The 72089-nt window shown below is 38.2% G+C and overlaps 4 protein-coding genes and 2 long non-coding RNA genes across 10 annotated transcripts in view; 3 read left to right on the forward strand and 3 right to left on the reverse strand.

The window, feature by feature from the left end:
* The first annotated feature begins 2764 nt into the window (after positions 1-2764).
* Positions 2765-4067, forward strand: LOC138910148 (uncharacterized). Its single transcript, XR_011415715.1, has 4 exons — positions 2765-2918; positions 3237-3329; positions 3489-3543; positions 3708-4067. It is a non-coding gene; the product is annotated as an uncharacterized lncRNA (long non-coding RNA).
* A 10834-nt stretch (positions 4068-14901) lies between these two features.
* On the forward strand, positions 14902-24509 carry LOC104084493 (mitochondrial phosphate carrier protein 1, mitochondrial-like). Of its 4 annotated transcripts, XM_009588374.4 has the most exons (7): positions 14902-16080; positions 21053-21402; positions 21488-21531; positions 22051-22265; positions 22354-22478; positions 24053-24131; positions 24270-24509. In XM_009588374.4, the coding sequence occupies exons 1-6, from the start codon at positions 15922-15924 to the stop codon at positions 24108-24110; spliced, it is 951 nt and encodes a 316-aa protein (XP_009586669.1). In that variant the 5' UTR covers positions 14902-15921; the 3' UTR covers positions 24111-24131; positions 24270-24509. The 4 variants fall into 4 exon arrangements, with proteins under 4 accessions (XP_009586669.1, XP_009586667.1, XP_009586670.1 ...); XM_009588372.4 differs by having other exon boundaries at positions 24053-24509; XM_009588375.4 differs by lacking the exon at positions 24053-24131.
* LOC104084492 (uncharacterized) lies at positions 18186-19468 on the reverse strand. Its single transcript, XR_004503813.2, has 3 exons — positions 19294-19468; positions 18632-18704; positions 18186-18298 (listed from the first exon to the last, which is right to left on the reverse strand). It is a non-coding gene; the product is annotated as an uncharacterized lncRNA (long non-coding RNA).
* A 2018-nt stretch (positions 24510-26527) lies between the features above and the next one.
* Positions 26528-32145, forward strand: LOC104084491 (calcium-dependent protein kinase 5). Of its 2 annotated transcripts, none has more exons than XM_009588369.4 (8): positions 26528-27540; positions 27675-27818; positions 27901-28053; positions 28127-28242; positions 28405-28572; positions 29048-29272; positions 29852-29999; positions 31788-32145. In XM_009588369.4, exons 1-7 carry the CDS (start codon positions 26754-26756, stop codon positions 29972-29974), a joined length of 1716 nt encoding a protein of 571 aa, XP_009586664.1. In that variant the 5' UTR covers positions 26528-26753; the 3' UTR covers positions 29975-29999; positions 31788-32145. The 2 variants fall into 2 exon arrangements, with proteins under 2 accessions (XP_009586664.1, XP_009586663.1); XM_009588368.4 differs by having other exon boundaries at positions 31795-32145.
* A 33895-nt stretch (positions 32146-66040) lies between these two features.
* LOC104086387 (uncharacterized) lies at positions 66041-67323 on the reverse strand. Its single transcript, XM_009590631.4, has one exon. It carries the CDS (start codon positions 67140-67142, stop codon positions 66612-66614), a length of 531 nt encoding a protein of 176 aa, XP_009588926.1. The 5' UTR covers positions 67143-67323; the 3' UTR covers positions 66041-66611.
* A 1418-nt stretch (positions 67324-68741) lies between these two features.
* Positions 68742-72089, reverse strand: part of LOC138907103 (damage-control phosphatase At2g17340-like) — a 4288-nt gene continuing 940 nt past the window's right edge. Inside the window, exons 5-7 of the mRNA XM_070197255.1 lie at positions 69318-69380; positions 69021-69071; positions 68742-68762 (exon numbers count right to left, since the gene is read on the reverse strand). Of these exons, the coding sequence (XP_070053356.1) occupies positions 68742-68762; positions 69021-69071; positions 69318-69380 (135 nt within the window). The remainder of the gene's footprint in view (positions 68763-69020; positions 69072-69317; positions 69381-72089) is intronic.

The following is a 72089-nucleotide window of genomic DNA, read 5'->3' on the forward strand; positions in this document are numbered from 1 at the left end:
TGAAGACCCCTATTTATAGTTGTGGAAGGGAGGAGTTGTGATAAGAACAAACTCTTTCCGACCAATCAAATTGGAGTGTGACATGGCCGCATTTGATTGGCCAGAACATGTCACTTGCACACGTGGCGTTGTTTCGTTGGCCTTTTAATGTGACTTGGCATGCCTTGTCATTTTGACACGTGGCATAATCCTATTGGCTCTTCCGTTTGACTTGGCGCGCCACATCATTTGACATGTGGCACCAAACTGGGCCTCTAGGAAGATGACATCTTGGGCTTATTGAAGTGGGCTCATCACTTGTAGCCCAATTAAATGGGCTAGCCCAATAGATTAAGACTTATTTATTTAATCCATATATGTTGGACTTATATAATTAATTCAATTATATTAGCTCATACAATATTTATTTGGACCAATATATCTTGAATTTAAAATATAATCCAAATTATTTTATGAATTTAATTTTAATAAAATTTATATGCCTACACCAAACACACCCTAAATCTAGCTTAATCTCTTCTCAGTTTTCTTCTTCTTCCTTCTCCTCCATCTTCTCTTCCCTTGATATGATATTTTATGGCAGAAAGCAACATTAGACATCGGAGAAAGAATCAAATAATCTTGCTCCTTTGCTACAGACACAAGTACAGCACTAATGTGTGATTTCAATCATGTGAAAAATTGCTTTGATGTGTTGAACCAGAATCTGCATTAAACAATAAACTTTAAGTTGTTTCGTGAAATATTCTTATTCTCTACAAAAAGCTATTCCTATCCAACGTAATATCTAATTTTGAAAGAAAAAAAGTTCCACACAAGTTTACATTTAACTTTTAGACAATATCTAGAAATTGAACCAACTATATAAAAAAACTATATATAACCAAGTTTAGACTATGGTTTAAAGTAACCCGAAAAGTTTTATACAAGTTCACCGAAACTTTTAGACCATGGTCTTTAAATTGAATTACCGATAAAAATTATTTTGGCCTAAGTCGTCCGAAATGTTTCATACGAGTTGGGAACTTTTTGACCAATGATCAAAAAATTGAACTACGTATAATTAGTGTATGACCAGCTCATACAAGTTACCGGGAACTTTAGACCCAACGTAGAAGAACTGTAAATTAAAATATGTCTGACCAAACTTTAGATCTGATGGTCTAAAGTTATTCAGAAGTTTTTTTCGATTATGTAGCATATATATATATATAGTAAAACTTTTTTAAAACAAGGACAAAATATAGACAGAGACCTCAAAAAGAGCTATGTGCACTTCAGCCTATCTACGTTCTGTCAATATAAGCATTTATCAAGCACGGTTAGCCGATTTTAGGATTCCTATTTAAGTTACAGTTGAAGTTCAAATTTGCTAGCTCAGCTGCTTTAATACCTATGCTTTTGAACTTTGTTTGTCAAAATCTAACTTCAAATATGTATGTTTAAAGTTAAAGTTGGACGGGAAAGATTTTTTAAATCTTTTTTATGATCAGTCAAATACTGTCACATAAATTAAAATGCATGAAGCATGTTTTAAGTTTCCTTACGCTAAAATCTAAACGGAGAGATTTGAAAATTTGACAATTTTAAGCTGAATTGGCCTAGTTTTTTTAGAGGTGCCGATTTGCTCGCCATATTCCACACACCCATATACTTAAGAGTTTAGAGCGACAGCAATCGTGCGGTATAGAATTGAGGGTAAAAGTTCAAATTTACCCTTAAATTTTTGTTACCATATTTTGTTACTTGATAATTGCTGCTAGGGTTATGCAATTTTTTTCTAAATCTTGCATAATTATGTTTTCTAAATCTAGCTTAAGCACTGATTAAAATCTGGATGTGCCAGGTGTCCCTACATGGTAACTTTTAAACCAGCCTTTATTAACCAGCCCCCTCCCGTCCAACACGTGGCAAAAAAATACACCACCCTTTTTCAGTTTCCCCTTTCTACCCCTAAGAGGAGCATGTCAATTTAGAGTCTGTTTGGAAGAAATTGTATAATTATTAGGTTGTGTAATTACATAGCCTTGTAATTACATAACATAGTAATTTCATTGATATGTTTTTTGTCTAAACGTATTCACAATATAATTTTTAGTGGCATATTTAATTGCATAAGTGTAATTACACGAATTAATATTTTATGATTTACAAAAAAAATAATTGTCAAAAATTAAATAAACCTTTTCAATTTTTAAAAAAAGATAGATATGAGTTTTTAAATAAATATTTATACTAATGAATAGAAAACGAAAGCAGCAAAATGTGAAATTATTTTCAACAAGACTTCCTCATAAAATAATTTCTCACAATAAAAAAACTTATTCAAGTTTATCTACACTACAACAAATTTGACCTAAGACCACACTTTTATAGAACGCTTTATAAGGGGTGGCCTTTGTCAAGCACTTTTGGTTACGGATTTTAGGCGACACTTATGAAGCGTGCCTTTTAACAGTAAACACTACACTTTTCAAGTGTTGTCAAATAATAAAATAATTGGCTACGCTTACTCAAATGTAATACGACGTTTACTGGGCGAGGTAATTTAACTTTGTAAAAGCTACCCCATATAAGTGTGCTCTAGTAATTCCCTAAAAATTCCCGCTAAAACTTTTCCCCTAAATCCTTTTCCCTCCTAAATCTTTTCTGTCCCCAAAAAATAATTATGCCCCAAAATATCCCACTAAGTTAAGTTTTACCCAAATTACATGAAAACTCCCGTACTTCTTCCCTAAAACAGGCTCTAGTCATCTAGTTAAGCAGATTAGGGTAGTTTTTGTGCAAATTGCTGATGGAAATACTTAATTTCTTTTAATTGCTCTTCTCAAAAGTCAAAACCCTCCTTAATTGGGTTTGGTGGCCGTCAGTTTCAATTGGGAAGTTCGTTTGCTTAGGGTTACAACTGCTAAAAATTTGTAAGTTTTCTATGAAATTTTTGCTTTCCGTTTAATAACTTTACAACTTTTACTATCTGTTTGAAAGAAACTGTTGAAAAGATCATTATTGTCCCATTTTGTTGCTTAGTCTCTGTAGCAAATTTCGTGAGGGGACTAGACCCTATTAGTTATTATAGATTCTAGAATGCAAGCTTTAGTTAACTTGGCTAATTTTATCTATTTTTCTTTATTTTATAAGTTTTAAAATATTTTTGTCAATTATTGTTTTTGCTAAGTTGTCATCTTGATTCTTTGATCAATGTTCAGTGATATTTTTTTTTTTCATCTTAAATTTAGGTTGCTGGTTCTGCAATTTCATCCTCTTCAAGAAGAGACACACATTGGCAAATTTTATTTAAGAGCGCAAAGCAGAGAAATACACTTTACAAGGTTAGTTAAGTAATACCTGATATGTTTCTATCCAACCATATGATTTTTCTGCTAATATTATCTTGAATATTTCAATAGAGTGGAGCTATGTGTTCATGTGTAGATAACTTGATAATTTTTATATGTATAGCTTTTGATAATTTTTAAAGCCTCTGCTAGATTACCTATGGTGAACTTGAAGTTGGGTTTGGCCTAAGATAAGTGTCATGACTAGGTAAGAGATTTTTATTCTCTTTGTTTTTTATTATGCTATTAGCCTATTACTATACAAGAATTGATTTTAAAAAATTACTCGTAATTTTTAGGGTATATTTGTTAAGTATATTTAATACTTAAATAAATCTATATTTTGAAATCTAATATCACCATTGATTTTAGGTTTTCAAATGATCCTTCCGAGGCTTGGATGGATTTACCAAGGTATAGCAAAGAGTATATTGATGGTGTTCAACATTTTTTGAATTTTGCTTATTCTGATGGAGATCCTCAGGGCGAAGATATTCAATGCCCGTGTGCAAAGTATTGTAACATCCCTTGGTGTCAAATGAATGTAGTATATGATCATTTAATATGCTACAGTTTTGTTAAAGGTTATACAAGATGGATTAATCATGGGGAATGAAAAATTCCAATAGATGTTGATGATGATATGGATGAAGATAATTGGTATGATGACATTGATGGGTTGTTGAATGATCAATTTAGAGATGTTGCACAAGGAGTTTATGAATGCCAAAATGAAGATGCCAATTTTTTTTATAATTTAGTTAATGAGGCAAGCCAAGAATTATATCCTGGTTGTAAAGGATTCTCTAAATTATCATTCACGATCCGTCTATATTTGTTGAAGTGTCTACATGGATGGAGCAATGAGTTCTTTACTTCCCTCTTAGAGTTATTGAAAGAGGCGATGACCGAATTGAACATTCCTTTATCATGCAACAATGCCAAGTCTTTTGTAAAGAATCTAGGTCTGGATTATAAGAAAATTAATGCATGTCCCAATGACTGCATGCTATTTTGGAATGATCATAAAAGTGATGAATATTTCCATGTTTGTGGAGCTTCTCGATATATTGAATATCCTGAAGTAGATAGCAATTTTGAGCCTCCCAAAAAAGCTCATCGTGTTGCTTCTAAAACTTTGAGACACTTTCCGTTAATTTCTAGAATCAAATGGCTATTTATGTGCTCAAAGACGACAGATAAATTGAGGTGGCATAACAAGGAGCAGTCTAAAGATGGAAAGTTAAGGCATCCTACCGACGGCCAAGTATGGAAAGACTTTTATAGCCTTCATCCAGATTTTGCAAAAGATTCTCGCAATCTGAGACTTGGCTTGGCAAGTGATGGATTCAATCCATTTTGGACCATGAGCATTTCTCATAGCACATGGCCAGTTGTCTTAATGGTTTATAATTTACCTCCTTAGATGTGCATGAAACAAGAATATTGCATGCTTTCGTTGCTTGTATCTGGGCCGCGATCTCCTGGAAATGATATTGACATTTATTTGCAACCATTAATAGAAGCGTTGAAGGTATTGTGGGAGTCAGGAGTTGACACGTATGATGCTTCAAGAAATCAAACCTTTCAAATGCGAGCAGCTCTTATGTGGATAATTAGTGACTTTCCTGCATATGCTAAGTTATCTAGGTGGAGTACAAAAGGAAAGTTGGCTTGTCCTTGTTGTAATTATGGCACTAATTCTTGCTATCTAAAACATAGTCGGAAAATATGTTACATGGATCATCATGTTTTCCTGCCCATGGATCATCCATGGAGATCCAACAAAAGGTCTTTCAATGAAAAAACAGAATTTAGGCCTCCTCCAGAATTGTTAAAGGGGACAGATGTGTTCAATATGTTACAAAATGTTGAAAATGTATTTGGGAAGATGCAAAAGAAATCAAATTCTGGCCCATGGAAAAAAAAAAGGTCAATTTTTTTTAATTACCTTATTGGCAACATAACTCGCTTCGCCACAACTTTGATGTAATGCATATTGAGAAGAACATAGTTGACAATATAATTGGAACACTTCTGAAAATTTCGGGCAAGATAAAGGATCTTGAAAGTGCTCGTTATGACCTCAAAGAGATGGATGTATCCTCCTGAAAGATTTATGTGTAGGTACAAGTCGTATGTTCGCAACAAAAATCACCCAGAAGGATCTATTGCTGAGGCATACTTGGTTGACTCTAGATACTTACATAGGGGTGTACATACCAGATTTAATAGAAGGCCGCGAAACAATGATGATTGTTGTTCAACTGATGAGCAAACCCGTAGTTTGTTTCCTAACAAAGGCTGTCCTTTAGGAGGAAAAAATGGTGACCCAAATGATCTAGACGACAAGTCACTAAGTCAAGCACATAGATACATATTGAACAATTGTGATGAAATTCAAGAATATGTTAGGTAATTTAACTCATTTGTAGTATTTTCTTTTTTATATGGATAATTTTAAATCATTACATATATATATATATATTGCTAACAAATAACAATACTTATTGGGTAGAGAGCATGAGCTTGAAGTTAATAGCCATGAGCGAAGATCTAAATGGAGCATGGCCAAGAGTCATAGTCAAAACTTTTTCCAATGGTTCGAAAGCCGTATTATGCGTGCGGATGTGCCTGATTTTATAAAACAATTGTCTAGAGGACCAAATTCAATTGCTAAAAGATATTCTGGGTATCTTATTAATGGATATAGATTCCATACGAGGCAGCATGATGCAAGGCGTACAACACAAAATAGTGGTGTTACATTAGTTGCATTAACTACAAGTTTTGCAAGCTCCAAGGATAAAAATCCGATTGATGCAAATTTGACTTATTATGGTAGAATAATTGATATCATTGAGTTAGATTATTTTGGACATTTTAAGGTTGTGTTGTTTAAGTGTGACTGGTATGAGGCTGAAGAAGATACTTATGGTCTTACTTATGTCTACTTCAACAAGAAATGCTACCAAGAAGAGCCCTTCTTGCTAGCATCACAAGCACACCAATATTTTTATGTACAAGATCCACATGATCAAGACAAACATTATGTTATGAACACTGTCCCGAGAGACTTGTTTAACATAAGTGACCAATTTAAATCTGATGCTCCCTACTGTTATGAAAATGGGTCGTATGAACATCCGATGAGCCCATCTATACCGAATGATGAGGGTGAAGTTGTCTTAATAAGGAGTGACGTACCTGCAACCATAATTTATGTGCCTCCAGAAAGATTTTGTGCTCAAGAAGTTGAAATTGAATCGGAAGATGAGTTTGATGTTGAGGATACATCATGAATTTGATTCTAATTTAGCAAAAATTGAGGATCATTAAATTGAAAAGGTATTTAGACTCCAACTTGTCTTGCAAACTGTTATAATAGATATTAAGTTCATTAAATTGATCAAATCTTTAATTAATCTCAAGTTTTATGGATCATTCATCGGTTATAGAAAGATATGGGGTCTACATATATGTTAAAAAGGGGGTTGTTTTCCGACGCCGACGAACTCAACTTTTGGAGCTGTTATTTTTGTGTGAAAAAATAGGGATATTTTCGTGTTTTAGATGGAGTTTTTCAGCTGGTTTTTGGGGTGTTAAAGGGTAGTTTTTGTGGCTGCTTTTCACTAGTATATTGGGGTTATTTTGGGGCTGATTTAGAGCTGAAGTTTGGAGGTGCTTCGCTGGATTTTGTGGCCAGTTTTCATGATTGTTTAGGTTGCGTTTTAGCATGATTTTTGGCTAGAGTTGAGCAGTAATTTTGGTGGTTGTTTGGAGTTGTATTTGCAACTATTTTATGCTGTTTTTTTGTTGGGGAGAATCAAAGAGGAAGAAGATAAATTTGTCTTCTTTGTGTTGAGCCAAAGCTGCAGCTATTCTATCCTCTAACTCTTAAGGTTTTTTCCCCCAAATTATCCTCTCTGTTAGCTTTTTATCTCTTTTATAAAGAAAAATTTGGTGGTTACCTGATAATGTGCAAAGGAGTTGGTCTCGGGGGTGACATGAGATTGAGGTGAGAAAATATGTGAGGGTGTATGCTAGTGACGTGAGGGAGTGGGAGTCATGGGGTGAGTGTTTAGGTGAGTGAAATGGGACTACTATATTTTGTTTATTGTACTCATTAGTCAATTTTTATTTATATATGACTAAAAAATATGCAAAACATGGTACTACTATATGTTATTCTAGTCTTTGTTCTTCTAAACGAACGATTAAAGTTTATTTCTATCTAATTATTAATTTCTTTTTATGTGTAGGAGAAAGCGGGTGATGCAATTGGAAATGGTGTCAGAAAGTCAATTTGATCTTAATGTGAATGCAAATAATTTTTGGATAATTAAGATGTCTAATATTCATGATACTATATGAATATACTCACTTTTGAAAAGTTTATTGTTAATGGGCATTTTGACACATTGTTTTATTAGTACGTGTATTCATTTGAACTATTGTTTTTGGTATTTATTAACTAATTTAGTTCTTTATATCATCAAAATATATGATAATAATGCATATGCTTGAAATCATTGTAATTACATGTTATATGTAAAATGTAATTTTTTTAAAAAATAAAAAATAAATTGTATAGCCTAGTCAAAATTGCCACGCTTTAAAAGTGTGGCTATATGTGTGTACGTCTACCATGTATATAAGCAAAGATCACGTTTTCTAGGGGTTCCTTTAGAAGCCACGGTTAACAAGTGTGGCCTATAAGGTAACAAATGCCACGCTTTTTGTGTGTAATTGTAGTGTATAAAAGCGTTGCCTTATGGGGTGTAACAAGCGTTGTCTTTATTACCTAATAGGCCACGCTTTTAAGCGTGGCTTGTAAGGCAACATTTGAAAAGCATGCCCTTAGATCAACGGTTACGCTTCTTTTGGCCACCCACAGAAAAGCGTTGCCTAAAGTCGAAAAGTGTGGCCTTTGACCAAAGGCCACACCTTTTGCTAGTTTATATCATACTTTTTCGGGGTAGTCAAAGGCCTATGTCACGACTCTAAATTTTTCACCGACGGGACCATGATGGCGTCTAACATAACGTTAGAGAATCATTAAACCAATTCTTTATTTTCATTCAGTAATTAACAATAATTAACTAAGATAAAATATAATAAGTGCGGAATATCATAAAACTGTATTAATTACTACCACCCGGATCTGGAGTCACAATTCACGAGCATTCTAGAATTTACGACATGTAATAGTCTAAAAGAAATACAACTCTGAATGAAAGGAAATAGTAGGACATAAAGGATAGACGGATATTTCAAGGTCTGTGAACGCCGACAAATCTACCTTGAATCTCCGGACAACGGACCAATAGCAAAATCTCGATCAACCTGAGCCGGTACCAAAATCTGCACAGAAAGTGCAGAGTGCAGCATCAGTACAACCGACCCCATGTACTGATAAGTGTCGAGCCTAACCTCGACAAAGTAGTGATGAGGCTAAGGCAAGGCACCTACAAATCAACCTGTATAATTTAACAGTGTATATACAAATAACATAAATGAAGAACTATACAGGAAATGTCGGGAGGGGGACATGTTGAGGGGAATACGAGATAAAGAAATACAACAGAATGATAATAGGAGAAGTCAACATACCATGAATCAACAGGAATAGTGAATACAGTAAAGAAAAAATGCACGACATCACCCTTCGTGCTTTTACTCTCAATCTCACCATAAAATCAATAGAAACGACACGACATCACCCTTCGTGCATTAACACTCACAATATGGCACGACATCACCCTTCGTGCGTTAACACTCACAATATGGCACGGCATCACCCTTCGTGCATTAACACTCGCAATATAGCACGGCATCACCCTTCGTGCATTAACACTCACAATATGGCACGACATCACCTTTCGTGCATTAACACTCCCCCTTACCATAAATGCAATGCATAAATAACAACAGAGAGATAGAATAACAAGTACAAACCTTACTTCAACATTTGGTTCCATAATATCAATCTCAACTTTGAAAAAAAACTCAATTATCACCAGAAAATCCGTAAACATGATAAGAACGATAAATTGAACAACACTAGTATAACACGTAGCAATTAGGCATAGGAAAGAGACAATATAAGAAAAACAGAGAAACATGGAAAATAGGTAAATTGGCAGCGCATAAGTACTCGTCACCTCACATATACGCCGCTTACATGAATTTCACTTAGCGAGAAATCTAAGGTTCCTAATTCTCTCAAGTCAGGGTTAGACACAACACTTACCTCGCTCCGAAGGCTACTTAATTCTCAATCACAACTTTTTTTTGGAATTTACCTCCAAACCACTAGTATCTATTCAAAAATGACTCAATAATATAAAATATTATTAAAGAAATCAATTATATTGCATAAATTAAAGTTTTCAAATCCTCCAAAAAGTTGAAAAAATCGACCCCGGGCCCGCTTGGTCAAAACTCGAGGTTCGGACCAAAATTCATTTATCCATTTACTCATGAGCCCGAATATATAATTGGTTTTGGAATACGACCTCAAATTGAGGTCTAAATCCCCAAATTTCTGAAATTCCTAGTTTCTATCCTAACCCCTAATTCTACCATGAAAACTCTAGATTTTAGGTTGATAATTCAATAAATGTAATGGGTAATTGAAAGAAAATGGTCTAGAATCACTCACCAACATTTTGGGGGAAGAAAACGACTCTTGAAAATCGCCTCTACCCGTTTGGTTCTTGAAAAATATTGAAGAAATGGCTTAAACCCGTGTTTGATTCTGTTTTATGCACTGGGCGACAGTGTGCATCGCGTTCGCGAGGCCACTGTCGCATTCGTGAAGGGTACTGGTTGCCAAGCCTTCGCGTTTGCGAGACCCTTCTCGTGTTCGCAATGGTTACTCCCCCCTGGCCTTAGCGTTAGCGAGACATTGCTCGCGTTCGCGATGAACGAACGACCAACCCTCCCCCAGGTCCCCAAGTGCTTCGCGTTCGCGTTCGCGAAGGGTAAATCCCCCATCACTTCGCGTTCGCGACCAGGCCTTCGCGTTCGCGAAGAAGAAGTCTCAGCCTCACCAGTTTACTCTACGCGTTCGCGAGAGGACCTTCGCGAATGCGAAGAAGGATATGCCAGACACCAGAATCTGCAGAAAATCAGATTTTTTCCAAGTCCAAAACATTCCGTGGCCTATCCGAAACTCACCCGAGCCCTCGGGGCTCCAAATCAAACATGCATACAAGTCTAAAAATATAATATGAACTTGCTCGGGCGATCAAATCGCCAAAATAACACCTAGAACTACGAATTTAGCACCAAATCGAATAAAATTCTCAAGAATACTTTAAAATTCATATCTTCTCAACTGGACGTCCGAATCGCGTCAAATCAACTCCGTTTCTCACCAAATTTCACATACAAGTCTTAAATATCAAAATGAACATGCACCAGGATCCAAAACCAGAATACGGACCCGACACTAACAATGCCAAACATCAATCAATTCTTAAAAATAATTAATTTTCAGACTTTTAATTTTCATCAAAAATTCATAACTTGAGCTAGGGACCTCCGAATTCGATTCTGGGCATATGCCCAGGTCCCATAATTCGATACGGACCCACCGAAACCGTCAAAATATGGATCCGAGCTGGTTTATCAAAAATATTGACCGAAGTCAACTAAAATCAACTTTTAAAGCATAAATTCTTATTTTCATCAATTTTCAACATAAAAGCTTTCCGAAAATATGTTTGTACTGCGCACGCAAATTGATGAGGGTAAAAATGAGATTTTTAAGGCTTAAGAGTGCAGATTCGAGTTCTAAAACATAAGATGACCTTTTGGGTCATCACATCCTAAAATGTTGTAGTGTTAATTGCTCTGGCATTCTATATATGTTGAGTTATTCCATCTATTAGATTGCAAAGTCACGATCCAAAATCCACTATAGGTCGTGATGACGCCTAACGCCGCCGTCAGACAAGCCAACAATGATTTATTCATTTAATTACTCATTTTATTACTTTTGAAATCATAGTTTTTAATAATATGATTACTTTCAAAATCATAGTTTCGAAATCACTCCTAAATCCACAGGAATGTACAACATATGTAGTTTATAAAAGAATTGAAAGGCGTTAATGATGTACGAAATCATAAACATCAACTAGTATAACCCCAAGATCCGGTGTCACAAGTGCATGAGCACTTTCTAAGGAGTATAATAATAATACAACATCTGTCCAGAATATAAATAAGACATGATAAAGTAAATAATACGGTGGAGACTCAGTGGATTGCGATGCGTAGCTTGGAATGCAGCTCACATAAAGTCTCCTCAACAGGTGTGCCCACACGCCAAAATGATCACCTAATGAACCTGTCAGATCCTGCATATTTAGTGCAGAAGTGCAACATTAGTATGTAAATCAATGCGTATCCGGTAAGTATCTAGCCTAACCCCGGAGGAATAGTGACGAAGGGTCGACATCGACACTTACTAGAGGTCCAATAAAATAATATAGTAATTCATAACAAATATGAAGTGCACATCGATAGTGGTCAATCTGTAAATTATATAATCTTCCAAATATTTCTTTTAAAGTATAAATTTTTCGATCTTGTATTCTACCTTAACAGCTCAGAAAATGCCAAGTGCCAATATCAAATAAATAAGGAATACCATATAAAATGCGGGGCATCAGTGGAAAGATTATCCCGTGAATATTCGGACTAGTACCGATATAACGCACGATTCTGCCAAGGTCGTTCGACCTGATCTAGAATAATGTGTACACTGCCGAGGGTCGAGCGACACGAACCATAGATGCATCTATTATACTGCCGATGCATTCGGCCCGCTCCACAAGAAAGGAAGGAACTTACCAAATTACGAGATACGTGTTTACAATACAGTACATGAGCACAAAATGAATATAATCTTTACCGTTTCTCAAATAACTCACCCACAACTCAAAGTATTAAGGCTCGACCTATTATACATATATTTATTTCTAAATCAAATTTAGTTAAAACTTTAATTAATTAAGCCAGCAGAATGAGTTCAAATAATTCAATTATTACATGATAAAGTCCTAAGTCTACCCGGACATAAACATGCTTTAGCTACGTACAGACTCTCGTCACCTCGTGCGTACGTAGCACCCACAACTAGTTGCACATAACAATAAATATCACCTAGGGGATAGTTTCCTCCTCACAAGGTTAGACAAGAGACTTACCTCACTTCGAAGTTTCATAACCGGTTCCAACGCCTCTCTAACACTTCAACTCAAAGCCAAACGTCTCTAAACTAGTCAAACCACGTATAATTCAATCAAAATATACTCCAATGCTTACCATTTAACAATTTATAAAAATTCTCAACTCCGCTCGAAAATCAATAAAATCAACTATCGGTTCCACGTGCCCGGATTTCGAAAATTTTCGAATATAAATTTTACCCATAACACCACGAAATCAAATATATAATTTATTACAGATTCCATGTCCAATTTCATGGTCAAAATCTAAAAATACAAATTTCTAGGTTATCTACCAAAATCCCAATTTCTACAAATTCTCATGCTTAAGTCCATATATAAACCATGTATTTAACTCACAATATGAAGAAATCACTTACCTAATAATAGATGATGAAAATGATACTCCAAAATTGCTCCAAAATCGGCTCCCATGGACGAAATGAAGTGAAAATGGGCCAAACCCCCATTTTAAAAACACACACTACCCAGAATATCCCGCTTCTGCGGTCCAAAATGTCGCTTCTGTAGCTTCAATCTCGTACCTGCGAGGACCCATGCCAGGTCGCTGGCCGCTTCTGCGACGCCTCATCTGCAGGTGCGGTTCCGCTTATGTGGAAACTCGACCGCACCTGCTGTCCCAGCCTTTCCCTAGCAAATCCGCTTATGCGCTTCTCCGCCCGCATCTGCGAGTCCCATCTAGCCTCGCTCCCTACCGCTTCTACGACCCATGGGCCGCTTCTGCGGTCTCGCACTTGCGGCCATAACCTCGCAAGTGCGATCGCACTAGAAGCCTTAAGCTTCAGCAGTTCTTTCAAGTCCAAACTCGATCCGTTTCCAATCTGATTCGCACCCGAGGCCCCAGGGACCCCGTCCAAATATACCAACACATCCCACAACACGATACGGACTTAGTCGAAACCTCGAATTCTTTCAACTTTCCAACCTTCAAACTTCGCCGAACGTGTCTGAATTACACTCAAACATCTCGGAATGACGCCAAACTTTACATGCTAGTCACAAATCACGATACGAACATATTCCAAGGCCCAGAACTCCAAACGGACATCGATAACGCAAAAAATTCATTTCAAATCAAACATAAGAATTTCTTAAACTTTCAAAATGCCAACTTTTATAATAGGCGCCAGAATGCTCCAGGGTGGTCCGATACTCAACCCGAACATACGCCCAAGTCCGAAATCATCATTCGATCCAATTAGAACCTTCAAATCCCGATTCCGAGGTTTTTTGCTCAAAAGTCAAACCTTAGTCAATTTTTCCAACTTAAAATTTCTGAAATAAAAATTTCCTTTCCAAATCAACTCTGAACTTCTCGAAATTCAATTCCGACCACACGTACAAGTCATAATACCTGAAGTGAAGCTACTCAAGGTTTCAAACCGCTGAATGACGCGCTAGAGCTCAAAATAACCGGACGGGTCGTTACATATACTGACATAATATTTATTTGCTAAAATATTTATCTAACATGTAATGAATTGGCGACTCTTCGGATTGAAGAAATGACATTCAAATCTAATCCAAATAAGCTCGATTGGATAAGATTTTTCATAGTTCGGTTTCGGGTTAATTGAGTTGGATATTTCAAATTTTTGGTTTTGAGCATATTAGTTAAGATGTTTCTTATTCTTACAAAAATAAATATCCAAATGAAGTATTCATGTTAAATTGCATAAAAAGTTTCTTATTTTCACTGCAATCATCCAAATAAATATTCAAGTACTGAAATTATCATCAAGGAAATGCAAACAAATATATTAATAAGGCCAATAAGAATTAGTAATAGTAAAATCATGTCCAAATAGAAAGTATTCTGATAGTAACTTAATAATTAGTACTAAATATATGAGATAATATATAATTGGTAGATATTAGACTTATTACTATTTGCATTTGGATAATAGACTAAATATAATATATAAAAAAAATTAGATTTTCGGATATCCAAAAAGTTTAAATTACCAAATCAAACATCCAATTCAAAATTTAAAACTTTTAAAAATTAAACGGGTAATCCGAAATCAAAACCAAAAGTTCAAAAAATTTATATTTCGGTGCTCACCCTTAACATAGACTAGTTCAAGTCAAGTACTAATGTACTACAATTACGTATGCAATAAAAATAAAAAAGAGGAGGAGGAAAACAATAGTACCCGGTGCTAAGGAGAAGGAAAGAATCTACACGAACTGGAAGAGCAATCAGCAAGAGTTTCCTTTAAAAAAAAAAGAATAATAGTATAATATTTAGAAGAGAGAAAAAAAAGTATTTGAAAGTCATCTACCAATTTTTAGTCTACGAGAATTGAAAAGTGTAATCACTCTTCTTAAATTATACTCAAACAACAACAACGAAAATTGTGTAATTTACTCCCCATTCCAATTAGACGGTGGATTTTCAAACAATTTCATAGGAAATCCTCGACCCACCCATCAAAGAAATTTGATTTATGAAATATACACCCGACGGATCCCTTCCTTGCACCCATAATCCATCATTCCTGAAAATTTCTTCAAATTGTAACCATCACAGCACTTTCAAAAGTAAAAAGCCTCACCGGAAAAATCTCTATGTCCGTCAACCATCAAAAATGGAAAAGAGAAACACCACAACCGGCGTCCTAAGCCCAGTTGTTTCACCTAAGGAATTTGAAAAGCTCTTTCTGAGGAAGCACGAAATGTTTTAAGTTTGATGGTGTCTTTTTTTGTAAATTTTTGGGTCCGATTTATGGGGAAAAATTTGATTGCTTGGAAAGCTAGTATGTGGAAAGTTGACTTCTTGAAGCGTAAATATTTCTCGTTTTCTCAGTGTAAATTTTTGAAAACTAATTCTGATGACGGGTGATTTTATATGGGAGAATACTGTATTCATCAGTCGAGCATGGAGATGAAGTTGCCGGCGACGGTGAGCTCGGATTACGGGGAAAGGGCCTGACAAAATATTACTGTGTGTGATTGGGGGGGGGGGGGGGGGGGGGGGGGCGTTACAGGGGTTTTGGTTAAAATTTGGACAGGTGGCTTTTTCTGTTGCTAATTCGATTAATTAGAGACTAATTAGATTCAAATCATGTCCCAAATTGTGTAAAAGGGCATAACGGCAAGGGTATCTTTGACCCAAACTATTAATGGAGGGCAAATTTGGATCTTTGCCGTAGAAGACGTGGACATGTTTGGAGCAAGAGAAAGCTCCAAAGCTCTTGGCCTCCAAAGTTCCAAGTTTTCATTCAATTACATTACTGGTTTTATTTCAGCATCACCACCATTACTTAAGAGGCAATCGACTAGGTCAGGGTTGGTAGAGTAAAGTTAAAAAAAAGAAGAAAATGCTGAAGAAATCACAATTGGAAAGAGTAGAAGGAGAAAGATGGTGCGAGGAGTTCTCAGCTGGGTATTACGGACTCTGTACGGCTGGAGGAATGCTCAGCGCTGGCGTTACTCATCTCGCCATTACCCCTCTCGATGTCTTGAAGGTTAACATGCAGGTTCGACTTTTCTTCTATTTCTCACCTGCTTCATTATTTTCTCATACTTTATAAAGTAATAAGAGTCATAAACAAATAAAAAATCAACACAAGGTTTAGTTTTGTATTTCTATAACATCTTTGCATTATCCTTCATGTTCATTCTTTTTCTCTACTTTTGTATTTGGGGTATCAATTATCATTGAATTTCCAAAATACGGTATTAAAGGAAAAAGAGAGAAAATATAACTTTGAAAACACTTAATGAAAAATGGGTGCTTGTGTATGTGTAACTTTAAACACGAAGATGTAACGAAAATAGCATGAAGATGAAAAGAGATGTAAGAAAATTTAAAACTAAAACAATACAAATCAAAAGAAATAAGTGGAAACGCAAGGCACAATGTCTATCCATTAAATTACGTTTCTGTTACCTATCTCTTTTCCATTGTTATTTCATGTTTGTTGTTTTTTATTGACTTTTTTATTTCTTAATTAAACAATTTATATTCTCAAGTCCCAATCATCAATCAGGAACTGTATAAAGCAGTGACTAAAATGACAACTAATAATGCCATAGCTGATACTCTCAATCACCAATCAAGAGTGAACATAGGTTAGTCATGATATATCAAGTACTATCTTCTTGCACGAGGCAAATCAATAAAAATGTTTTAAAAAATAGGTATGATGGCAAACCATATTAAGCAAGATCATTCTCATAATAATTGACAACATCAAAAAGGATTATGGATCCTTCAACATTTCACCCGATGAGGGTCTTGCTCTTGGCTGCCCAATTTACCTTTTGATGACGACTTTCACCTTGGTATTGCTCACCATGTTAAGAGACTTTTGCTTGTCTCAAAGATCTAGAGGAACTATTTTGCTCTAAACCAGCTTCATAGTTTTGTAAATCCAAACCCTGCAGCTATTCTGTTAGTTTGTTTCTAATGGACAGAAACCAATTTTAGTGACCCGTGAAAAAACTGCTTAGGAGCTAAAAATATACGGAATAGCAGTAAGATTCTTTAGCCTTGAATAGACAATCCCCACAGCAGTCGTCATGGCAGCAGTTTGTCACCCTTTTAAGGAAGTGGGCTCACTATCGAAGTATCGATAGTAGAAGCTAGCAAAAGTATCTCAAGATATTGAAACTTTACCTAGAAATAGGCCAAAGAAAAGATTCCATTCTTTTTCAGTGATTATGTTATATACTATTGAGCTGTACTGTCATTTTTGTTATATTTCCATCCACTTCTACTGTTATTGTATGTTGCACAGTCATCAGACCTGTTGATCACCTTTGAGTTTGGCAGACTGCAATATTCAAAACTCGCCATGTCTAAATTCTGGACCTACCGCAGTCGATAGTCTCAGCTAATTCCCACAAGTAGCTCAAACGATGATACAGATCAAGTGAACATCCAGGAAGCTAAAAAAGCAGTTTCCCATAAAAAAATTTCTTAATAATGTACTGAAGGAAGTGTCAAAAATAATAGAAGGGCACAAAAAACTTAAAGACTCCAGTCTTGTGAAAGTTCTTCCGAAGAATACAAGTAATTTTGCCTTTACTGCCCCCCCCCCCCCCTTCTTTCCAAGATGATAGGCGTGTTAATTCCATCTTTATTCTTTCCAAACATAGAAAAATGATAATCAACAACTAAATATACCTATAAGCTTTCCCATCTCACTTTTGTATTTGCATTATCTACTTCACTCTATTAAAAAAATTTCATCAAACAAAATATGTAAAAGAGTAAGTAGGTACCTTTAATAAAAGAGATTTAAGCAGGTAAAGTATCAGAAAGCTTATTGACGGAGAAGCCAATTGTGTTGCAAGACCTGTTCTCTAGTTTACTTTTTTCCCTTTCCATACACAAAAGAATGTAGCAAATAGTTATATATAACAAATAAGGTAAACCAATTTTTATCCTAATTTTACACATATGAAATGCAAATTTTATTATTACTGAACAAAAAGATCCATATCAAACTTTAAGTAAAATTGAATTGTTCATAATTACAGAATAATACCTTTATTTCATGAGATTTTAAGATCACGGAACAAAAAGATTCAAACGGAGTTTAAGTAAGAATATGATTGCTAAAAAGACAGAACAATACCTTAGGCAGATATTTTCCTATCACTCTGATGTCTCTTAAACTTCTTCACCTTTTTCCTTAGGCAGATATTTTCCTGTTCTATGGAGTAACCAGAATGATTACTCTTCTTTACCTATAATTTCACCACCGCACAATCAAAGAACATAACATTAGATTCAAAATTAATATGAAAAATCACATTGAAACTGTGGGAAAAAGCATGTTCATAGAATAGAAACCACAACCAGCAAGGGCAAACACAGAAATTTTGAAGAAAACTGAAATATAGTAGTAATTTCTAGTTTATCCGGTATTTTTTGGGCAAACAGAGTGATCAGTTGTACTTTTCCTTAATTCTCTTCTTCTTACCTGTTTCTATTTCTCTCCCCCTATTCAGCATGTCTTTTCTCTTTAGCAAAATTTCGTTAAAAACAAAAAGGCGAGAAAGCTCTTCCCTCCCGTTTACCTTACTCTCCTCTCCTCACCAGTCAAATCCCCAGTCTTCCTCCTCCAATCACTTATGCATAATTCTCGTTCTTCTGCAAAATCACAAAATAAAAAACACATTTTCTTTTCCTTGATTAGCTCCTTTGTTGTTCCTATAAATACAAAGAATAAGAAACCAAAGAGAAAAAGAAAATACTGGAGTGATGCCAGGGGAAATCCAAAAAATGCAGAATCATAGCCAAAGATAGAAGCCAGATATTGTCCAAATCAAAACATAAAATCATAACTAGGATAACTGAAGAGCAAGAAACTTTGTATAGAGATCTCAGCAAAAATCCATTCACAAATTTGACCGATTGGCAGGCTTAAATATTCTAATACTGACAAAGAAATGCAGGCAGCAACATATACATATACCAACAGATAAGGAAATCAAAAATATGTTATCACTTAAACCGTAGTAGACTCTGACGGCCCTTTGATCAAGTTGGAAACTGATGAAAAATTGAAACATCTAAAATCCCTATCAAAATAATGGCAGTAGTGTCAACGTGAAAAACAAAATTGTAGAAACACGGGAAGGAGAACAAAAACCTCAAAAGTCCAGCAACAGTGTTGAATAATAAAGGAACACATTAAGAACTAATCGAGATAATGGGCAATCAATAAGGAAAGTAATACCTTATGTCTGTCTCCTAATTTGCTAAAATTTCATGGTTTGATCAAAAGAACTTTAATGGGAGACAGGTTGAGTCAAAGGAATGCCTTTTGGATCTCCTTACTAAGAGAAAAGGAAGGACAAAATTAAAAGTTATACAGGAGCCACAATAAAAAATTAAACTACATAATCACAGGCAAGCATATTTTACCTGCAGTTCCTAATGATAATAGTAGTTTGGAAACAGAGTGCTTGAATTACTACATTGAAAAATAATAATATGGGTTGATTAACTCAACATTTCAGCAATAGTCATCAATAGGTAAAGGGAAAAATATTAGCAATTGGATAATCACTTTAGAAGGAGGAAAACTTGAGGGAAGTGAGAATCAAAGACAGAAGAAAAAAAAGGAGAAGAGATGGAGGCGTTTTTTCCCAGTAAATACGACAACCGTGATAAGCGAGAGAATGTTTCGGTTACAATTTATTAAGAGAAGTAAATAAGCGACTGTTAGTTGAGAAAAAAATAAAAGGAGCTACTGTTTAGTTTTTTTTTTTTAAAGCACATAAATGTAAAAAAATAGGAAAAAAGAATAAAACTGAAAAACTGTCAAAAATAGGAGAGAATAGATAAATATAATTGCTGGGCATAGGAGGTGTCACATCACCTTTCACATTCCGAGCTTTATATAGATATGTAGATATAGATATATAGATATGGATAGGCGTATTTTAGCTCACTCATTTACCCATTTCATGTATTTCCATTTGTGTCAGAGGCCCAGCCATTGTATCTCCCATGACTTTAAACTTGAGGCAATTACAAAAACCTTATATTCCTCCCCTCATTTACCAGCCACATAAAAGCCCTTAAAATTTCCTTTTTTCCCTGTCTCCTTTTGCCTATGTAGAGCTTAATTATTCCTTGAGCCTTTGACCATCTAGCTTAAGGCTTAAGTGCATAATATTTGTTTTCAGTCAGGATGTCTTGTGAAAACAACTGAGCCCTGAAAGTACTTTGAACCTCACTTAAAATAAATGGCTGTTAGTGACTTCCTCATTTGATTGAAGTCACTACAAAGTGCTATGCAGTTGGCAGAAAATTTAGGTGCATGCGCCATTCTGGTGCCTAATAATTGTACATTGAGAAGCTTTCCTTGTCCAGACTCCATAGAGGTTGAAAAGTTGCAATCTAATTTCCAAAACTACAACACCGCTTTTCTGTGGATTTTTCTCAATAGGCTCATCTTCTGAAAGTTAATAGGCCCAAAAAAGAAAGAATATAAAAGAAATTTCTTTACAACTTATTACATAACCTGGTAAAGAGAAAGGAATAAAACTTTTGAAGTGAGAATTAAAGAAAACTTCTTCTGAAGGAGTGTCTGCTTACCTATTTTGCAAACTTTCATTAATAAAGGCCTCCTACATGTTAAGAAACAAACTCCAACTCTAATATTCTTTCTGATGTCATGTTTTTGTTCTTCTGTCTAATGTTTAGATGTTTACTTTGTTTTTAATATCTGTTTTGATAACTAGAATCTCCTGGTGCTGGATATGTGCTTGTGCTTGTTCTGTTCATACGATCCTTGTCTTGATTTCCAGCTGAAGAACCTCGTGAGTTCTTTACTAATTTTTGCACTAGAAGACACACCTTCCTCTTTTCAAAATCTGAAAAACTCCTTACGGCACCCCTCATGACCGACAAACTAAAATTAAAGGGAGAAAGAAAAGAAGTAACTTCCCTGTTCTGGTATGTTCTCATAACACCTTTATTTGCTTTAGGTGAACCCTCTCAAATATCGAGGCATTTCATCAGGATTTATTACTCTATGGAGAGAGCAAGGCCGTTCTGCTCTTTGGAGAGGTTGGTCGGGCAAACTATTTGGATATGGAGTCCAAGGAGGATGTAAATTTGGTCTTTATGAATACTTTAAAAGGTTCTATACTGACTTGTTGGTTGATCAACAAAGGAGTGTTATATTCTTCCTCAGCAGTGCATCAGCTCAAGTATTTGCTGATGTGGCACTTTGTCCCTTTGAAGCTGTCAAAATTCAGGTCCAGACTCAGCCTCATTTTGCCAGGGGATTAACTGATGGGTTTCGCAAGCTGTACGCGAATGAAGGCCTTTCAGGGTAAAGTCCAAGAAGTATGCAGTGTTTATTCTATTGCTGCCCACCTTGCACATTGATACTGAAGTTTGTTTTTGCTTCACTGTAGCTTTTTCAAGGGACTCTTTCCACTTTGGGGGCGTAACCTTCCATGTAAAATCTTTACTTAATTTAGCTTTTTCTATTAGCCCTCCCATCTCCCCTATAGTTTCCTTCATATTGTCATTCGGTTGTTTTGGGACTTCCCTGGTAAAGTTTACTCATATCAGTGTCCCTTGGGTGGGGATGGAATGGAGTAATCGGTGTGGGTTTTGTGTATCCTGTAGATTTGTCTTGCTCTTCAATTTATCTGTTTTTACTATTGAAAAGTGGCATTTTGCATTTTGTGGCTGCTGCATAGGATCTTTTTTGTTGCTTCAGTTCTTCATTTACTGTCTGGCTTTTTTTTATTGTCGGCTACTTACAAGTCTGCACTTGGTACTGAATTTAGTGGCTATTTTACAATTTCTAGAAAGTGCTTATTAAATCATATTTGCCTTTGAAATCTTGCTGCATATAGATTCCCTTTATAATACAATTATCACATTACCAGCTGTAGTTACCAATATTTGGCTTTCTGCTTTTGGAGTTTGTAATTATGACTTGACTTTATGCTTCTTTTCCTGTTTGCAGTTTCCATGATCATGTTTTCGACATTTGAGCACTCGGTAGATCTGATGTACCGGAAGGTCATACAGAGAAGGAAGGAAGATTGCTCAAGAGCCCAGCAACTTGGCGTAACATGCTTATCAGGCTATGTTGCTGGATCTGTTGGCACTGTAATATCTAATCCTGCTGACAATATTGTCTCATTTCTTTACAACAAAAAGGCTGACACAATAAGACAGGTAAAATTTCTATCAAACACTCTCATGGTATTCAAGTATATTTGAAAAAATCTAATTAGTTGGAAATTTTTTAATATGATGCTTTCAGGCCATAAAGAAGATTGGGCTTGTTAATTTGTTTACTAGAAGTCTTCCTGTTCGAATTGCAATTGTAGGGCCTGTTGTGACTCTGCAATGGTTTCTCTACGACACAATTAAACTGTTTACTGGACTGTAAGTATATCATTCTCTTTCTTCTATGTACTTGTTCTTGTATAATTTTCTTTCCAAATGCTCGATTATTCTGTGCCTTGATTTGTGAACTTGTCCATTTGTCAAGTAAGGGTGATGAGACATTTGCTATTCAAATACTATGGCCAGAACTGGGGAAGGAAGCTTTTCCTTCGTTATTGTCGCCTTGTGCTTTTGGACTTCAAAAAATCATAAAGAAACTATGATATGAAGATTCGTAATAGCTCCGGATTTTATTGCTGAACATTTTTGTCAAGCATCACAGATGCTTAAAATTTCTAAAACATGAAATCAACTGTATAAACTTTGGTATAAGAGTTTCTTGTGGTTAATTTCAATGATGGTCATTGAACTATCTTTCAATTTCACTAAAGTCAATTATTTTTTGTCACTTAAAAGTAACTAAACTTTATCATTGCCACTTAAAAGTCATTTTGCCTCAAACCCTTACCATAAATATGACATGACATTAAATTTTATAATAAAAATCCAAAAATAAATGCCACATAAGCTACTATGGGTCATACTCATTTTAGATCAATTTATCCATGTGATTTGACCCATAATCCAAATGGGTTTCGATAAAAAAAAAAAATATTAAGTTCCACATTAGTTTAAAATAATTATCCTATACTACAAAGTTTTACCTTTTCTGTTACATAACGCACATTCATAATTATTCTATACTAAAATAATCTATGCTAGAAAATTCTTATTTTGTTAGTATGCCCCATCCTAGTCATTTTATAACTCTGCTGAAGCTAAAATACTATTGTATCCAAACTAATGTGCTAGAAAATTCTTATTTTGTTTGTATGCCCCATCCGAGTCATTCATAATTATTCTATACTAAAATAATCTATGCTAGAAAATTCTTATTTTGTTTGTATGCCCCATCCGAGTCATTTTAAAATACTAAAGTATTTTAGCTTCAGTAGAGTTATAAAATGACTCAGATGGGGCATACAAACAAAATAAGAATTTTCTAGCATAGATTATTTTAGTATAGAATAATTATAAATGTGCATTATGTAATAGAAAAGGCAAAACTTTGTAGTATAAGATAATCATTTTAAACTAACGTGGAACTAAATATTTTTTTTTTATCGAAACCCATTTGGATTATGGGTCAAATCACCTTAAAGGATAAATGGATCTAAAATGGGTATGACCCATATTAGCTTATGTGACATTTATTTTTGGATTTTTATCATAAAATTTAATGCCATGTCATTTTTATGGTAGGGGTTTGAGGCAAAATGACTTTTAAGTGACAATGATAAAGTTTAGTTCCTTTTAAGTGACAAAAAATAGTTAAATGATTTTAGTGAAATTGAAAAATAGTTCAATGACCAATCAGTGAAATTAACCCGAGTTTCTTGATGTGACAATTGATAGCTTTGTGCAGAGAAATTTCATGAATACAAAAGAATAGCAGGCAATCCAGCATAAAATTGTTGAGGCTGTGTTTAGAATTATAGTGCTGGATGCTTGGTGCCTATAAAACACGTTTGATTCTCTGTTGTGCTAAAAATTATATTGTCTCTAACCTGTAGGCCGACAAGTGGGGGGCTTACTCGACATCAGAAGGATCCCAACTTACTCTTACAATAAACAACAGCTCCCTTAAGTCTGGTAGAAAAAATATCAATTTCAGTCATTCATAACTGTGCCCTCAGTTACTTTCCTCGGCGTGTTTCTCAGTTTGTTCTCCTTGTTTGATAAATTACTTGTATGCAGTTCATCTTCACGAATCTCATTTCCATTCCTCAGGCAATCTGATCCCCGTCTGGTTGCAACTTGTGAATGAAGCAATATTGCTTACAAGAGAAAATAGAAAAGGATGACTCTGCAACTGTCACATCTTGTATATAACATACAAATGTGTTTAAGATTTCATTTCTTTCATTTCACCTCCTTCTCAAGGAGATTTAAAGAGTATATTGAAGATGTATTACGAAATAAAATTACTTAGTGGTAGCATGAAAATTGACGCTTTCTGTTTGTTCAGAAGATATTATTTGCACTTGGATCCAACAAAGGAACCCCCCCCCCCCCCCCCACAAACCCCACAAACCCCACATTAATTTTTTTTTAACTACTTGGACGTGTCACTATGGATCCCACTTGTCATGCCGAGTTCTTTTTACTATTAGCTGCTGACAAACAAATGAGAAAAGTGGACATGAATTGTCCTGGGTGACTGCATCTCTCCTGTATATCTTGTTGACTTGTGGTGGTAATCTATTATATTTTGTGAGTAGCAGGCGCAGAGGGTTGTGATGGATTTAAGCTAGCTTTTGGATATAGATTTGGTTAAAATTAGAAATATGAGTTTTTGAATTTATATTGAAAAATAATTTTTGGAAGTTTGAAGTTGTGTTTGAACATGCATTTTATTTGAAAAAATATTGAAGTTTTGTGAGTGGAAGAAAAAATTTCATTCAAAATCTAGCTAGTTTTTGGAAACTTTGAAATTTTTTTCAATTTTTATTTTCAAAAAATAATCATATTTCACGAGTTTTAAAAACAAGCCGCCAAAATCAATGGCAAAAAATGTAAGGGTATTTTTGAAGGAAAAAAGATGAAGAAATTTGGAAGTGGGTACAAGTGGTGCTAATAGTAGTGTTAATGCACGTAAGGGTGGCTGGACTGGAGCCAATTGCGAAAGCCAGTGTCCAGTGGAGTAATAGTTTAGGTTGAAGCGTAGAAATGTTTGAAAGAGTTGAGTGGTTTTTCAATGAGCCTGTTTGGATGGGCTTAAATCAGCTTTTAAGCAATTTTTAATTTGTGGAAGTGTTTGACAACCAAAAAATGGGCTTAAAAAAGTTAAAATTTGCTTTAAAAAAGCCAAAACAAATCAGTTGGAAAATTCAACTTTTTCTAAATTGGCTTAAAAGTCATATTGCTTTGACCAACGATATTACATTCTTATCCCTTATAATTTTTCTTAATTCCGAAATTACCCCTAAGTTAAAACCCTACAATATACTATTTTTTTTCTTCCATTCTCCAATATTTGTCAATTTCTTGAAGTTCTTAACGTGAATAAAAGAATAATTTTTTAAATAATGTTTGATACATTCCGATATTTTGTAAATATTATTCTTTTGGCTTCTTTTTTTGGTTCCATAACATTTAATTTTTTTGGTTGTTGAATCCTTCCTTTTTTTTAAATTGGTGTAACTATATTCTAAAATCAAATCATTCAATGAATTTACGTGTTACCCCTGAATTTGAAGTTATGAACAGAAAATATAATATTATAGTCATCATCTTCTTTATAATGTTAACAACTTTAAGGATATTTTAGTCATTTTAACAAGAAAAAGAGTTTACCAGCACTTGTTTACCAAACACTTCATCAACTTATTTTAAGTTTCAGCACTTTTATCTGTAACTGCTTATTTATAAAATAAGTTCCAGCACTTATAAAGTGATTTTAAGACTTAACTTAAAGCTATTTTTTTTTAAGTCAATCCAAACGGCCCAAATGTCATCAATGTGATGCGTTGAATAGTCAGACGCTAGAGCTGGAAGTGGTATCCCACTCAATTGTTAAGAACGCGCTCTCTCTTGTCCCACACAAAGTTACAATATCAATAAAGATAACACATTATTTATTAAGAATAAAGTATGCTTGATGGAGCAGTTCAAACACCTTTGCAATTACTAATACAAATACAAATGTTATCTGTAATGGTATTATCATCATGATTAATTTAATATAATGTGCTCATATCCTAGAAGATCCTACAATTAGTTTGGAAATTTTTTATGCATAACATATTTTTTTCTTCATGTTCTATAACTCAATAGTTAATTAATAATAAATTAATATAATTTGATATAAATGTTTTGTGATAGCACAAGGATGAATGAAAGTTACAAAACCAACAAAGTGAGAGATGATAGTGCAAAGTTCCTATTTCACACACAGTCATTCCTGCTCTGCGTTTTCATTTTCCACTATTTACGGCTCACCTTGCTTTAAAAAGAAACAAGAGCTGAAGTTTTTTCCCAAGGGAGTAGTAGTAATAAAAAGACACTCTATTACAAGTAGATTTTGTTTTACCTAAATAAAATAGAAAATAGTAGGAGAGTAGATCGGTACAATGTTCTGGAGTTGACCTCTCTATATCATCTTCCTCTTCTTCTTCCTCTTCTTGGTCATCAGCAGTAGCGATAGAATTTGACCGTCTTCCTCCGCCTGCTACTTGTGTTAGATCTATCAATCATTGTTTTTGTAAGTTTTGGATGCGAAAAAGGAAACAAGGAGGATTGGATGAGGAAAGCTTTGTTGAGCTGAGGGCTGGGGATTGTGATTGTTTGATGGGCAATACATGCCGTGGATCTTTCGGAGGCAAAACTTTTGCTCAGTCCCCCCAAGACCATTCCAAGCGCACCAATCTGGATTCTGATTCTCCCTCTCCCACCCCCACCCCCACCCCCCAAAAAGAACAGTCACAACCACAACCTCCTCCTAATAATTTACCTCTCAGAAAAGAGATGAATCGCACAGGCGCCAACCAGTCCTATTACGTGCTGGGTCATAAGACCCCTAACATTCGCGATCTCTATACCCTGGGTCGTAAACTAGGACAAGGCCAGTTTGGCACCACTTACTTATGCACCGAGTTGTCATCGGGGATCGAGTACGCCTGTAAATCTATTGCCAAGAGAAAACTCATCTCGAAGGAGGACGTTGAAGATGTGAGGAGGGAAATTCAGATAATGCACCATTTGGCAGGTCACAAGAACATCGTTTCTATCAAGGGTGCTTATGAGGATCCTTTGTATGTTCATATTGTCATGGAGCTTTGTAGTGGCGGTGAATTGTTTGATCGCATCATTCAAAGAGGTCACTACACCGAGAAAAATGCTGCCGAATTGACTAAAATCATTGTAGGTGTTGTGGAGGCTTGCCATTCCCTTGGAGTTATGCATAGAGATCTCAAACCTGAGAATTTCTTGTTGGTTAACAAGGATGATGATTTCTCTCTCAAGGCCATTGACTTTGGACTCTCTGTCTTCTTTAAGCCAGGTCAATCTCCACATCTTAGCTACCTTGTTCTCTTCCAATAATTACTTGCCTTTTGACATTCATTTGGTGCCACAGGAGTATATCTTTTAATATTGTAATGTTGGTTTGACGAGTTTTGTTGGTTGCTCCTCCAGGCCAGATTTTCACGGATGTGGTCGGGAGTCCATATTATGTTGCTCCTGAGGTGCTTTTGAAGCATTATGGTCCTGAAGCAGATGTTTGGACAGCAGGGGTCATACTCTACATTCTGCTTAGTGGTGTTCCACCATTTTGGGCCGGTATGCATGTTACAATCCTATACAGCATAGCTGTCAATTTTCTGGTTTTTGTCCTTGTACACTTACCATCTTAATTCTTCAGAAACACAACAGGGGATATTTGATGCAGTTCTGAAAGGGCACATTGATTTTGAGTCGGACCCTTGGCCCTTAATATCTGAGAGTGCAAAAGATCTCATCCGGAAGATGTTATGCATGCGGCCTTCAGAGCGGTTAACTGCTCATGAAGTATTATGTATGCTCACCTTATATCTAAGAGTCATTCATGTAAACCAACTGCTGATCTCGTATTATGGTTTTCTCTGCAGGTCATCCTTGGATTTGTGAAAATGGCGTTGCTCCTGATAGAGCACTTGATCCTGCAGTACTTTCTCGCCTTAAACATTTTTCTGCAATGAACAAGTTAAAAAAGATGGCTTTGCGGGTATGCACACAAATCTGGTCGTTTTTCTGTACATTATGGTTCTTCAGTGTCTGATCAACCTCATTGTAGAAGTTACGCCAGAAACTTTTGATTCTTTCCTCTGGGAGACATGTACCTGAATAATGCAATGCATTTAAGTTTTCATACTTATTCTGCTTTCAGGTGATCGCTGAAAGCTTGTCGGAGGAGGAGATTGCCGGTCTAAAGGAGATGTTTAAGGCCATGGATACTGATAACAGTGGTGCAATTACATTTGATGAACTAAAAGCTGGTTTGAGAAAATATGGCTCTACTCTTAAGGATATAGAGATACGGGAACTTATGGATGCGGTAAGAAAACTTTTACTGCAAACTAATTATATTTGTTTTGTGCATCTTTGTCCAATTGATGATGTGGCTGTACCCAAAGGTGGGCAGAAGCATAAAAATGCACAATGACACAAGATCATGAACTGGTGGTAAAAATCTGCTTGTTCCTCAATGTGCAAAGACTAGAGTCGGATTGGGATCTTTACTTTGTTTAATTAATTACGAGCATTCATGGAGGAGCACTTAAAACTCAATGTAGCTGCTGAAGCTTCACTGGAAAGCTGCCCAGTCTTCTCTTTTTTTTTGGGTGGGGGGGTGGGTGGGTATATGCTTCATCACAACCACCTTACTGTTAATGGTTCGGGTCTTGTCTTTAATTAGGCCCGTGATTATCTCTGTACTGGCTCTCTAAACATGTTTGTCTATGAGGTTCATACAGAAGTGCTTATCTAACTCCTTAATGCCATTGATGTAGCTATAATATTACTGTTTTCAGGCTGATGTGGACAACAGTGGAACTATAGACTATGGAGAATTCATAGCAGCAACTATTCACCTTAACAAATTGGACCGTGAAGAACATCTCATGGCAGCATTTCAGTATTTTGACAAGGATGCAAGTGGTTATATTACAGTTGATGAGCTCCAGCAAGCGTGTGCAGATCATAACATTACAGATGTCTTCTTTGAGGATATTATCAGAGAAGTTGATCAGGATAATGTATGTCAGTTATTGTTGAAGATAAAGTTGGAGTATTTTAGGAACTTATTAAAAAAGTGAACGCATATTAGGAGATAACAATTATGTTTCAGGATACTAAAACTTGACTAAATTTCTTTATAGCTTGCAGCTGTACTGATTTATTTATAATTGCTCAGATGCATTGAGATGTTTCAGAAATTGTTGTTGAAGAATACTCTGTTGTTCTGTTTGGTCGGACTGCACTTAGGCCAGCTACTCACTTTTTGGTGTCACTTCTAGTCCAAATAGGTCTGTGTAGGATAAGAAGACAAAGCATAGATAATTGTCAAAAAGAGGGGAAAAAGCAAGACAAAGCAGTGATAGCATAATAAAAATGAAAAAAGTGTTGTTAGAACACAGAAACTTTTCTGACTTTCTTCAAATCAAATAAATCTTTGTTGTACTTTGATCAGTCTTCCGAAACCTTAGTATAGGGCAGATGCAGGCAAATTACGTTTTAAGATCTGTGTTTTAAATGGATGAAATGATTCCTTTGGCATCTATAATTCTTGCTATTTTAACTATTTATTTGGTTTTCCCGGTGGACTTCCCTTTCAGGATGGGCGCATTGATTATGGAGAATTTGTTGCTATGATGCAAAAAGGAAATCCATGTATTGGAAGACGAACAATGCGAAATAGTCTGAATTTTAGCATGAGAGATGCGCCTGGAGCTCATTAGCTTTTTGAATGGACACATAATTTAGGTATTTTCCTTTTTCTTTCTGAAGTAACCTTTGCTTTGACAATAAAAATCTTTCCTTGTTCTATCCTTAAGAAATTGAATTGGCAAAGATAATTTTATAAATAAAACAGCACTAAGTGTGTCCTGTAAAACTGTACCGGTGTAGCAAAAAATTACAGTCAGCAAAAGTATATCCCATCTAATCCTGTACGGACTGTAACATGTCTCGAATGGATTCAGCTTCCTTTACATGCTCCATTTACACCAAAAAACATGTATTTCAGATTCAGAGTTTTTTTGGATTCTCATCTTTTCTGTACTAGTTTCTTCCCTTTTGGCAAAAGTTTTATGTACCACATTGATGGTTGTCCTACATGGCTATGCAAGGAACATGTCTAAGTGAGCACTTTCCGACAAATTCAATGTTTAGAAGTTTCATAATATTATGACTATCTTTATCCTAGCCATCAGTCGAACCGACCTTCTTTTATCCAGGTATGGGACAAACATTGTGAAGCTCACATAGACTAGGTTAGGTAAAAATCTCTGTTGGACAAACAATGTTTGGAAATTTCATAATCTGTTTTCTACTGAACATGAAGTTGTGGAAGTTAATTAATAATCTGAATGATATTATTAACTGTACAAGTGTCAAAGACACTTCAGAGTGTCATTTCAGAATATGCACACAAAGGGTGGTGTGATCTAATGATGAATGAAGTTGGAATAAAAATCATAAGAGACTTCGCATCTTGTGGAGGCAAAGAAATTGGGTATTTTTTTTCCATCTATCTAGGAAGTTTCAGTGGACAAAATTACCAGATTCATGTACTTTTGAAGAGGATATAGGCATCCGGTGGAATAGTCGAGGTCATGCAAGTTGGGTTCAAGACCACCTTCATATTAGAAGAAGTATCATTTCAGAATATTTGGTATGATGTGTCATTTGAGAATATCCTGGACTCTGGAGGGTTATTAGCACTTGTAGAATTAATTGTATTTTCTAACCATTAATTAACTCTATAAAAAGAATATCGAGTTAGACTTTGTTGAAATTTAGGTAGAATATTTGTGAACGGTAAACCAACTATAGTTATATTTATTAACCCAGTATGAAGCCACCTATGCCTTAGTCCCAACTGGTTGAGGTTGGCTATTAAATTAAACATCTATATCAGGGAATTATCCATGTAGCTCTATTCAGTCCATTTAATTCTGACACTGATTAATTTGCCTTTTAAGGCGAATTAGGTGTTCTATAAAATTAGAGTTCCTCTGTGTTTCACACTTATTCCTACATGAATATAAAAGTCTAGCACTGAACCTAATACCAGGGTAATGAGTAATAACAACAATTAACCCTCGATTCCAACTAGTTGGTTTCGCCTGCATGGATCATCTTCTCCATGTGATTCTAGGTGTACGCTGTCGCCTGTTTCCTTTATGAAATAAAGTCATTTTGTTTTTCTTCCTTCACCAACATGTATTAGGCGTCAAGGTTGTATTTTGTTCTCGTGTAAATTGCAGTCTTTGCCATATTATCATAGTTGAGTTACTTGGTTCATAGTACACAATTTTAATATTCGGATGTCATGTATTACACAAGTGCCTGGGTACTTGTTGGGGCACTATACCTGTCCTTTAGTTACACAAGTGCTTGTGTACTTGTTGGTGTACTATACCTTTTTATTTTGATTTTTTATTCTCACTGTTTCTGCCGGGATGCTGTTATGGCTTTCTAGGCCAGGAACAGGTGCATCTCTTGGTCATGTTAATGTATAAAAGGTATTCTGACATTGATACTGACTAGTTTGCAGGTTTTTCAGAAAATAGAACAAAGGCAACGAAACTGCAATGATAACACGTTTCCTACCCAGTTCTGACAGTGGCATGCCATGTTCTCAAGTTGGAGTAGAAGAGGATGACTGAAAGAGCTTGTAGATTGCTATCATCTTGCTGTGTGCCTCAACAAAATGTTGAAATCTCGGTAGACAAGTGTGTGGAATCGTTTCAGCTACTTGATGTGTTCAAATTTATTTAGTGTTCTTTAGTTGAGGCGTCATGCTTGCTTCAATTACAAGGTGGTTTACCTTCAGATGTATCCTTCTCAAATCAGTTCACATTTCTTATTTACATAATTATGTATTTCATCCATGAGGTTTGCTCTATTGCAAGATTATCTTCATTGTCTTTGAGGAAAAGCATACGATTTGGTGTAAAATTTTACATAAGCTATATTTGCAGGGCATAGTCATTTGAGTACAAGCTTGATTAATGACTGATTTTCTCCAATTCAGCATAATAAATTGCAGTTGACAGCAATGGTCACAAGTTTTCTTTCCTGAGACACAGCCGCATAGCTTCTGGTATGCCTGCTGCTCAGTTGAGTTAAGCTACTGAGAGGATGCTGCAATTTCAAATGATACAGCAATTCATAAAGGATAACCAAAACGAAATATCAAACGAGCATGTTTTAGTGGAACTTGTGACCCAATTCCTTCAGTCCATCAAAGTATAATTGCTTTTGAAGGATGATAAGATGCAATGCCGCTGAAAATAGAATCTTCTAAGGACATTTCTTCCTTAGAGATTAGATAACAGTAAAATTCTACTTAAATTTGTAAAACTTCTTGACATAGGGTAATTCACATAACTGGTCTTTGGATTTTGGTTTTTCAGAGAAATAAGTTCTAAAAAAATATTTCTAAAGAAAAGTTGCATGTTTTTGTGATCACCCAAAAGGTCATCTTATGTTTAGAACTTGATTATGCGCTCTTAAGCCTTAAAAATTTCATTTTTTACCCTCCTTGATTTGCGTGCGCAGTTCGGGCATGTCTCCCGGAAAATTTTTATGTTGAAATTGATGAAAATAAGAATTTTTGCCTTAAAAGTTGATTTTATTTGACTTCAGTCAATATTTTTGGTAAACGGGCCTGGATCCGTGTTTTGACGGTCCCGGTGGGTCCGTATCGAATTATGGGACCTGGGCGTATGCCCGGAATTGAATTTGGAGGTCCCTAACTCGAGTTATGAATTTTTGATGAAATTTAAAAGTCTGAAAATTAATTATTTTTAAGAATTGATTGATGTTTGGCATTGTTAGTACCGGGTCCGTATTTTGGTTCCGGAGCCCGATTCAAGTTCATTATAATATCTAAGACTTGTCTGTGAAATTTGGCGAGAAATGGAGTTGATTTGACGTGATTCGGACATCCGATGGTGAAGATGGAAATATTAAAGTATTCTTGAAAATTTCATTTGATTTGGTGCTAAATTCGTAGTTCTAGGTGTTATTTTGGCGATTTGATCGCGCGAGCAAGTTCGTATGATATTTTTAGACTTGTGTGCATGTTTGGTTTGGAGACCCGAGGGCTCGAGTGAGTTTCAGATAGGTTACGGGATGTTTTGGACTTAGAAAATCTGGTATTTTTGCTGTATCTGGTGTCTGCTATGTTGTGCTTCGCGATCACGTAGTCACTCTCGCGATCGCAAAGGGGAAACTGGGTTGGGGAGGATTTTACTCTACGCGAACGCGAGACCATGGTCACGAACACGGAGCATTGGCGGGAGTTGCTCTACGCGAACGCCACCCGTCGAACGCGAACGCGTAGTGATCACGCCCAACTCTAGTCCTAAAAAGGATAAGCGGTCGCTGCAAACATAATCCGGTCTAAAAGTCCGGAGTCGAATCCCACAGAGAACTAAGGCTTAGCTATAGCTTTTTAATATCACTAAGAAAATAAGTTTGAATAATTTTCTAAATTATAAAGATTGAGATTTATATTTCTAACGAATTAACTAGCAAATACTAGAAAGCGGTAAAATTATCAACTAACGAGACAAAGGGTTGGAGACTAAATTAAGGAGGTCTAGAGTTATGATTTTCCTAATTGTCGGAATCCTTCCAGCTATGTTCCCAATAATTTCGCCGATGTATTCTCTACTGATCGTGAGCACTTTAGGTGCTGTAATTCTCTCTCGAGCAACTACAACAATTTACTAGACATATTCTCTCGAACTATGCTTGTTGGCTTCATCGAACCGCTCACTATGACCACGTCAAGGCTTTGTTATTTCTAAACCTACCTTTAAACCCGTTGTATTGATTTCTCACATACGTTAGGAGTGACATTGTTCAACAACCACCTAAATATGTATCCTTTCTCAAGCAACATATAATAAATAGGCACAGTCAATCGATGGCCATTCAATCAACTGAAATAAACACGTAGTTGAACAAATAGATAAATTCAAAGGCTAAATTATATTAAAACATAACAAGAATTCATCCTACAAAAGGTTCCATCAAAACCCTAGATAACAAATTAGCTATTCATAATAGTATGCATAACTACAATACTAGAATTCATAACCAATAATAGAAACAAGAAGAAGGAAGTGAGAAACTTGTAGAAGAATTCTCCGCCTTGCTCCTAGTGTGTTCTTGCTTCCTTAGGTCTAAATTGTGTCAAAAATATGTCAAAAGTATGTCCAAGGTCCTCAAAATAACGTTTTTCCATGTATATATACCAAGTAGAGTCGGGCCCAAATAATTATACCTTCTCCTACGCGAAAAAGGACACTTTTCCAGGTCAGGACGTCCGCGGTCGCGGATTCAACCGCAGATTTGGCTGCGGATTTTACCCAGTGTTCTGCCTCACATCCGCAGCCAGATCCGTGGCCGCGTATTCGACCGCATTTTTTACCCTATTCTGTTTGGAATTTGGAAAAACGTAAAAGATGAAAGTTGTAGCCCTTTGAATTAGATTTCCAACCATATATTGTGGAGCTCACATGGAGTGTGGAGCAAAAAGTTATGTGTATTTTACTAGACAATGCAGAATATACCTACTCAATTCTTCGTTCGTTCTTAACTATCATCCGTTGATCCCCAAACATGATCTCGGCTTAATTTCTTGGGCTTTTACTAAGACTTCAAAGCTCCAAATTACTTGAATTCATTCTATAACATCTACATAGCTCGGAATCACTCCTACAAGGCATAAAACACACAATTAGTGCAAAATACTAGCGATTAAAGCTCAAACTCAATTAAAGTGCAGTAAATTAGAGTGTAATAAGCGACTAAATACGTAATTATAGCCTATCATCACGTAGCTTTAGCTAGGTTGGGCAGGGGACCTGGGAAACTCTATGCGAACGCGAGCCTTGTCTCGCGAACGCGAAGGCAAGGCGCGCTAAGCCTTCGCGAACGCATAAAGCCTCCCGCGATCGCGTAAGTCCTTAGGAGGCTTCTCTTTGCGAACGCGATAGTGTTCACTCGATCGCGATGAACACTGTCGCCCATCACTTAACAGAATCCAAAAAAGGGATTGGCCATTAACTCATTTTCTCAAAACCAAACAGTCTAGAGGCGATTTTTAAGAGATATTTTCTTCCCCAAAGTGTTGGTAAGTGATTCTAAACTATTTTCTTTCAATTACCCATTACATTTCATGAATTTTTAACCTAAAATCTAGAGTTCTCATGGTAGAATTAGGGGTTTGGATAGAAACTAGGAATTTCGGAAATTTGAGGATTTAGACCTCAATTTGAGGTCGGATTCCAAAACCAATTATATATCCGGGCTCGGGGGTGAATGGGTAATTGGATTTTTGGTCCGGACCTCAGGTTTTGACCAAGCGGGCCCGGAGTCGAATTTCGATTTTTTTTGGAGGAAAATTTGGGAAATCTAAATTTATGCAATGTAATTGATTTCGTAGCAATATTTGATATTATTGAGTCATTTTTTGAATAGATACGAGTGGTTTGGAGGTGAATTCTAGAGGAAAAGCTATGATTGAGTATTGAGTGGCCTTCGGAACGAGGTAAGTGTCGTGGTTAACCTTGAGTTGAGGGAATTAGGAACCTCAGATTATTTGCTATGTGAAATTCATGTGAGCGGCGTATATGTGAGGTGACGAGTACTTATGCGCCGCCAATTTACCTATTTTTTTTCGTGTTTCTCCCCTTTTTCTTATATTATCTCTTTCCCATGCCTAATTGCTACAGGTTTAGTCTAATGTTGTTAAATTAATCGTTCTTATCATGTTTACGGATCTTCTGGTGATAATTGAGTAATTATTTCGAAGTTGAAATTGATATTGTGGACTCAAATGTTGAAGTAAAACTTGTACTTGTTATTCTATTTCCCTGTTGTTATTTATTCATTGCATTATGGTAAGGGAGAGTGTTAATGCACGAAGGGTGATGTCGTGCCATGATGTGAGAGTTAATGCACGAAGGGTGATGCCGTGCCATATTGTGAGTGTAAAAGCATGAAGGGTGATGTCGTGCCATATTGTGAGTGTTAATGCACGAAGGGTAGTGCCATGCCATGATATGAGAGTTAATGCACGAAGGGTGATGTCGTGCCGTTTCTATTGTTTTTATGGTGAGATTGAGAGTAAAAGCACGAAGGTTGATGCCGTACATTTTTCCTTTACTGCATTCGTTGTTTCTGTTGATTCATAGTATATTGGTTGTTCCAGTCATCATTCTGCTGTAGTTCCTTATCTCGCATTTCCCCCAACATATTTTCCCCTCCCGATATTTCCTATCTAGCTCTTTATTACTGTTATTTATATATACACTATTAAATTATACAGTTTGATTTGTAGGTGCCTTGCCTTAGACTCATCACTACTTCGTCGAGATTAGGCTCGACACTTACCAGTACATGGGGTCGGTTGTACTGATACTACACTCTGCATTTTCTGTGCAGATTTTGGTACCGGCTCAGGTTGATCGATATTTTGCTACTGGACTGCTATCTGGAGACTCAAGGTAGATCTGTCGGCATTCACAGACCTTGAAGTCCCCGTCTATCTTTTATGTTCTACTGTTTCTTTAATTCAGACATTTGTATTTCTTTCTTACTATTACTTGTAGTGAATTCCAGAATGCTCGTGAATTGTGACTCCAGATCTGGGTGGTAGAAATCAATGCAGTTTTTATATTATTCTGCAGTCACTATATTCCATCTTAGCTAATTGTTGTTATTTACTTAATGGAATAAGGATTGGTTTAATGATTCTCTAACGTTGGCTTGCCTAGCACGTGAAATGTTAGGCGCTATCACGGTCCCGACGGTGGAAATTTTGGGTCGTGACACGTTGGCATCAGAGCACTAGGTTGCCTAGGTCTCACGATTCACGAGCAAGCTTAGTAGAGTCTGGAGGATCGGTACGGAGATGTCTGTGCTTATCTTCCAGAGGTTATGAAGTTTAGGAACAAATTTCACTTCTATTCTTCTCTGTCGTGCGATGTTGTTTTCTCAATACTGATTGAACTCTTCTACTCTTATTCTCTCGCAGATGGCGAGAACACGTACTGCATCTTCAGCCGAGCAGCAACCAGAGCCTCTAGTGACAGCTCCTACGAGGGGCAGAGGTCGAGGCTGAGGCCGTGCCAGAGGCCGAGGCAGGGGCAGGGCTCAGCCCAGAGCCCGAGCAGCGGCACCAACGGTAGAGCCTCTGGTAGAGTTTGATGAGGAGGTTCCAGCCCAGGCTGTGCCTGTCAGACCAGCTCAGGTTTCGGAGGGGTTCATTGGCACCCCAGTGCTTCAGGACGCTTTGGTCTGTTTGGTGGACCTTATGGAGAGTGTGGCCCAGACTAGCGCATTTCCCATGGCACCAACCGTCTCTCAAACTGGAGGAGGAGCCCAGACTCCTGCTACTCACACTCCGGAGTAGATGGCTCCCAATATCAGACTCCAGCCACTCATCCAGTCGAAATAGTTCAGCCGGTTGTTGCGACACAGACCCGTGACAGGTCAGCTATGTCTTTTGAGGATTTATGGATGTTGGACAGGTTTACCAAGCTCTTCCTGGTTCACTACAGTGGTGCTCCTTCAGAGGATCCCAGGAGTAACTTGACATCTGTCATGAGGTGCTACGGAACATGGGTATAGTGGAGACCAATGGGGTCGATTTTGCTGCATTTCAGATGACTGGTTCCGCCAAGAAATGGTGGAGAGATTATTTGTTGACCAGACCAGCGGGGTCACCTACTCTTACTTGGAACCAGTTCTCTCAGCTCTTCCTAGAGAAGTTTCTGCCTATCACATTGAGCGAGGAGCATCGCCGTCAGTTCGAGTGTCTCCAGTAGGGCAGTATGACTGTTACTCAGTATGAGACCCGTTTTGTGGATTTGGCCCGTCATGCTATTATTCTGCTTCCTATCGAGAGAGGAGAGAGAGAGAGAGAGAGAGAGAGAGAGAGAGAGAGAGAGAGAGAGAGAGAGAGAGAGAGAGAGGGTGAGGAGGTTTATTGATGGACTTGCTCAGCCTATCAGATTGCAGATGGCTAAGGAGACTGGGAGTGAGATTTCTTTTCAGGCGGCTGCCAATGTTGCCAGACGAGTCGAGATAGTTTTAGCTCAAGGGAGTGGTCAGGGGTCTGACAAGAGGCCTCGTCACTCCAGTGGATTCAGTGGAGCCTCATCTGGAGGACGGGGTACTTATGCCCCAGGCCATTTCATTCAGCACTCCAGGCATCCCACGGTGCCTCGGGTGGTCGTGGTTCTCATATGCCTTATTCCGACCAGTTAGCCTACAGCGCACCACCAGCTCCTATTAGTGCACCTCCACTCCAGAGTTATCAGGGTGGTTACTTAGGTCGACAGGGTCAGTTTCAGGGTCAACAGTCATAACAGCCGAGGTCATGTTATACTTGTGGTGATCCGAGGCACATTGCTAGATTATCCGAGGCACATTGCTAGATTTTCCCCTCGAACATCGGGCAGCTCACAGCATCAGGGTTCTCGTGCCATGGTTTCGGCACCACCTGCTCAGCCAGCCAGAGGCAGGGGTCAGGCAGCTAGAGGTAGAGGCCAGACTGTTAGAGGTGGAGGTCAAGCCGTTAGAGGTAGAGACCAGCTAGCTAGAGGCCGTCCCAGGAACGTAGTTCAGGGTGGTGGGTGTAACACCCCGAAAAATTTTGAAGTACTTAAGTGTAAAGCCCGGTAAAATTTGCAAAGAAAATAATATTTTATGGTGCCGGACTAGGCTTACGTGCTGAGGATTATAGAAATGGCTTGGACTTTTTAGGTTGAACAATGCACAGAAAAGTAAAGGAAAGTTTTTGGCGGAAAAGTGCATTTATGTGGTCCATTATGCGAGCGCATAATCACTCTACGGGCCACATAATGGCCGCAGAAGTGAGCAGGAGAGGGCCATTCTAGAAGTAGCTAGGCGGTCGACTATGCAACCACATAACTATTATGCGGTGCATTATGCGACCTCATAATAGTTATGCGGACCGCATAGTGACCGCATACACAGACAGAATTTTGATCATTTTTGTCAACAATTATGCGACCAATATGCGGTTCGACGAACCGTTCCGGATCTCCATTTTTGGGTTTTTAAAACCCGACCCTATTTCATTAAATACACTCTTTGGGCTATTTTTGAGCAATAATCTGACACTTTAGAGTGAGAGAGAGTGCCCTAGAGTGAGAAGGTGTTCTTCAATAATTGTTCTTCAATTCTTGCTCAAGTTTTGGAAGATTAAGGAGGGAAACTCACTAGGTCTTCATCCTACAGGTAAGATTCTACACCCTAACCCTCAATTTTGAATTTTGTATAGGAATTAGCAAGATAATTTTTGGGCATGAGGGTTGTTTATTTTACATACATGTGTTATCAAAGGGTGTAGGAAGATTGTTGAGCTAAAAATGATAAAGATTGGGTTGTGGGATGATGGAATCCTTCATAAAGAGGACCTTGAAACCTTATGCACACCTAGTGTTTGATAAAATGCTCAAGTGAGCTAGAACCATGATCATCTTCCTAATTTTGGTGAAATTTGTTATATTTCTAAAATAGATTGAAGTTGCTAAGAATTCTGGAACATTTAGAGTGTAAGGAAGCTCAAGTGAGGTATGTTGGCTAAACTCTTCTCTTAGAATTAAATCCCACGATATTTATGTAAATTATGTAAGTCCCCAGTGATTCATTATGAAACTGGCTATTCCGAGTAAGATTGGGTTGAAAGATATATGTTTAACTAGCATCCCAGATGATTTATTCATGTTATTTTACCAATTGAGGATGTGTTAAAATATGGATTGTGCATTAATAATGTTTCGACTTTAAGTCAAGTTCAAATGAGGGCTATTATGCCAAATTTTGTGAAATATCTCTATGTGCCTTAGACTCTAAATTGCTCACATGTATACTACACACCTTGATTTGAATTGTATTTGTTGTTGTTGTTGATGATGATAGTTGAAATTGAAAAGGTGAGCTTGAAATACTAGACATGGCCAACATGCCAAGAATGATCATATAATTATGGCCATTAGTGCCAATGAAATGAAAAGATATGAAAGTAATATGAAATGCGATGATTGATACAAAAAGGTTGATGTCTCGAATAAGATAGCCTAGCCGATCGGGTCGTGATCGGACACCACGCCACACACATAGTGGTGATTATGCTGGAAATTGTAATTGAAATTGTGATTGTGGTCGATGTCCCTAATGGATAGCCTAGCCGATTGGGTTGTGATCGGACTTCGTGTTAAAGACGGTGGTGTTGATATTGAGAGAAATTGTGGTTGATGTCTCTAATGAGATAGCCTAGCCGATCGGGTCGTGATCGGACTCCGTGCTAAGAGTACGGTGGTACCGGTTTTGTAAATAATGGTATTGTGGACAATGGTATATCGATACTAAAAATCTCCCAATGTGAGATATGGAAATTAATTTGAACACTGTCTTGATCCTAAATTGAGGTTTGATGTTGATTAAGGCTTTCATTGATATTATGATAATCTTGTTTGTATTATTTGTCATTCTATTGAGAGGGTGTTTAGTTATACATACTAGTGCTATTCAACGGTACTAACGTCCCTTTTGCCGGGTGCGCTGCATCTTTAAATGGATGCAGGTGGTTCCACAGCCGGAGACATTGATCAGTGATAGTAGTACACTCTTTTCAGCTGATTTGGTGAGCCCCACTTCATTTCGGGGTCATGTATCTTTTGTTTCTCATGTACCGTGTTTTGAGGTATAGTCGGGGCCTTATTGCCGGCATTTTCATATTATTCTTCTATTGTACTTAGAGGCTCTGTAGACAAATTGTGGGTTATGGTTGATGTTGGGAATTGAACTAGTAATATTGGTACTTGGAAATTATGTTTTTCATTAATTCTATAAACTCATAATATTTTAAAATTTATAAATGAAGCTGCCAATGAGAATGTAATGAAAGTTATTAATGAAATCTTTTCAGTATTGATGAATGGAGTACATCTCCTCTTTATTCATGGATGAGTTTGGGTAGAAGCAAATCTAACAGGACTGCTCGGCCGGGTTCTCTCGGTTGAGCACCGGTCGCGCTCCTCGGTTTTGGGGAGTGACAAACTTGGTATCAGAGCCTAAGGTTTTAAAGTGTCCTAGGATGTCTCGGAGCCGTGTCTAGTAGAGTCCTTATTATCGGCGTGTTGTCGACCACATCTATAATTAGGATGCTACATGGGCATTTAGGAATAATACCCTTCTTTGATATTCTGAATCGTGCGATGAAACTGGTTGTGAAATTGTTCTTCCTCCAACTCGTGCGTTGAGGTTCAATGTAAGTTTAAATGCTCTTTTGGTTTATTCCAAGTAATGTGGTCATGTGATATGACGAAAGGGTAAAGGCTTGAATATTAAACAGATGGCACATGTACCATGTTGAATGAATAGTATGACCATATAAGACAAGTATATCGTACCATGAGCATACTTTATATGGGAAGAGTGCTAGAAGTGATTACCCACCTCCAAAGAGGCATTAACGTGATAAATGAGACCTAAGCTTAACTAGTACATGTGAATAGTGTGGGAACCATGTATATGATTCTAAGATGTAAACATGTTACATAGGCACGTGATATATGAAAGGCATGGCCTGGAGAGTAATGATAAATATGTAGGTCTCTCACGGGAGACAAGAAGTTATGAAAGGAGAGTTGATTGAACCCACAATGAGAAGACCCTAGCACTATGAATGTTATAAAAATCCCAGAAATGTGCGAAGTGGTGTTACACTCCAAAAAGGATATTGACATGAGGGATTTGGATCCCAAGTGTTACAACCCAAATTCGCATACCATAGATCACGTCGTAAGTTAGTCGATGTAAATCCAAGAAGATATTATCTTTGAGATGATAAGAAGTTAATCCTATTGGTCTTAAACGATACAAGGGTGTATAAGAGTGGTTAACAAATATTAGAAGTTAAACGAATCAAGGATGTTGTAACCCGTATTTTCGGGTAACACTAGAGGTGATTAACTGTCCCAAGAGGTCTTGTTTTAATGTATTTGAATCATATAATATCCGCATCATAAGTCTTGAAGTCAAGCGAGTTATGAAACAAAAGTCGATAAAAGTTGTCGCAACTTAGGTTTATAATTTTACTTAAACTTTAGGTCAAATGTTACTACATTTTTCTCCCAATGTGCTTGGAATTATGGGGTGATCTACCTATAAAATTGAAGATCTATGAGTCTAGTTTCCAACGCATTAAACCGTTCGTCGATACGATCTCGGAATAGAGAGATATTCGCATTTTTGCGAGAGTGCGCCAAGCTGCTCTCTATGGGGCCCACAAAGGCGGTTTAAGACATATGGACATATATAAGATACCTCAACCCCGTTTTAAGTCATTATTTTTCAGTATATTCAGACCTTATAACCCTAAAAACAGTCTCTCAAGGTTCTCTCATGATCCAAGACCCAAACAAAGGGCAAACAACACAAATCAAATATCGGGAATCCCGTGGCGCTAGTAAGTTTCTTGTTCTTCTTGTTGTTGCTGATTTTTGTGTTGTTCCAGCTCGTGTGGGAGGTTTTTTTAAGTGTTTTATGTCCTGTAAATACACCTTCAAGTTTTTAATATCAACCCTAGGTGATTTCAAGTCTTCTAAAGTAATTCTAGTGCCGAAAAACCCGAATTAATTGCTAGTTTCGCTTCCTTGTTCTTGTGGCAGAATTGAAGGGATATTTCGTGGAAAATTAAGGTCAAATTGGAGTTGTTCTTTCTGTTTAAAGGTAAGGAACCTCTTACTCTATATATATTTAAGATTATCCAAGTTGCAGCTAAGTCGTTGAAGCTAGAACTTGTGAAATATATATCGAAAGGCTTGGTAGTAATGTTGTTGGTTGGTGGATTGTTTTGGAGGCTCAATATGATTATTAATGATGTTGTTTGGGCTGTTTGGTGATTGTATTGACTTGTGGGAAGTCATATAAATAGGGGAGGTGCTGTCCGTTTCATCGTAAAATAGGTTGTGGTCGATACATAATAGTTACGACGCTTAAACGATAATGATAGTGTCATTTGTCTTATTGTAGACTAAGGAGTCGTGATATTTGCATAGCTTGAGGTTGGGCAGTATATACAAGGTATGTGAGGCTATCCCCTTCATTCTTTTGCACGACTCCGATTGTACATAATGTAATGAACGAGCTCCCAAAGATACTCTACTCTTAGAAGCTAGCAATACTTACATTGCTGCCCTTCTTATGAAACGATTGGTATTGATGTTACTTCTCTTATTCTTATATTATCAATGTTGTTGGTAATTCCTGATTCTTATAAGTTTCTTGATGAAGAGTTAATCCTAATAACGTGTACGAAGGATACCGACCTTACGTCACTCCGAAAGGTTCAAAATGTGATTCCAATGAGTCCAGCATGCATCATATATATGTATCTATTTTACTCTACTGAGCCGCGCTATAGTTGGCCGGGTATGGCACCTATTGTGCAACCACTGATCAGTTGGGTTTTACCGAGCTCCACGTGGCCGGGTACGATTCTACTGAGCCCTATGATGGCCGGGTACGTTTTACCGAGCCTATTATGGCCGGGTACGATATGATGATGGTGATGCCCACAAAGGCGTATGTTTTAAAAGTTTATGTATATATATGTATGTATCATGTATTTCATGTCAGTAGCCCTCAGAGGTACCCAGATGTCACAGGTTGTATATTCTCTATCCATGTTTACATTACTATTCTTACTTATGCTTTCTTGCCTCACATACTCAGTACTTTATTCGTACTGACGTCCTTTTTATTTGTGGACGCTGCATGTCGTGCTGCAGGTCCTGATAGACAGGTAGACGTAGCTCCCCCACCACAGTAGGCTGTCCAGTTCAGCGGTTATTGGCGAGATCCCTTCTCCGGACTTGCCGTGGTCTTGGTATGCATTTTTGTTATAGACATTATGGGTATGTCAGGGCCCTGTTCCGGCAATGTTGTAGCACTTATGTTCTTTTAGAGGCTCATAGACAGGTGTCGACTTATGTATGGTTTAGAATGCCTTTTCGGCTGATTTTTGTTGTATAGTCTTTCATGGCATCATGATAGCTCGTACCTTATATATAGTTTCTTGACAGTCTTGTCGTCCCATGTTATGTATGTTCATGACATTATCTTTCATTGTTGGATGTTCATGATCCATGTCTACTATTTATATTGATCTTGTAGGCCCTTAAAGATAATAAGGAAGGTTAGATAAAATGTACGTTGGTGCTCGGCAAGTATGGCCCGGGTGCTAGTCATGACCCTCCAGTTGGGTCGTGACAAACTTGGTATCAGAGCAAGTCTGTCCTAGGGGATGTCTATGAGCCGTGTCTAGTAGAGTTTTGATTATGGATGTGTAGCGCGCCACATTTATAATCAGGAGACTACGTGACATCTAGGGTTGTTACCTTCTTCCTGAATCTAGATCGTGCGTAGAGTTGAGTAGTAAGTGTTCATATCTAATATTCACCTTGTTTTCTTTCAGCGATGCCTTCGACTAGGAAGCAAGCAATTAGTAAACGGCTTGATACAGCTGTGGGAGAGGGTAACATTCAGGTGCCTCCAGCCAGAGCAGGCCAAAGTGAGGCTCAGAGTGAGATGCCGTCTCATACCTCTCCGTCTCCTCCAGAGGATATTAGGAGGCACCCAGTACATCCAGTTCCTCCGTCTAGCACTACAGACCACGATATGCGCAGTGCGGTGCAATTGTTGACTAGCTTGGTAGCTGCTCAGGCTCAGAGGCAGAATACCGGTGCTACTGATAAACCGGTTAGTGCGAGAGTTCGTGATTTTATTAATCTAGACCCTCCAGTGTTTACCGGATCAGACCCCAAGGAGGACCCACAAACATTTATTGATCAGATTCATCGTACATTGCGGGTTATGCATGCTAGTGATACGGAGGCAGTAGAGTTGGCTTCTTATCGGTTACAGGATTTAGCGGTTTTCTGGTATGATAGTTGGGAGAGATCTAGGGGTCCGAACGCTCCTCCAGCCGTGTGGAAGGAATTTTCTGAGGCCTTTCTTCGTCACTACTTGCCAGTTGAGATACGACGAGCTAGAGCTGATAAGTTCTTGAACCTTCGACAGGGTAATATGAGTGTACGAGAGTATAGTATACAGTTTGATTCTTTAGCAAGGTATGCTCCCCATATGGTGTCAGAGATGAGTGATAGGGTGCATCTGTTCGTGAACGGGTTAGGACCACATCTGATAAATGAGTGCACAACAGCCTCCTTGGTAGAGGGCATGGATATTTCGCGTATTCAGGCTTATGCCCAGCCCCTAGAGGATCGTAAGCGCCAGCAAAGGGCAGATAGGGAGCAGGATAGGGGCCAGCATAAGAGGGCGAGATTTGTAGGGTATTCTGATGAGTTCAGAGGCAGTATCAGGCCCCAATCTTTGAGGAGTTCGGCGCCACCTGTGGCTAGTGCTCCTCCAAAGTTTTAGAGGCCTCGGTATGATCGATTTACCTATTCTGGTTCAGGTCAGAGTTTGAGGGCATCAGGCTCACAATTTCATAGAGATACTAGTCAGACGAGACCCCCAGCACCTCGTTGTGATCAGTGCGGCAAGGCCCACTTTGGACTGTGCCATCGAGGTTCCGATGCGTGCTTTTCTTGTGGACAGCGTGGCCATATGATGCGGGATTGTCCTAACAGAAGAGGTGGTGGTATGGCTCAACCGACTGGATCTGTGTCTGGTTCTTCCTCATCAGTTCGACCTCCAGCACAAGGTTTTCAACAGTCGACAGGTCGTGGTAGAGGTAGAGGTTCAGTGCCGAGTTCGAGTGGTGCTCAAAATCGAACCTATGCTCTAATAGGTCGACAAGATCTCGAGTCATCTCCGGATGTTGTTACAGGTATATTGTCTGTGTTTTCTTATGATGTATATGCGCTAATTGATCCAGGATCTACCTTATCATATGTTACACCCTTTGTGGCTAATAAGTTTGGCATTGAACCTGAATTGATAAGTAAACCACTTGCGGTATCCACTCCGATAGGAGATTCTGTGATTGCTAGAAGGGTTTATAAAGGTTGCACTGTGATGATTTGTAGTCGTCAAACCTCGGCAAATTTATTTGAGTTAGAAATGGTTGATTTCGATGTGATAATGGGAATGGACTGGTTGGCCTCATGCTATGCAAATGTTGACTGTCGTACGAAGATGGTTAGGTTTCAGTTTCCTTGTGAACCCGCCATTGAATGGAAGGGGAACATTGCTACGCCGAAAGGTAGGTTTATTTCCTATCTTAAGGCAAGGAAGATGATCTCAAAAGGTTACATTTATCATCTTGTTCGCGTTAGGGATGCGGAGGCGAAGCTGCCTACTCTACAATTAATCCCCGTGGTCAATGAATTTCCAGATGTTTTCCCAGATGAACTCCCAGGCCTTCCTCCTGAAAGGGAGATTGAGTTTAGCATTGATGCATTGCCTGACACTCAACCGATCTCTATCCTTCCATACAGGATGGCCCCGGCAGAGTTGCGAGAGTTGAAGGCACAGTTGAAAGACTTGCTGGATAAGGGTTTCATTAGGCCTAGCACTTCACCTTGGGGTGCGCCAGTCTTGTTCGTGCGGAAGAAAGATGGGTCGTTAAGGATGTGTATCGATTATCGACAGTTGAATAAGTTTATAATAAAGAACAAGTATCCACTTCCAAGAATTGATGACCTGTTTGACCAACTCCAGGGTGCCAAGTATTTCTCCAAGATTGACTTGCATTCAGGGTATCATCAGGTGAGGGTTAAGGAGAAGGATATTCCAAAGACGGCCTTCCGGACAAGATATGGGCATTTTGAGTTCTTGGTGATGTCGTTCGGGCTAACAAATGCCCCAGCAGCTTTTATGGATCTCATGAATAGTGTATTCAGGCCCTATCTTGATGTGTTCGTGATCGTATTCATTGATGACATTCTGGTGTATTCTCGTTCGGAGGCGGAACATGCGGGCCACTTGCGGATAGTATTACAGACCCTTCAGGATCATAAGTTATATGCTAAGCTCTCTAAATGTGAATTCTGGCTGAACTCAGTAGCATTCCTTGGCCATGTGATATCTGATGAGGGTATTAGTGTCGACACTCAGAAGATCGATGCAGTGAAGAATTGGCCGAGACCTACAACACCGTCAGAAGTCCGCAGCTTCCTAGGGCTAGCAGGATATTATAGGCGGTTTGTAGAAGGGTTTTCCTCTATATCAGCACCATTGACTAAGTTAACACAGAAAGCTACCAAGTTCCAGTGGTCTGATGCTTGTGAACATAGTTTTCAGGAGCTAAAGAATCGATTGACATCCGCGCCAGTGCTCACTCTCCCAGAAGGAACAGAAGGTTATGTGGTATATTGTGATGCCTCAGGTATAGGTTTGGGATGCGTATTGATGCAACGTGGGAAGGTGATTGCTTATGCATCAAGACAATTAAAGAAGCATGAAAAGAATTACCCGACTCATGATTTGGAATTGGCTACAGTAATATATGCTTTGAAGATATGGCGGCACTACTTATACGGCGTCCATGTTGACATCTACACAGATCACAAGAGTTTACAATACATCTTCAAGCAGAAGGAGTTGAATTTGAGGCAGCGTAGGTGGCTTGAATTACTGAAAGACTACGATGTCGAGATATTGTACCATCCCGGTAAAGCTAATGTTGTGGCAGACGCTCTCAGCCGTAAGTCAATGGGAAGCTTAATACATATTGAGGCAGGTAGACAAGGGTTGACCAAAGAGCTTCACCAGCTGGCCAATATGAGAATCAGATTGTTGGACTCTGATGACGGAGGTATTACTGTACAGAATACAGCAGAATCATCTTTGGTAGCCGAGGTAAAAGCACGGCAATATGAAGATCCTACCTTAGTAAGATTGAGAGAGGGAATTCAGCAGTGTAAGATTACAGCTTTCAAGATCGGAGGAGATGGGACACTGAGATACCAGGGCCGATTATGTGTACCTAGTGTGGCAGGGTTGCGAGAGAAGATTATGATTGAGATTCACCAGTCCCGATATTCTATCCATCCTGGCTCGACAAAGATGTATCATGACGTTAAGGAGCAGTATTGGTGGGATAACATGAAGAAGTCTATTGCAAAATTTGTAGCCCAGTGTCCTAATTGTCAACAAGTAAAGATCGAGCATCAGAAACCTAGTGGATTGATTCAGAATATAGAGATTCCGACCTGGAAATGGGAGGTGATTAATATGGACTTCATTATTGGATTACCTCGCTCTTATCATAAGTTTGACTCCATCTGGGTGATAGTTGATCGACTTACAAAATCTGCCCATTTTCTGCCAGTTAAGACAACTTACACGGCTGAAGATTATGCGAAGTTGTATATCAAGGAGATTGTTAGGCTTCATGGTGTGCCGGTATCTATTATATCAGACCGAGGAGCTCAATTTACGGCTAACTTTTGGAGGTCTTTTCAGAAGGGTTTAGGCACACAAGTAAATCTCAGCACTGCATTCCATCCGCAGACTGACGGACAGGCTGAACGTACCATCCAGACGCTTGAAGATATGCTACGAGCATGTGTTCTAGATTTCAAGGGGAATTGGGATGACCATCTGGCACTTATAGAATTTGCCTACAATAATAGCTACCATTCCAGTATTAAAATGGCCCCGTATGAGGCACTGTACGGGAGGAGATGTAGATCACCAGTTGGATGGTTCGAAGTCGGTGAGACAGAATTATATGGGCCAGATTTGATTCACCAAGCCATTGAGAAGGTGAAAGTGATACAAGAGCGACTGAGGATGGCACAAAGCAGGCAAAAGTCTTATTCCGACGTCCGACGTCGTGATCTGGAATTTGAGGTTGGTGATTGGGTTTTCCTGAAGATCTCGCCGATGAAGGGTGTTATGCGTTTTGGGAAGAAGGGTAAGTTGAGTCCGCGGTATATTGGGCCGTACAAAATTCTTCGACAAATTGGACAGGTTGCTTACGAGTTAGAATTGCCATCTGAATTGGAATTTGTCCACCCGGTATTCCATGTATCTATGTTGAGGAAATGTATTGGAGACCCTTCTCGGGTCGTCCCTATCAAAGATGTACAAGTTACAAAGGATCTATCATATGATGAAGTGCCAGTGGCTATATTAGATCGACAAGTCCGCAAGCTGAGAACAAAGGATGTAGCTTCCGTGAAAGTATTATGGAGGAACAAGAATATAGAAGAAATGACATGGGAAGCAGAAGAGGAGATGAAGTCTAAATACCCTTACCTATTCCAGAGTGAAGATAACGAGGATGCCGGGGGAAAGAAGGACGCATTATAAGGTGAAACGGCTCTATGAGGTAAGCAATAGCTTGTGAATACTCTTTTTTTTAATACAAAATGGTGATATGCAGATAATGTACATATCCATAATGCTTTGTATAGTCTTGTAAGGCCATAGGTTGGGTTTAACTGCTTGCAAGTTTGGCTAGTGTCCATTTTATGGGGGAAACTCAGCCGGAAATCTCCGTCGGAATCCACGATGAGTTAGACACCCCATAAACCCTTACATTCGAGGACGAATGTTCCTAAGGGGGAGAGGGTGTTACAACCCAAATTCGCATACCATAGATCACGTCGTAAGTTAGTCGATGTAAATCCAAGAAGAGATTATCTTTGAGATGATAAGAAGTTAATCCTATTGGTCTTAAACGATACAAGGGTGTATAAGAGTGGTTAACAAATATTAGAAGTTAAACGAATCAAGGATGTTGTAACCCGTATTTTCGGGTAACACTAGAGGTGATTAACTGTCCCAAGAGGTCTTGTTTTAATGTATTTGAATCATATAATATCCGCATCATAAGTCTTGAAGTCAAGCGAGTTATGAAACAAAAGTCGATAAAAGTTGTCGCAACTTAGGTTTATAATTTTACTTAAACTTTAGGTCAAATGTTACTGCATTTTTCTCCCAATGTGCTTGGAATTATGGGGTGATCTACCTATAAAATTGAAGATCTATGAGTCTAGTTTCCAACGCATTAAACCGTTCGTCGATACGATCTCGGAATAGAGAGATATTCGCATTTTTGCGAGAGTGCGCCAAGCTGCTCTCTATGGGGCCCACAAAGGCGGTTTAAGACATATGGACATATATAAGATACCTCAACCCCATTTTAAGTCATTATTTTTCAGTATATTCAGACCTTATAACCCTAAAAACAGTCTCTCAAGGTTCTCTCATGATCCAAGACCCAAACAAAGGTCAAACAACACAAATCAAATGTCGGGAATCCCGTGGCGCTAGTAAGTTTCTTGTTCTTCTTGTTGTTGCTGATTTTTGTGTTGTTCCAGCTCGTGTGGGAGGTTGTTTTAAGTGTTTTATGTCCTGTAAATACACCTTCAAGTTTTTAATATCAACCCTAGGTGATTTCAAGTCTTCTAAAGTAATTCTAGTGCCGAAAAACCCGAATTAATTGCTAGTTTCGCTTCCTTGTTCTTGTGGCAGAATTGAAGGGATATTTCGTGGAAAATTAAGGTCAAATTGGAGTTGTTCTTTCTGTTTAAAGGTAAGGAACCTCTTACTCTATATATATATTTAAGATTATCCAAGTTGCAGCTAAGTCGTTGAAGCTAGAACTTGTGAAATATATATCGAAAGGCTTGGTAGTAATGTTGTTGGTTGGTGGACTGTTTTGGAGGCTCAATATGATTATTAATGATGTTGTTTGGGCTGTTTGGTGATTGTATTGACTTGTGGGAAGTCATATAAATAGGGGAGGTGCTGTCCGTTTCATCGTAAAATAGGTTGTGGTCGATACATAATAGTTACGACGCTTAAACGATAATGATAGTGTCATTTGTCTTATTGTAGACTAAGGAGTCGTGATATTTGCATAGCTTGAGGTTGGGCAGTATATACAAGGTATGTGAGGCTATCCCCTTCATTCTTTTGCACGACTCCGATTGTACATAATGTAATGAACGAGCTCCCAAAGATACTCTACTCTTAGAAGCTAGCAGTACTTACATTGCTGCCCTTCTTATGAAACGATTGGTATTGATGTTACTTCTCTTATTCTTATATTATCAATGTTGTTGGTAGTTCCTGATTCTTATAAGTTTCTTGATGAAGAGTTAATCCTAATAACGTGTACGAAGGATACCGACCTTACGTCACTCCGAAAGGTTCAAAATGTGATTCCAATGAGTCCAGCATGCATCATATATATGTATCTATTTTACTCTACCGAGCCGCGCTATAGTTGGCCGGGTATGGCACCTATTGTGCAACCACTGATCAGTTGGGTTTTACCGAGCTCCACGTGGCCGGGTACGATTCTACTGAGCCCTATGATGGCCGGGTACGTTTTACCGAGCCTATTATGGCCGGGTACGATATGATGATGGTGATGCCCACAAAGGCGTATGTTTTAAAAGTTTATGTATATATATGTATGTATCATGTATTTCATGTCAGTAGCCCTCAGAGGTACCCAGATGTCACAGGTTGTATATTCTCTATCCATGTTTACATTACTATTCTTACTTATGCTTTCTTGCCTCACATACTCAGTACTTTATTCGTACTGACGTCCTTTTTATTTGTGGACGCTGCATGTCGTGCTGCAGGTCCTGATAGACAGGTAGACGTAGCTCCCCCACCACAGTAGGCTGTCCAGTTCAGCGGTTATTGGCGAGATCCCTTCTCCGGACTTGCCGTGGTCTTGGTATGCATTTTTGTTATAGACATTATGGGTATGTCGGGGCCCTGTTCCGGCAATGTTGTAGCACTTATGTTCTTTTAGAGGCTCATAGACAGGTGTCGACTTATGTATGGTTTAGAATGCCTTTTCGGCTGATTTTTGTTGTATAGTCTTTCATGGCATCATGATAGCTCGTACCTTATATATAGTTTCTTGACAGTCTTGTCGTCCCATGTTATGTATGTTCATGACATTATCTTTCATTGTTGGATGTTCATGATCCATGTCTACTATTTATATTGATCTTGTCGGCCCTTAAAGATAATAAGGAAGGTTAGATAAAATGTACGTTGGTGCTCGACAAATATGGCCCGGGTGCTAGTCATGACCCTCCAGTTGGGTCGTGACACCAAGCCTATGTGGCTGAATAAGAGTAGAGAACTTATGAGGTTAATACCATGGTGACTTAAATCTCCCTAATAGTCGAACATATATATGGGGGATAGGGACATGAGACATATGTCCCTGAAGTTGCTAAATTCAAGACTTGTGTCAAATTATGAATCATTCACCCCAAGTGGGGGAGGAAGGGCCATAGAGAGGCCACTTAAATACAATGAAACAAGAGTAAGACCATGTAGCAATGATGTTTGAATATTTTGTTGAAGACAGGTGTAGTCTCGAAAAGAGATCACGGATAGCGTGATTCTCTGAAAGGAAATGCAAAAGATAAACCACTAGTATAAAAATAATGTGGAAGGTTAAGAAATATAAATTCTTTGTACGTGACAATATACATGACAAGGTCAACGATACTAAAAACTGAGAGTAAGGTTTGCAAAGGGGTTTTATACTTGTTAGAAAGTCAGGGACAATGGAACCCAAGGAAGTACTACAGATCAAATGTGAAAGGCTTGCGAGTTCTTAGTATGAGTTAATCACGGATTTGCGATTTAGCTAAAGTTCCAAGGCTTTAAGAAATACGGAACGAGTGGGAGAGATAAATGTGATGTGATAATAACCCAAGAGTGCATCTGGACTTGAAGGAGAGTCTCTTAAGAATCTTACAAGCAAGGAAGTGTTAAGTGATACGTGGATGAACACACTTTCCCACGGATATCCCAACAAGTGTCGAGAGGCGAGCAGGATGAATTCCCAAGTAATGGAAAAGACCACGTAGCGTATGGAAAAGCGCATAGCTATTCACTAACTAGGAAGAATTAGGTGAGAGGAATTGGAAGAAAATATATAAATTGAGATGGTCATGGTTATCGCAAAATAGTTCGTATTAGAATGGTGGACTCGCCTAGAGCACAAGTGTTAATAGAAGATATAATGGATCAACTGTAATGCAGCCGATTTGAGTGATGCCGAATATCAACTAAAATATATAGAGGGACTTCATGTATACATATTACATTGGAAAGTGAGACTACTGGTGATGAAGTGGTGGTGTGATAAACTCAACAAACCAGGCACAATAATACTACAAGTTCATGGGAGGCAAACAAGTGTGTGGCACAATAAGGTTGTCAACTATAAATTAAGGGAAAAATGTGATGGGAGTGAATGCTCTAGTCACAAAGGAAATATAGTATCAACATATTGTCTAGACCAAAGTGTTCGAAACAGATTGAGAAAGGATGAACACTTGTTACGAACCAAACATGTTTAACATGATAGCTCTTAGGCCGCAATACCAGGAAACACTTTTGGTGACTACAATACTGGGAATAAGGTGAGTTACTCATCGAGGATAGAATCAGGTGGACTAAGTCCTACACTTATAAGGAAAACAAGAAGTGGTCGTTGACGAATTTAGGAGGATCTCAAGTTTCAGAAAAGGCCTTGTTCAGGCCAATGACTCTTGTTGAATTGAATACATATGAAAGGTGTTGATATGTGCTTTGGGAAGTGTTTAATAGTAAAGAGGGATTGTGAGAATGTTCACAGGAGAAGTAGAGTGGTTCCTTAAAACCCTATAAGATTTATAATTAGGAAAGAGGGTGGCTAAGAAAGGTCTGAGCACGTTGTTACTTCATATTTGAGGCAATGCCATGCAAGTTGATGTTATCAGGGTATGCGTGCAAGCTAGTAGATGTTATTCATTTGAAACGGATGGTCCTATAAGAAAACTTACCTAGTAATGTCTTTTGTTGAGAAATTTTAAAAAACAAACAAGTTGCAATTACTAATAAGATTGTAACTATATCAAGGAAATCTTTGTATAACTCAATTCATAGGAGGTCATATGAAAGAGAAATCTGATATAGATGTTCCACTAATAATGCAACGTGGCAAGATGATCATTTATGCCTATAGGCAACTCAAGAATCATGAAAAGAATTATCTAACACTTGACTTAGAACTTGCAGCGGCGGTATTTGCATTGAAAATTTGGCGTCGTTATTTATATAGGGTCCATGTGGATATATTCACGGACCATAAGAGCCTTCAATGTATTTTCAAACAGAAGGAATTGAATCTGTGGCAGAGAAGATGGCTTGAATTACTCAAGGATTATGACATTGATATTTTATACCATCTGGGGAAGGCTAATGTTGTGGCAGATGCTCTTAGCCGAAAATCTATGGGTAGCTTAGCACACTTGGAGGCATATCAAAGGACATTGGCCAATGAAGTTCACCGATTGGCTAGTTTGGGAGTTCGTCTTGCGGACTCTAGTGAAGGAGGGATAATTGTGCAAAATAGGGCTGAATCATCGTTTGTTGTGGAAGTCAAAGAGAAACAATACAACGATCCATTATTAGCGCAATTGAAAGAGGGGATTCATAAACATAAGACCATGGCCTATTCTCTTGGCATGGATGATGGTACACTAAAGTACCAAGGGCGACTATATGTTCCAAATGTGGATGATCTCCGTGAAAGAATTTTGACTGAAGCTCACACTTCTAGGTATTTTGTGCACCCAAGTTCTACAAAAATGTATCATGATCTTAAGGAAGTCTATTAATGGAATAATATGAAGAGGAATGTGGCGGACATTGTGGCAAGATGTTCGAATTGTCAGCAAGTGAAGGTCGAACACCAAAGGCCCGGTGGGTTGGCACAGAACATAGAAATTCTAATGTGGAAGTGGAAAATGATTAATATGGATTTTGTGGTTGGATTACCATGCACCCCACGTAAGTTTGACTCGATTTGGGTGATTGTGGATCGACTCACGAAATCAGCACATTTTTTGCCGGTTAAGTCTACCGACATAGTGGAGCAGTATGCTCAGTTGTATATCAAAGAAATAGTCAGGTTGCATGGCACCCCAGTTTCCATCATTTCTGATCGGGAAGCATAATTCACTGCTAAGTTTTGGAAGAAATTTCAGCAAGGCTTGGCTACTCAGGTGAATCTTAGTACAACCTTTCACCCGCAGACTGACGGGCAGGCAGAGCGGACTATTCAAATGCTTGAGGATATGTTGCGTGCTTGTGTTCTAGACTTCAAAGGTAGCTGGGATGATCATTTACCACTCATAGAATTTGCATACAACAATAGCTATCATGCTAGCATTCAGATGGCACCGTTCGAGGCTTTATATGGTAGGAGAAGTAGATCTCCCATTGGGTGGTTCGAAATTGGGGAAGCAGAGTTGATAGGGCCAGACCTCGTGCATCAGGCTATGAAAAAAGTTAAAATCATTAAGGAACGGTTAAAGACTGTTCAGAGTCATCAGAAATCCTATTCGGATGTTCGTTGTAGGGATTTGAAGTTCAAAAAAGATGATTGGGTATTCTTAAAATTTTGGTAAGAAAGGGAAATTGAGTCCGAGGTATGTCGGACCGTACAAAATCATTCAGAGGATCGGTGAGGTGGCGTACAAGCTTGACCTACCACCTGCGATGTCATTAGTACACCCGGTGTTTTATGTGTCTATGATGAAGAAAGTAGTTGGAGATTCGAGACTCATTGTTCCGGTTGAGACTATTGAGATAAATGATAAATTGACTTATGAGATTCTGGTTTCTATTATTGATTGCCAAGTCCGAAAATTGAGAAATAATGAAATTACCTCCGTGAAACTGTTGTGGCGAAACCAACAGGTTGAAGAGGCTACTTGGGAGGCCGAGGAATAAATGAAGAAAAAGTATCCTTATTTGTTTGAATGACCATGTATTTATAAAGATGTGATCTAGGAAAATTATAAGACTTACTTTCTATGAATTATGTATGATTTGTATATTTGATGTTGAGGGTGTTCCGTTCTGGAAATATATTGCTTATGAGGCCACAGTTGGTGTTGTTTCATATTATGTTACGTCGTTGGATTATGTATATGCTGTTAGGATGTGTTTCTGGGGCTCTCTGACAGGTGGATATGCCTAATTACAAAGGAAACTCTGGCAAAATTTTTGAAAATTTAGGGAGTTAGTCAAATTTTGGGCTGCTAGTTTGTGGTATAAAACAAACTAAGTTGCATAAGATGCTAATGACGGATTTTTACCCTCATTCGAGGACGAATGATCCTAAGCGGGGGAGAATGTAACACCCCAAAAAATTTTGAAGTACTTAAGTGTAAAGCGGTAAAATTTGCTAAGAAAATAATATTTCATAGTGCCGGACTAGGCTTACGTGTTGATATTTCATGGCTCGGACTTTTTGGGTTGAACAATACACGAGAAAATAAAGGAAATTTTTTGGCGAAAAGGTGCGTTTATGCGGTCTATTATGCGACCGCATAATCACTCTGCGGGCCGCATAACGGCCGCAGAAGTGAGCAGGAGAGGGCCATTCTGGAAGCAGCTATGCGGTCGACTATGCGACCGCATAACTGTTATGCGGTGCATTATGCGACCACATAACAGTTATGCTCACCACATAGTGACCGCATATACAGACAGATTTTGATCATTTTTGTCAGCAATTATGCGACCGATATGCGGTCCGCATATAGAACCGTTCCGGAGCTCCATTTTTGGATTTTTAAAACCTGACCCTATTTCGTTAAATACACTCTTTGGGCCATTTTTGAGCAATAATCTAACACTTTAGAGTGAGAGAGAGTGCCCTAGAGTGAGAAGGTATTCTTCAATAATTGTTCTTCAATTCTTGCTCAAGTTTTGGAAGATTAAGGAGGGAAACTCACTAGGTCTTCATCCTAGAGGTAAGATTCTACACCCTAACCCTCAACTTCGAATTTTGTGTAGGAATGGATAATTAGCAAGATAATATTTGGGCATGAGGGTTATTTATTTTACATGCATGTGTTATCAAAGGGTGTAGAAAAATTATTGTGCTAAAAATGGTAATAATTGGGTTGTAGAATGATGGAATCCTTCATAAAAAGGACCTTGAAACTTTATGCATACCTAGTGTTTGATAAAATGCTCAAGTGAGCTAGAACCATGATCATCTTCCTAATTTTGGTGCAATTTGTTATATTTCTAAAATAGATTGAAATTGCTAAGAATTCCAGAACATTTAGAGTGTAAGGAAGCTCAAGTGAGGTATGTTGGCTAAACTCTTCTCTTAGAATTAAATCCCACGATATTTATGTAAATTATGTAAGTCCCCAGTGATTCATTATGAAACTGGCTATTCCGAGTAAGATTGGGTTGAAAGATATATGTTTAACTAGCATCCCAGATGATTTATTCATGTTATTTTACCAATTGAGGATGTGTTAAAATATGGATTGTGCATTAATAATGTTTCGACTTTAAGTCAAGTTCAAATGAGGGCTATTATGCCAAATTTTGTGAAATATCTCTATGTGCCTTAGACTCTAAATTGCTCACATGTATACTACACACCTTGATTTGAATTGTATTTGTTGTTGTTGTTGATGATGATAGTTGAAATTGAAAAGGTGAGCTTGAAATACTAGACATGGCCAACATGCCAAGAATGATCATATAATTATGGCCATTAGTGCCAATGAAATGAAAAGATATGAAAGTAATATGAAATGCGATGATTGATACAAAAAGGTTGATGTCTCGAATAAGACAGCCTAGCCGATCGGGTCGTGATCGGACACCATGCCACACACATAGTGGTGATTATGCTGGAAATTGTAATTGAAATTGTGATTGTGGTCGATGTCCCTAATGGATAGCCTAGCCGATCGGGTCGTGATCGGACTCTGTGTTAAATACAGTGGTATTGATATTGAGAGAAATTATGGTTGATGTCTCTAATGAGATAGCCTAGCCGATCGGGTCATGATCGGACTCCGTGCTAAGAGTACAGTGGTACCGGTTTTGTGAATAATGGTATTTTGGACAATGGTATATCGATATTAAAAATCTCCCAATGTGAGATATGGAAATTAATTTGAACATTGTCTTGATCCTAAATTGAGGTTTGATGTTGATTAAGGCTTTCATTGATATTATGATAATCTTGTTTGTATTGTTTGTCATTCTATTGAGAGGGTGTTTAGTTATACATACTAGTGTTATTCAACGGTACTAACGTCCCTTTTGCCGGGTGCGCTGCATCTTTAAATGGATGCAGGTGGTTTCACAGCCGGAGATATTGATCAGTGATATCAGTACACTCTTTTCAGCTGATTTGGTGAGCCCCACTTCATTTCGGGGTCATGTATCTTTTGTTTCTCATGTACCGTATTTTAAGGTATAGTCGGGGCCTTGTTGCCGGTATTTCCATATTAATCTTCTATTGTACTTAGAGGCTCTATAGACAGATTGTGGGTTACGATTGATGTTGGGAATTGAAATAGTAATGTTGGTACTTGGAAATCATATTTTTCATTAATTCTATAAACTCGTAATATTTTGGAATTTATAAATGAAGCTGCTAATAGGAATGAAATGGAAGTTATTAATGAAATCTTTTTAGTGTTGATTAATGGAGTACATCTCCTCTTTATTCATGGATGAGTTTGGGTAGAAGGAAATCTAACCGGCTTGCTCGGCCGGGTTCTGTCGGTTGAGCGCCGGTCGCGCTCCTCGGTTTTGGGGCGTGACAGTGGGGCCCAGTCCCGGTGTTATGCTTTTCTAGCCAGGCCTGAGGCTGAGTCATCCGATGTTGTTATTATAGGTACTGTTTCAGTTTGCAGTAGAGATGCTTCAGTTCTATTTGATCCGGGGTCTACTTACTCCTATGTGTCATCCTATTTTGCTTCATATTTGGTTGTTCCTCATGATTCTTTAAGTGCTCCTGTGTATGTGTCCACACCTTTGGGAGATGCTATTGTTGTAGATCGTGTTTATCGTTCTTGGTAGTCACCATTGGGAGTTTTGTGACTAGTGTAGACATTCTACTTCTCGATATGGTTGATTTTGATGTCATCTTGGGTATGGATTGGCTGTCACCTTATCACGCTATATTGGATTGTCATGCCAGGATGGTGACCTTAGCCTTGCCGGGGTTGCCTCGATTAGAGTGGAGAGGGACTCTTGGTCATTCTACCAGTAGGGTTATCTCTTATGTGAAGGCTCGATATATGGTCAAGAAGGGGTGTCTAGCTTATTTGGCTTATGTCCGCGATTTTAGTGCGGATGTTCCTTCCATGGAGTCAGTGCCGGTTGTTTGTGAATTTCCAAAGGTGTTTCCTGCAGATCTGCCGGGGATGCCACCCAACAGGGATATTGATTTGGCTTCGGGCACTTAGCCCATTTCCATTCCGCCATACCGCATGGCCCCGCCAGAGTTGAAAGAATTGAAGGAATAGTTACAAGATTTGCTTGATAAGGGCTTCATTAGACCTAACGTCTCGCCCTGGGGTGCACCTGTGTTGTTTGTGAAGAAGAAAGATGGATTGATGAGGATGTGTATAGATTATCATCCGTTGAACAAAGTCACCATCAAGATCAAGTACCCATTGCCGAGGATTGATGATTTATTTGATCATCTTCAGGGTGCCCAGGTGTTTTCGAAGATTGATTTGAGATCTGGCTACCATCAGTTAAGGATTAGGGCATCCGATGTCCCTAAGACAGCTTTTCGGACTCGTTACAGGCATTATGAGTTTCTGGTGATGTCCTTTGGGCTGACAAATGCCCCAGCAGCGTTCATGGATTTGATGAACTGGGTGTTCAAGCCCTATCTGGATTCATTTGTGATCGTATTTATTGATGATATCTTGATCTACTCCTGCAGTCGAGAAGAGCATGAGCAGCACCTTCGGATCGTTCTTCAGACTCTGAAAGACAACCAATTATATGCTAAGTTCTCAAAATGCAAGTTTTGGTTGAGTTCTGTTGCTTTCTTGGGTCACGTTGTATCAGCAGAGGGTAATCAGGTGGATCCTAAGAAGATTGAGGCAGTCCAGAACTGGCCTAGACCCACATCAGCTACAGAGATCCGTAGTTTCTTGGGATTGGAAGGTTATTACCGTCAGTTTGTGGAGGGGTTTTCATCCATAGTAGCCCCATTGACCAGGTTAACCCAGAAGGGTGCCCCGTTTAGGTGGTCAAACGAGTGTGAGGCGAGCTTCCAGAAGCTCAAGACAGCTTTGACTACGGCACCGGTATTGGTATTACCCACAGGTTCAGGATCTTATACAGTATATTATGACGCATATCGTATTGGTCTGGGTGCGGTATTGATGTAGGGTGGCAAGGTTATGGCATATGCTTCGCGGCAGCTGAAGGTTCACGAGAAGAATTACCCTGTTCATGATCTAGAGTTGGTAGCCATTGTTCACGCGCTGAAGATTTGGAGGCACTATCTTTATGGCATGCCATGTGAGGTATTCACGGATCATCGAAGCTTGCAGTATTTGTTCAAGCAGAAGGAACTCAATTTGAGGCAAAGGAGGTGGTTGGAGCTATTGAAAGACTATGATATCACCATATTGTATCATCCCGGGAAGGCCAATGTGGTGGCCGATGCTTTTAGTAGAAAATCAGCTAGTATGGGTAGCCTTGCTTATATTCCAGTTGGTGAGAGACCACTTGCATTGGATGTTCAGGCCCTGGCCAACCAGTTCGTGAGGTTGGATATTTCTGAGCCCAGCCGTGTTCTAGCTTGTACAGTTGCTCGGTCTTCTTTGTTTGAGCGGATCAGAGATCGGCAAGATGACGATCCTCATTTACTTGTCCTTAGAGACACAGTGCGGCACAGTGGTGCCAAGTAGGTTATTGTTGGAGATGATGGAGTTTTGAGGATGCAGGGTCGTATTTGTGTGCCTAATATGGATGGACTTCGTGAGTTGATTCTTGAGGAGGCCTACAGTTCCCGGTATTCTATTCATCCGGGTGCCGTCAGGACTTGCGGCAACATTATTGGTCGAGGAGGATGAAGAAAGACATAGTTGCATATATAGCTCGGTGTCTAAATTTCTGGCAAGTAAAGTACGAGCATCAGAGACACGGTGGTTTGCTTTAGAAGATAGAGATTCCTGAGTGGAAGTGGGAGCGTTTCACTATGGATTTTGTTGTTGGACTCCCATGGACTCAGAGAAAGTTCGATGCAGTTTGGGTCATTGTGGATAGGCTGATCAAGTTAGTGCACTTCATTCCTGTGGAAGTTACCTATTCTTCGGAGCGGTTGACAGAGATTTAGATTCGTGAGATCGTCCGTCTTGACGGTGTGCCCGTGTCTATCATTTCTGATCGAGGTACACAGTTCACCTCGCACTTCTGGAGGGCAGTACAACGTGAGTTGGGTACGCGGGTTGAGTTGAGCACAATATTTCATCCTCAGACGGACGGGCAGTCTAAGCGCACTATTCAGATCTTGGAGGATATGCTCTGCGTATGTGTTATAGACTTCGGAGGATCGTGGGATCAGTTCTTGTCCCTTGCAGAGTTCGCCTACAATAATAGCTACCAGTCGAGCATTCAGATGGCTCCCTATGAGGCATTATATAGTAGGCGGTGTCGGTCGCCAGTTGGGTGGTTCGAGCCGGGGGAGGCTCGGTTGTTGGGCACAGACTTAGTACAGGATGCCTTGGATAAGGTCAAGATTATTCAGGATCGACTTCGCACAGCTTAGTCCAGGCAGAAGAGTTATGTCGACCGCAAAGTTCGTGATGTTGTATTCATGGTCGGAGAGAGAGTGTTGCTTCGGGTATCACCCATGAAGGGTGTAATGAGGTTCGGAAAGAAGGGCAAGTTGAGCCCTAGGTATATCAGACTTTTGAGATTCTGGAGAGAGTGGGAGAGGTGGCTTACAGGCTTATGTTGCCACATAGTTTAGCAGTTATTCATCCGGTATTCCATGTGTACATGCTTCAAAAGTATCACGGCGATCCGTCCCATGTGTTAGATTTCAGCTCTGTCCAGTTGGACAAGGATTTGACTTACGAGGAGGAGTCGGTGGCTATTCTAGCCCGGCAAGTTCTCCAGTTAAGAGCAAAGAGTTACCCTTCAGTTCGAGTGCAGTGGAGAGGTCAGCCTATTGAGGGAGCTACTTAGGAGTCCGAGTCCGATATACGGAGTAGATATCCCTACCTTTTCACCAGCTTAGGTACTTTTCTATGTCCGTTCGAGGACGAACGGTTATGTTAGAGGTGGAGAATGTGATGACCCAAAAGGTCATCTTATGTTTTAGAACTCGATTCTGCGCTCTTAAGCCTTAAAAATCTCATTTTTTACCCTCCTCTATTTACGTGCACAGTCCGGTGTGTTTTCGAAAAACTTTTATGTTGAAATTGATGAAAATAAGAATTTTTACCTTAAAAGTTGATTTTAGTTAACTTCGGTCAATATTTTTGGTAACCGGGTCCGGATCCGTGTTTGACGATCCCAGTGGGTCTGTATCGAATTATGGGACCTGGGCGTATGCCTAGAATTGAATTCGGAGGTCCCTATATCAAGTTATGAATTTTTGATGAAAATTAAAAATCTGAAAATTAACTATTTTTAAAAATTGATTGATGTTTGGCATTGTTAGTACCGGGTCGGTATTTTAATTTCGGAGTCCGGTACAGGTTCATTATAATATCTAAGACTTGTCTGTGAAATTTGGTGAGAAATGGAGTTGATTTGACGTGATTCAGACGTCCGGTGGTGAAGATAGAAATATTAAAGTGCTCTTGAGAATTTTATTTGATTTGGTGCTAAATTCGTAGTTCTAGGTGTTATTTTGGCGATTTGATTGCGCGAGCAAGTTCGTATGATATTTTTAGACTTGTGTGCATGTTTGGTTTGGAGCCCCGAGGGCTCGAGTGAGTTTCGAAAGGCTACGGGATATTTTGGACTTAGAAAATCGGGTATTTTTGTTGTATCTCGTGTCTATTATGTTGTGCTTCGCGATCGCGTAGTCACTCTCGCGATCGCGAAGGGAAAACTGGGCTGGGGAGGATTTTACTCTATGCGAAGGCGAGACCATGGTCGCGAACGCGGAGCATTGGGGGGAGTTGCTCTACGGGAACGCGACCCGTCGAACGCGAACGCGTAGCTTTAGCTAGGCTGGGCAGGGGACCTGGGAAACACTATGTGAACGCGAGCCTTGTCTCGCGAACGCGAAGGCAAGGCGGGGTAAGCCTTTGCGAACACGTAAAGCCTCCCGCGATCGCGTAAGTCCTTAGGAGGCTGCCCGTCGCGAACGTGGCAGTGTTCACGCAATCGCGATGAACACTGTCGCCTAGCACTTAACAGAATCCAAAAACGGGAATTGGCCATTAACTCATTTTCTCAAAAACCAAACGGGCTAGAGGCGATTTGCAAGAGATATTTTCTTCCCCAAAGTGTTGGTAAGTGATTCTAAACCATTTTTTTTTTCAACTACCCGTTACATTTCATGAATTTTCAACCTAAAGTCTAGAGTTTTCATGGTAGAATTAGGGGTTTGGTTAGAAACTAGGGATTTCGGAAATTTGGGGATTTAGACCTCAATTTGAGGTCGGATTCCAAAACCAATTATATATCCGGGCTCGGGGGTGAATGGATAAATGGATTTTGATCCGGACCTCGGGTTTTGACCAAGCGGGTCCGGGGTTGAATTTCGATTTATTTGGAAGAAAATTTGGGAAATCTAAATTTATGCAATGTAATTGATTCCTTAAGTAATATTTGATATTATTGAGTCATTTTTTGAATAGACGCGAGTGGTTTGGAGGTGAATTCTAGAGGAAAAGCTATGATTGAGTATTGAGTGGCCTTCGGAATGAGGTAAGCATCGTGGTTAACCCCGACTTGAGTGAATTAGGAACCTGAGATTATTTTCTATGTGAAATTCATATGAGCGGCGTATATGTGAGGTGACGAGTACTTATGCGCCGCCAATTTACCAGTTTGTTTTCCTTGTTTCTCCCATTTTTCTTATATTGTCTCTTTCCCATGCCTAATTGCTACAGGTTTAGTCTAATCTAAATTAATTATTTTTGTCATGTTTACGGATCTTCTGGTGATAATTGAGTAATTATTTCGAAGTTGAGATTGATATTGTAGAATCAAATGTTGAAGTAAAGCTTGTACTTGTTATTCTATTTCCCTGTTGTTATTTATTCATTGCATTATGGTAAGGGAGATTGTTAATGCACGAAGGGTGATGCCGTGCCATGATATGAGAGTTAATGCATGAAGGGTGATGTTGTGCCATATTGTGAGTGTAAAAGCGCGAAGGGTGATGTCGTGCCATATTGTGAGTGTTAATGCACGAAGGGTAATGTCGTGCCATGATATGAGAGTTAATGCACGAAGGGTGATGCCGTGCCGTTTCTATTGTTTTTATGGTGAGATTGAGAGTAAAAGCACGAAGGGTGATGCCGTACATTTTTTCTTTACTGCATTCATTGTTTCTGTTGATTCATAATATATTGGTTGTTCCAGTCATCATTCTGCTGTAGTTCCTTATCTCGCATTTCCCCCAGTATGTTTTTTCCTCCCGATATTTCCTGTCTAACTCTTCATTACTGTTATTTGTATATACACTGTTAAATTATACAGGTTGATTTGTAGGTGCCTTGGCTTAATCTCATCACTACTTTGTCGAGGTTAGGCTCGACACTTACCAGTACATGGGGTCGGTTGTACTGATACTATACTCTGCACTTTCTGTGCAGATTTTGGTATCGGCTCGGGTTGATCAAGATTTTTCTACTAGACCGCTATCCGGAGACTCAAGGTAGATCTGTCGGCGTTCACAGACTTTGAAGTCCCCGTCTATCTTTTATGTTCTACTGTTTTTTTCATTCAGACAGTTGTATTTCTTTTAGACTATTACTTGTAGTGAATTCCAGAATGCTCGTGAATTGTGACTCTAGATCCGGGTGGTAGAAATTAATGCAGTTTTTATATTATTTCGCACTCACTATATTCCATCTTAGCTAATTGTTGTTATTTACTTAATGGAATAAGGATTGGTTTAATGATTCTCTAACGTTGGCTTGCCTATAAAGTGAAATGTTATGCGCCATCACGATCTCGACGGTGGGAATTCCAGGTCGTGACAGTTTTCCAATTACTTTTTGAGAAAATAATGTTTGACTGTATGTGCTAGTTTTTTGAAACCTCACCTTTGATTTTAGATCTTAGAAGGGAAAAAATGGTTTGAGAGAAAATTTATATTCTATCTTTATCATTGACGTCTCCAATAATATAAGGACTATTTAAGGGAATTGTATCCACATAATGTCTGAGATTCAACCCTATCCGTCCTTGACTAGAAAAACACAGAAGAAAAAGGGAAAAAATAGATATATAGATCCCTATGACAAAGAGTAGCGGCGTATGTGAAAGAGTTATAAAAAAAAAAGGTGCTAATAAGACCAAACCGCATATTCGGCCACCGACTGCCAAAGAGCAAAATAGCTGTCGGTGAGCACGTTCCAGTGGGTACCCCATGTGCACTCAATTGCCAATGCTGCCTCTCGACTACTACTTATTGAACACACACATTGCCCGGTCCCACTATGACCGCCGACACGTTCTTCAACTTTCTGTTTTTAACTCATGGGTTACTTTTATCTATATAGCCTGGTCTCAACTCTCAAACCTCAATCAGTAGGAACACTCATTCCGAGGAGATGATACGGCAATTGTTTTTTTGTGTTACAAGTTGGAAAACTTGATGATCATTAATTTCAGTAGCTACTAGGTTTCTAAGGATATACGTACTCATATTACTGGGGAAATCGATCAAAATAGGACCCTCGCGGTTATTGTTTGAGAATCAACACGTTTAAACAAAAGACTATACTACTGCATTTGATTAGAGACATATATGCAAAGGCTGAATCCAATCGGACGGTGACTTTAATTTTTGGCCAACAAAATTTACATTTATACATAAATCAAACGGAGAAAGTACATAATATGACATAAAGCACAAGAATGGTACTGGAAAAGAATTACAAGGACAACGAAGAGGGGGAAAACCAAAAATTAATACAACGGCATGATCAGGCTCGGATTGGTTTCACTTTCACTCAACTAGCATTCTGTGCCTGTGTAGCTGCTCCATTCGACTATACGATGAAGATGAATGCAATGCTTCCAGGAACAGGGGACCCTATGAATTAATTCAATTTCTACTAATTTATACATTTATACGTACTCACCACAAATTATACTTAACATGGATATATAAAGTAGTACTACGAAGCACATTTACTGTGTCTGCCTGCATAATGAGACGTACATTTTAACTCCCCGATCGATCTATGATTTGGCAACCACTCGAATCTATCAACAACTTGGAATCAATCAATGAATGAACCAACATCACAAAAAGAGCTTATAGATCTTCCAAAAGAAATGGTAATTTGACGCATGCATATATATATATATATATGATCAGTTTGTCATTGCCTTGCCGTCATCGAAGTTCTTGGAGTAGTTGAAAGAGTCATAGCGGAAGGTTTGAGGTAGACCGACGTTGTTGTCGGAGCGGACGAACCTCCGCAGCTCCGACCTTACTTTGTAAAACACGTGCCTCAAACTGCCTCTGCTGTGGCATCCCAATACGGCTTTCTCCTCTTCGTTCATTTCCAGATCCTGGGCGAACGTGGGCTTCTTGGACATGATCCAGCCCAATCCCCACTCCCACCATTTCCTTATCGAACTGCCAGCGTATTCTCCCATTCCGGCTGATAAAGAGGACAAGGATTTGGATCGGCGAAATGCCCATGAGGAGGAAGAGGTGTTAGAGGTGGAGTAGAATGAGAGGATGGGTTGTTGACAAGCAGACCTCGCGCGCATGTTGATCCTTAGGGAGAGTGAAGACAGCCTTTTGCGGACGCCAAGTCCTCCTCCTGCTGTTTCTTCTGCAGGTTGCGACATCGGCAGAGCTTCCTTGCTCTGAAAACTCTGAAGAAGAGAGCTCATGGTTTATGATTAATGGGATTCGGTGGTGATGAAGAGGGAAATTAATGTAGTTCAGATGGGGCTTTCCTTTCGGAGAGAAATGATATGAAACCCCCCAACTAAAAACTACTCAGCATTTTAAACAAGGTGAGTGGTGACAAGTAGTGGTCATCACTCACCACCGTCACCCGCACATTCCTACGTTTTCCCTTCACATTCATTGACAGCCTGTTATATTCTCCTTATTTATTTATTTATTTATGAGACTCTTTTGCCCCTCAACTTCCCATTTGTGACCAACGGCCAGCACTACTACAGGTTGTACACATTCAATCTATAATGCATATGAAAATCCAAAGCTGTGCCCTTGGAGTTGCTTTTATCACGATAATTTTAAGGTAACCGTTACCCCCCTAACTTTTTCCTCATTTCACCTATTTATGTCAAAGAAGAAAGCTTATTATCTGCCAGTAATTAAGTGGAGCCAGTCATTTGGCGTTCTCAAGTGTCATCATTTACTGCAGTTGAACGCTGAGGTGAACCACATCGATACGGGAACCCCGACATCCTTGTCTCGTCAAAAGCGTATTGAAGGTGCCATGGATTAAGATTTTCCAGCGCAACGACAGCCTTAACTCCTTGTGCAGCGAAAGTTACAAACTCGCGAGGAGAGATGAGGTGTTTCACATTTGTCTTATCAGTCAATGCACTTGTATGCAACATGTACTAAAAACGAGCCATTATGGTACGTATGACAAAATAAACATGACTCCATAATAGAACAGCTAACCACTAGTTTTTACCCTAAAATTTGGATAATGATTTTAATGATATGTGATTTCATCCAATACCAATTAATAAACGAGAAAGAAAGTGACTGAATTAAACTGTAAAATAAATCAAACCAGTGTGCAAACTGAACCTCGACCTCGAATTAGAATACTCTCGAGGTGATAATAGTATAAGAACAGCAAAGAATGAATAACTCTGATGAACAGTAAGTAGAATAGTAAGCAAAACCGAAATGATTGTATATCTTTTTCTCAGTGAATAATGATGATTACAAATCGCTTGAATTCCTCTTTATATAGTAGAGGAATCCTAATTATGGTATACTTCTAATTACAGAAGGAAATCGTATAAACAACTGATTAACCGCTACTGATTTGATCCGTTCCGAGATTCACGCCACGATTCTCGACCAATCACGGATATTTCGCCCTTTCCGTTATTAAGCTATCCCGATGTTACTCGAAGTCTATCTCTTCTGGCTTCGATTGATACCGACCTCGATCTAGAAAGAGGGTTCGATGTTGGACCCTATGTATCAGCTCTTCGATGCAACGTCCCAGTCTCGATCAAATAATGAAATCGGGTAGCCCCGATTTCTATCGTATACAACTAGAATTCAGAATGGCTTCACCGAACCAATCGACTACCAAGCTATTTTCCTTTTAGATATCTCTCCTGCTGTTATTGCCTCAGAATGACAGTAATTTACAGTTTTAGCAATTTAAACCAAACAGCCATCCTGAATGCCCATCCAACTGCTAACAACATATCTTGTAGCTTTATACCACTTATCACTACGCGCTGGAACAAATACTAGGTCAGAGCAGATCAAGTTGCAGCTGGCATACCCTGCACTCACATGTTTACAACAGCAATAGACAAAAAGGCTTCATAGACAACTAACCATCTTAAACTGGTTTTTGCAGTATTCTTACAAGTGATGTCGACAAAAGTGTCTTGCAATAATTTTAGTTTGTTGCCTTAATCTTGCAAGTGATATCTAGTAAATTATTTTACAAGAATCTTTTGTTTGTTGAGCGTGCCCAATTGTAGGATATAAGTAGTCAATAACTACATCTATTCCATGATTTCGTTATATTTGAACACGCAATCATAAAGCCTTCCTCCAAGAAACTCAGCAACCTCTGGGTGCTTCACCTAAAAACACCCAGAGGAAAAAAAAAAAAAAAAAAAGGGCCGACGTGCATTAATATTCTAATCATCAAGTGAAATATCCCCCCTTCACCCAGATTTTAGTGATAAGGCTCCTTAAAAAGGGAGCTTTTTCTCTTCTTTTTGTCCTTCCTTGGTTCCCTATAGAAATCAGAAGGTGAAGAGGGCTGGGGTTGGGGTGGGGTGGGGGTGGGGGGGTTTGGCTTGCGCATCTAGTAAATAAAGCATTACCATTCCAATCTGGAGGGAATCACATTTGAATTGAGCATATAGGTTTGTCTCTATACCACGACCCTGGCAAAAGAAATCAATATGATAGTTAAAAAGTGAGAGAGACATTTTATGGAAATTACAATTTCCTTAAAAGACAAGTCGAAGAATATTGCCAAATGCCAAAAAAAATGTTCACTTTGTTTCGATATTGTCAAATGCCCATATGAAGCAACTTGGAAGAAAGTCATAATAATTTACTAGTTCCAAGCTACAAGGTACCTGAGGAAGAACTACCACCTCAGTCTTAATTTATGTGAAACGGTCTGGTTGTTAAGTCAAATCACTTAATAATATTCAGGAATAATTCGTTTTAAACTTAAAAATACAGGAAATCTATACACATAAACAAACACTGATCCAATAAGAGATAAAGGTCCAAGATCAATAAAAATCATGGATGAAATAATCACTACTAAAAAATTGGCTAATTTCGTCTAGGAAAACCGATCGAAATCGATCCGAAATTGAGAAAAAGCGATCGATTTCCGACCGCTTTTAATTAGTCAGAAAAATGATGGTCGCTAAGGTGTTTCGACCGAAATCGGTCGGAAATTTCAATGTGTTGACTAACAGTCAAACTACATTTACCGACCGAAATCGGTCTGTATTAAATAAATTTTATTTATTTAATTTAGAAAATACCGACCGAAATCGGTCGGTATTAATTAAATTTTATTTTATTTAATTTTCAAAATACCGACCGAAATCGGTCGGTATTAATTATTTATTTTTTTTATTTAACTTTCAAAATACCGACCGAAATCGGTCGGAAATATATAATAATTTTAAAAATATTCCAGATATATTTTTTTTTGTATCGCATGTATACTCCCCAGGCCGAGATATCATAACACTGCAATATTATATCTTATTACTATATTACTAATTAGTACTAGTATATATTATCATTATTATTTTATTGAATTCTAATTCTAAATATAGAACATTAAATCTTATTACTAAGCACTAACTACAACCCTTTCTATATTTGCTTATTTTTTGTTAGTCCACAACTGTTGGACTCTATGCATCAAAGCTCAACTTATAAGATGGAAAAGCTCACTTCTTTCAGCCGATGTGGGACAAGAGTATTTCCCAATTTCCGACCGAAATTGGTCAGAATTTTTGAAAAATTATAATAAAAAATTATTTTCCTATTTCAGTCGATGTGGGACAAGAAAATAATTTCAAATTCCGACCGAAATCGGTCGGAATTTATGAAAACATTTAATAAAAAATTATTTTTCCATGGAAAAACCCACTACTTCTCTTCCCATGGAATATTTATTTACTAATCTATCTATTTTATTATTTGTTTGTTTCTTTCTTTTTTATGAAAAAAAGAGTGCATTAAATAAGAATTCCATAAATCAATAAAAAATCATTTTAAGTGAATAAAATTATGATTACATTTTAATGTAAAAATATGCTTAGTTATGTTTTCTAAAATTTCATTTATTATCATGAAATAACACATTAATTGTTTTATATAAAAAAATATATTAACTAACCAGAATTAAATATATCGTACATTGGTTAAGTAATTGGTATATATATATATATATATATATATATATATATATAAGTTTAATCGAACATAATTGAATTTTCAGTTGATCCAATTATATTGAGTTGTATCCAATTATATTAAGTTGTATTAATACAATTTAATTCAATTATAGTAAGTTTTAATCGAATATAATTAAATTTTTAATTAATCCACGGATCAAGCATTTGTGTATATATAGTATAGTATAGTATAGTATATATATATATATATATATATATATATATATATATATATATATATATCAAATAAGTATTAAATATTATTTATTTAAAAGCTATTTATATAAAGGGTGACAAAAACCGACCGACTTGGGTCGGTAATATTATTAAATTTATATTTTAATTATTTTAAAATCATTTTTCCGACCGAAGTCGGTCAGAAATATTTAATTATAACTTATTTCAGTTGGTTAATTAAATATATATAATTTTTGTTATATTAAAAACCAATTGCCTTGGGCGGGAAATAATAATTTCAAAATTTCCGACCAAATTCGGTCGAAAATTTGGAAACATTTTAATAAAAAATTATTTGTGTATATTATATACAAGTATGACTAGGTGTTGGTCAAATATTGACCAATTTCCGACCGAAATCAGTCGGAATTTTTATTTTTGTGTTGTGGAACCACTATTTCTGTTGTTAGAAATATTTTTGTTGACTTTTGCGATCAATTTAGCAATTTCCGACCGATTTCGGTCGGGTTTTTTTACGATCGATTTCGGTTAGTATGCCTTTGGACGAAATATGCCAGTTTTCTTGTAGTGAATGAAATTTGACCTTAAAAGACAAATTGTGCCACCAAAAATGATAGAGGAATCGGAAGCTAATGTGTCATGGACCTAAAATGATGGCACTAACATTTTGCATACATATTTAATCCAGTAACGAATTATTTCAAATTAAGAGGGTACTCAGGGTATGTCAAGTGGAAACCCTATTGCACTTGCCTAGAGAAAGGATAGTTTAACCTGAAAACATATGTATTCACTGAATCATGAGACAGAATGCTTGATTTGGAACAAGAGGAAAATATTAAAAAGTAAAAGAAAAAGTGGGTTTTGGAAGTATACAGAGAGAGGGTGACATGTGGAAAATCAGATAGAAGAGACCCTTTATGAGTCTATTAGAGGTTGATGGGGGCAAGAGACGCTTGCATT

Source organism: Nicotiana tomentosiformis, chromosome 1, assembly GCF_000390325.3.
Source record: "Nicotiana tomentosiformis chromosome 1, ASM39032v3, whole genome shotgun sequence".
Taxonomy (NCBI): Eukaryota; Viridiplantae; Streptophyta; class Magnoliopsida; order Solanales; family Solanaceae; genus Nicotiana; species Nicotiana tomentosiformis.

Bases quoted from the DNA above. Each gene is read 5' to 3' on its own strand.
- LOC104084493 (XM_009588371.4), top strand. From the start codon at position 15,922: ATGCTGAAGAAATCACAATTGGAAAGAGTAGAAGGAGAAAGATGGTGC. The intron at 21,403-21,487 runs GTAAAGTCCAAG...GCTTCACTGTAG, and splicing joins GCGAATGAAGGCCTTTCAGG to CTTTTTCAAGGGACTCTTTC. The intron at 21,532-22,050 runs GTAAAATCTTTA...TCCTGTTTGCAG, and splicing joins TTGGGGGCGTAACCTTCCAT to TTTCCATGATCATGTTTTCG.
- LOC104084491 (XM_009588369.4), top strand. From the start codon at position 26,754: ATGCGAAAAAGGAAACAAGGAGGATTGGATGAGGAAAGCTTTGTTGAG. The intron at 28,054-28,126 runs GTATGCTCACCT...TTTTCTCTGCAG, and splicing joins AACTGCTCATGAAGTATTAT to GTCATCCTTGGATTTGTGAA. The intron at 29,273-29,851 runs GTATGTCAGTTA...CTTCCCTTTCAG, and splicing joins GAGAAGTTGATCAGGATAAT to GATGGGCGCATTGATTATGG.
- LOC104086387 (XM_009590631.4), bottom strand. From the start codon at position 67,142: ATGAGCTCTCTTCTTCAGAGTTTTCAGAGCAAGGAAGCTCTGCCGATG.